We start from the raw sequence: 67,883 nt of genomic DNA, 5'->3' as shown, positions 1-67,883 counted from the left end.
TCTGCTTCTATGACCTCTCATCTCTGATCCTGTGATCTCTGATCTCTGATCCTGTGATCTCTGATCTCTCATCCTGTGATCTCTGATCTCTCCTTCTCTGATCTCTGATCCTGTGATCTCTGATCTCTCATCCTGTGATCTCTGATCTCTCCTTCTCTGATCTCTGATCCTGTGATCTCTGATCTCTCATCCTGTGATCTCTGATCTCTCCTTCTCTGATCTCTGATCCTGTGATCTCTGATCTCTGATCCTGTGATCTCTGATCTCTCCTTCTCTGATCTCTGATCCTGTGATCTCTGATCTCTCATCCTGTGATCTCTGATCTCTCCTTCTCTGATCTCTGATTTCTGGCCCTCTGATCCCTCATCCCTCACCTGCTCTGCCCAGTGGCTCCCCCTTGACCAGCTCAGGCCCTGCCCATGTGTGCCCAGAGGAGCCACCATGTGCAGGGCAGGAGGCAGAGGAGGGAGCTGCAGCCCCTCTGGAGCAGGCAGGGCTGGCTGCAGGCAGGGCAGCAGCAGAGCAGGGAGCTGCAGCCCCTCTGGAGCAGGCAGAGCAGGAGGCAGAGCAGCAGCAGAGCAGGGAGCTGCAGCCCCTCTGGAGCAGGCAGGGCTGGCAGCAGGCAGGGCAGCAGCAGAGCAGGGAGCTGCAGCCTCTCTGGAGCAGGCAGGGCTGGCTGCAGGCAGGGCAGCAGCAGAGGAGGGAGCTGCAGCCCCTCTGGAGCAGGCAGGGCTGGCAGCAGGCAGGGCAGCAGCAGAGCAGGGAGCTGCAGCCCCTCTGGAGCAGGCAGGGCTGGCTGCAGGCAGGGCAGCAGCAGAGGAGGGAGCTGCAGCCCCTCTGGAGCAGGCAGGGCTGGCTGCAGGCAGGGCAGCAGCAGAGGAGGGAGCTGCAGCCCCTCTGGAGCAGGCAGGGCTGGCTGCAGGCAGGGCAGCAGCAGAGCAGGGAGCTGCAGCCCCTCTGGAGCAGGCAGGGCTGGCTGCAGGCAGGGCAGCAGCAGAGGAGGGAGCTGCAGCCCCTCTGGAGCAGGCAGGGCTGGCTGCAGGCAGGGCAGCAGCAGAGCAGGGAGCTGCAGCCCCTCTGGAGCAGGCAGGGCTGGCTGCAGGCAGGGCAGTGATGCCCTTGGGCTGCCGTTCCCAGGGAGGTGGCAGACAGAGACCTCTATCAGCAGCAGGAATCTGCCTCTTATCTCCACCTGCAGCTCTGCCCAAAGGAATGAGCCCAAAGAGGGGAATGTAGGCAGGGGGAGGTGGAAAGTTACCAGAGCCCTGCCAGCACCCAGTGACAGGGGACAGCCAGCTCGGGGGGGCACAGCCAGCTCGGGGGGGCACAGCTGGGAGAGGGCAGCGACAGGGGGAGGTGGTGGTGGAGAGGAGGAGGAGGAGGTGGTGGTGGAGAGGAGGAGGAGGAGGTGGTGGTGGTGGTGGTCAGCAGGAGGAAGAGGTTGTGGTGGGCAGCAGGAGGTGATGGTGGTGGGCAGCAGGAGGAGAAGGAGGTGGTGGGCAGCAGGAGGAGGAGGTGGTGGTGGGCAGCAGGAGGTGATGGTGGTGGGCAGCAGGAGGAGGTTGTGGTGGGCAGCAGGAGGAGGTTGTGGTGGGCAGCAGGAGGAGAAGGAGGTGGTGGTGGGCAGCAGGAGGAAGAGGTTGTGGTGGGCAGCAGGAGGTGATGGTGGTGGGCAGCAGGAGGTGGTGGTGGTGGGCAGCAGGTGGTGGTGGTGGGCAGCAGGAGGAAGAGGTGGTGGTGGGCAGCAGGAGGAGGTGATGGTGGTGGGCAGCAGGAGGAGGTTGTGGTGAGCAGCAGGAGGAGGTTGTGGTGGGCAGCAGGAGGAGGTTGTGGTGGGCAGCAGGAGGTGATGGTGGTGGGCAGCAGGAGGAGGTTGTGGTGGACAGCAGGAGGTGATGGTGGTGGGCAGCAGGAGGTGATGGTGGTGGGCAGCAGGAGGAGGTTGTGGTGGGCAGCAGGAGGTGATGGTGGTGGGCAGCAGGAGGTGATGGTGGTGGGCAGCAGGTGGTGGTGGTGGGCAGCAGGAGGAGGTGGTGGTGGACAGCAGGAGGAGGTGGTGGTGGGCAGCAGGAGGTGATGGTGGTGGGCAGCAGGAGGAGGTTGTGGTGGGCAGCAGGAGGTGATGGTGGTGGGCAGCAGGAGGTGATGGTGGTGGGCAGCAGGAGGTGATGGTGGTGGGCAGCAGGAGGAGGTGGTGGTGGACAGCAGGAGGAGGTGGTGGTGGGCAGCAGGTGGTGGTGGTGGGCAGCAGGAGGAGGTGGTGGTGGGCAGCAGGTGGTGGTGGTGGGCAGCAGGAGGAGGTGGTGGTGGACAGCAGGAGGAGGTGGTGGTGGGCAGCAGGAGGTGGTGGTGGTGGGCAGCAGGTGGTGGTGGTGGGCAGCAGGAGGAGGTGGTGGTGGGCAGCAGGAGGAGGAGGTGGTGGTGGTGGTGGGCAGCAGGTGGTGGTGGTGGGCAGCAGGAGGAGGAGGTGGTGGGCAGCAGGAGGAGGAGGTGGTGGTGGTGGTGGGCAGCAGGAGCTCAGCCTGACCTCAGCCTCTTGGCAGTGACCACCTGGGGCCATGAATCTCCTACCCTTGGATCCTTCTATCCCTGCCTGACCTGAGAGCTGTGCCAGAGCCTGCAGGGAGCCTGCAGGGAGGCTGCAGAGAGCCTTTGGCTGAGGGGGGGTGAGGCAGGAGCAGGGGCAAGGGTGTGGAGCTGAGGCAGAGCAGGGCTGGAGTGGAGCTGAGGCAGAAGCTGCTCAGCAGAGGGGGCAGAGACTCTGGCCCAGGCTGCCCAGGGAGGCTGTGGCTGCCTCCTGCCTGGGGCTGTGCCAGGCCAGGCTGGATGAGGCCCTGAGCAGCTGAGTCTGGCTGGGAGCTGGCCCTGGGCATGGCAGGGGCTTGGAGCTGCCTGAGCTCTGAGCTCCCTCCCAGCTGAGCCCTGCCATGATCCCATCCCTTCCCTGGGCTCTGATGCTCCCTTGGGTGGGGAGGCCACGGCAGGAGGAGGAGGAGGAGGAGGGGGAGGGATGAAGTCTGCTGCTTACTCCCCCTCCCCATCGGTCCCACTTCACCCCAGCTGGGCTTACGTCGACCCCAGTAAGTCCTCCCGCGGCTGCCAGCCCCTTGCAGGGGGGGGAGGGGCAGAGCTTGGCGAGAAGAGAGCAGCCAGGGACGTGGTGCCCAGGCTGGGCCATGGCAGAGCTCAGCCCTGGCAGCCCTGCAGGGCTCTGTCTGCCAAGCTGCTGCCTGCCAGTGCTGGGACTCGGCTCCAGTGCCCTGCCCCTGCTCTGCCTCCCTGTACCAGGGCAGGAGCAAATTCTCTCTGCCAGTGCCCTGCCACCTCCCCGTGCTGGGCACAGCCTTGGCACAGTGCCCCTGGCTCTGGGGGCTGCAGCCCCCCAGCTGCCAGCTGGCAAAGGAGCTGCTGAGCTGCTGCAGAGGTGGCAGAGGGGTCTGGGGGCTTGAGCTGGGCTCAGAGCCAGGAGGCTCAGACACAGCCTGGAGCTGAAGGTGGAACTGTGCCAGTACCTGAGCAGGCTCTGTGCCCCCAGGCCCCTTCCCCCTCCTTCTCCCTCTCCCTCTCCCTCCCCCTCCCCCTCCCCCTCTCTCTCTCCTCCTTCTCCTTCTCCTTCTCCTTCTCCTTCTCCTTCTCCTTCTCCTTCTCCTTCTCCTTCTCCTTCTCCTTCTCCTTCTCCTTCTCCTTCTCCTTCTCCTTCTCCTTCTCCTTCTCCTTCTCCTTCTCCTTCTCCTTCTCCTTCTCCCTCTCCCTCTCCCTCTCCCTCTCCCTCTCCCTCTCCCTCTCCCTCTTGGAGGTCCTTACCCCAGCCCAGCTCATGGTGGCAGCAGCAAGACCCAGGGGGCTCCATGGGGCTCTGGTGGTGACATCAGCCTGGGAGGTGCTTCAGCCCCTGGGACTGGCACCCTGCAGGCAAAGGAGAGGGGGAAGAGGCTGTGGAGCCATGGGGGTGTGGGGCCCACAGCTCAGGGAGTTCCTGGGCCAGGGAGAGCCTGGAGCTGCTGCTGGGCTGCCAGGAGGAGCTGCAGGCAGCACTGGCACCTTCTGCCCTGCGCTGCCAGCTGAGGCTCTCCTGGCCATGGGGAGGCTGAGGAGTGCTGAGGGCACCCAAGGCAGCCACAGAGCCATGGAGCTGCTGGGGCTGGCAGAGCCCCTGGAGAGCCTCCAGCCCAGGCACTGAGCCCTGCCCTGTTGCTGAGCCAGCACCACTGACCCTGCCCCCAGCACCACTGACCCTGCCCTCAGCACCACTGACCCTGCCCCCAGCACCACTGACCCTGCCCCCAGCACCACTGACCCTGCCCCCAGCACCACTGACCCTGCCCTCAGCACCACTGACCCTGCCCCCAGCACCACTGACCCTGCCCTCAGCACCACTGAGCCTGCCCCCAGCACCACTGACCCTGCCCCCAGCACCACTGACCCTGCCCTCAGCACCACTGAGCACAGCACTCAGCACCACTGAGCACAGCTCCCAGCACCACTGAGCACTGCCCCAGCACCACTGAGCACAGCTCCCAGCACCACTGAGCACTGCCCCAGCACCACTGAGCCTGCCCTCAGCACCACTGAGCACAGCACTCAGCACCACTGAGCACAGCCCCAGCACCACTGAGCACAGCACTCAGCACCACTGAGCACTGCCCCAGCACCACTGAGCACAGCCTCAGCACCACTGAGCACAGCACTCAGCACCACTGAGCACTGCCCCAGCACCACTGAGCCTGCCCTCAGCACCACTGAGCACAGCACTCAGCACCACTGAGCACAGCCCCAGCACCACTGAGCACAGCCTCAGCACCACTGAGCACAGCCCCAGCACCACTGAGCACAGCCCCAGCACCACTGAGCACAGCACTCAGCACCACTGAGCACAGCACTCAGCACCACTGAGCACAGCCCCAGCACCACTGAGCACAGCACTCAGCACCACTGAGCACAGCTCCCAGCACCACTGAGCACAGCTCCCAGCACCACTGAGCACAGCTCCCAGCACCACTTAGCACAGCACTCAGCACCACTGAGCACAGCACTCAGCACCACAGCTGCAGGGCTTAGAAGCCCCCCCAGGGCTGGGGACTCCTCCAGCACCTCCCTGCCAGGCTTGGGCAGGGCAGGCAGGAGCTGCTCAGCCCCAGGGCCAGGAGCAGGGATCCAGGACACCTCTCCCTGCCCTGGGGGTCACCTCCTGGAGCTTCCCAACAGGAGCCTGCAGGGCTGCTGGGAGCCCAAACCTGCCTGATCCCACCCCAGGATCCCTCTCTGCAGGCTCTGCAGGAGAGCAGCAGCACACAAGGGCTGCCCTCAGCCCTCCCCTGCCTGCAGCTGCCTCTGCTGCCTGCAGCCCAGCAGAATTCCTGCTCCCCTGGCAGAATTCCCTCCTCTGCCAGCAGAATTCCTGCTCCCCTGGCAGAATTCCCTCCTCTGCCAGCAGAATTCCTGCTCCCCTGGCTGAATTCCCTCCTCTGCCAGCAGAATTCCTGCTCCCCTGGCAGAATTCCCTCCTCTGCCAGCAGAATTCCTGCTCCCCTGGCTGAATTCCCTCCTCTGCCAGCAGAATTCCTGCTCCCCTGGCAGAATTCCCTTCTCTGCCAGCAGAATTCCTGCTCCCCTGGCTGAATTCCCTCCTCTGCCAGCAGAATTCCTGCTCCCCTGGCAGAATTCCCTCCTCTGCCAGCAGAATTCCTGCTCCCCTGGCTGAATTCCCTCCTCTGCCAGCAGAATTCCTGCTCCCCTGGCTGAATTCCCTCCTCTGCCAGCAGAATTCCTGCTCCCCTGGCAGAATTCCCTCCTCTGCCAGCAGAATTCCTGCTCCCCTGGCTGAATTCCCTCCTCTGCCAGCAGAATTCCTCCTCCCATGGCAGAATTCCCTCCTCTGCCAGCAGAATTCCTGCTCCCCTGGCAGAATTCCCTCCTCTGCCAGCAGAATTCCTCCTCCCATGGCAGAATTCCCTCCTCTGCCAGCAGAATTCCTGCTCCCCTGGCTGAATTCCCTCCTCTGCCAGCAGAATTCCTCCTCCCATGGCAGAATTCCCTCCTCTGCCAGCAGAATTCCTGCTCCCCTGGCAGAATTCCCTCCTCTGCCAGCAGAATTCCTGCTCCCCTGGCAGAATTCCCTCCTCTGCCAGCAGAATTCCTTATTCTCCTAGTAAAATTCCCTGCTTGCCAAGCGAAATTCCCTGCCCTCCCAGCAGAGTTCCTTCCTCTCCCAGCAGAGTTCCTTTCACTTGTAGCAGAATTCCTGCTCCCCTGGCAGAATTCCCTTTCCTCCTCCCCTTCCACCTCCTTTCCCTGTGCCAAGTTGCCCTCAGCACTGCCCCACCCCAGGCCGTGCCTGGCTCTGGGCAGCTCTGCCAGCCCCTGGGCATCAGGAGGGGCTTTGGGCTGCTGCCCCCCAGGGCTCTGCTCTGGGCCGAGGGGGAGCAGAGGAGTTCTGCTCTGCCCCTGCAGTGCCCTGCCCCCAGCACTGCCCCCAGCATTGCCCTTGCAGTGCCCTGCTCTGCTCTGCCCCCAGCATTGCCCTGCTCTGCCCCTGCCATGCCCTGCTCTGCCCCTGCAGTGCTCTGCTCTGCCCTTGCCCTGCCCCCAGCAGAGCTCTGCCCTGCCCCTGCTCTGCCCCTGCCATGCCCTGCCCTGCCCCAGCAGTGCCCTGCTCTGCCCCTGCCATGCCCTGTCCTGCCCCAGCAGTGCCCTGCTCTGCCCCTGCCATGCCCTGCTCTGCCCCAGCAGTGCCCTGCTCTGCCCCTGCCATGCCCTGCCCTGCCCCAGCAGTGCCCTGCTCTGCCCCTGCCATGCCCTGCCCTGCCCCTGCAGTGCCCTGCTCTGCCCCTGCCATGCCCTGCTCTGCCCCTGCAGTGCCCTGCTCTGCCCCTGCCATGCCCTGCCCTGCCCCCAGCATCGCCCTGCTCTGCCCCAGCATTGCCCTGCTCTGCCCCTGCCATGCCCTGCTCTGCCCCCAGCATTGCCCTTGCAGTGCCCTGCTCTGTTCTGCCCCCAGCATTGCCCTGCTCTGCCCCTGCCATGCTCTGCTCTGCCCTTGCCCTGCCCCCAGCAGAGCTCTGCCCTGCCCCTGCTCTGCCCTTGCAGTGCCCTGCCCTTGCCCTGCTATGCCCCTGCCATGCCCTGCCCTGCCCCAGCATTGCCCTGCTCTGCTCCTGCCCTGCCCTGCCCTGCCCTGCCCTGCCCCTGCAGTGCCCTGCTCTGCCCCTGCCCTGCCCTGCCCCTGCAGTGCCCTGCTCTGCCCCTGCCATGCCCTGCCCTGCCCCTGCAGTGCCCTGCCCTGCCCCTGCCGTGCTCTGCTCTGCCCCTGCCATGCCCTGCTCTGCCCCTGCAGTGCCCTGCTCTGCCCCCAGCATTGCCCCCAGCATTGCCCTTGCAGTGCCCTGCTCTGTTCTGTCCCCAGAATTGCCCTGCTCTGCCCCTGCCATGCTCTGCTCTGCCCTGCCCCTGCTCTGCCCTTGCAGTGCCCTGCCCTTGCCCTGCTCTGCCCCTGCCATGCCCTGCTCTGCCCCTGCAGTGCCCTGCTCTGCCCCTGCCATGCCCTGCCCTGCCTCTGCAGTGCCCTGCTGTGCCCCTGCCATGCCCTGCTCTGCCCCTGCAGTGCCCTGCTCTGCCCATGCCATGCCCTGCCCTGCCTCTGCAGTGCCCTGCTCTGCCCCTGCCATGCCCTGCCCTGCCCCTGCAGTGCCCTGCTCTGCCCCTGCCATGCCCTGCCCTGCCCCTGCAGTGCCCTGCTCTGCCCCTGCCATGCCCTGCCCTGCCTCTGCAGTGCCCTGCTGTGCCCCTGCCATGCCCTGCTCTGCCCCTGCCATGCCCTGCCCTGCCCCTGCCGTGCCCTGCTCTGCCTCCTGCCTCCCAGGGGCTAAAGCTGCAGAGGGACCCCAGAGGCTGTGCTCAGCTGCTGGGATGGAGCCTGCAGGAGTGGGGCAGGGCAGGGTGGGGCTGGGGCCTGGTTTCTATGAACCCTCTCAGGGTTTCCATTCCCCTTCCCTCTCCTCCTCCTCCTCCTCCTCCTCCTCCTCCTCCTCCTCCTCCTCCTCCTCCTCCTCCTCCTCCTCCTCCTCCTCCTCCTCCTCCTCCTCCTCCTCCTCCTCCTCCTCCTCCTCCTCCTCCTCCTCCTCCTCCTCCTTTCCTTCTTCATTTTCTTCCTCTTCTTCTTTCCTCCTCTTCTCTTCCTTCATCTTCCTCCCATCCCTCTCCACTGGCAGCCAGAGAGCAGCCTCCCCCCAGCCCAGCCCCAGCTGCTGCCCTGCCTCACTCCTGGCTGGAGCCAAAGAGCTGGAGGAGGAAGGAGAAGATGTAGATGATGTCCAGGTAGATGTTGAGGGCTCCAAAGATGTACTCCTCGGGGCTCAGGGCGCAGCGGCTGCTGCCCAGCAGCATCTGAGTGTCCAGGGCCAGGAACTGGGGGGGGGGAAGAGGCAAAAGCTCAGAGCAGAATCACAGAGCAGAAGGAGCCAAACTGGCAGAGAGCCCCAGCCCACCCCAGTGCCAAGCTCTGCCTGTGCCCCCTCCCTGGGCAGCCCACCCCAGTGCCAAGCTCTGCCTGTGCCCCCTCCCTGGGCAGCCCACCCCAGTGCCAATCACTCTCTCTGGGCACAGCTTACTCCTACCCTCCAGCCTCAACCTGCCCTGGCACAGCTTGAGGCTGTGTCCCCTTCTCCTGCCCCTGGCTGCCTGGCAGCAGAGCCCAACCCCACCTGGCTCCAGCCTCCCTGCAGGCAGCTGCAGGCAGCAATGAGCTCTGCCCTGAGCCTCCTCTGCTGCAGGCTGCACCCCCCCAGCTCCCTCAGCCTCTCCTCACAGGGCTGTGCTCCAGGCCCCTCCCCAGCCTTGCTGCCCTGCTCTGGGCACCTTCCAGCACCTCAACATCTCTCTGCAATGGAGGAGCCCAGAGCTGGGCACAGCACTGCAGGGGTGTCCTGAGCAGTGCTGAGCACAGGGGCACAAGAACCTCCCTGCTCCTGCTGCCCACACTGCTCCTGAGCCAGCCCAGGATGCCATTGGCTCTGCTGCCCACCTGGGCACTGCTGCCTGCTCTGCAGCTCCTCTCTGCCAGCACCCCCAGGGCCCTCTCTGCCTGCCTGCTCTCAGCCACTCTGGCCCCAGCCTGGAGCTGCTTGGGGTTGTTGTGGCCAAAGTGCAGAACCTGCCCTTGGCCTTGTTCAGTCTCATCCCCTTGGCCTCTGCCCACCCATCCAGCCTGGCCAGGTGCCCCTGCAGGGCTCTGCTACCCTCCACCAGTTCCACAGCTGCTGCCAGCTTGGTGCCAGCTGCACACTCACTGCTGCTGGACTCAATCCCCTGCTCCAGGGCATCAAGGAAGACATTGAACCTCAGCTAGGGGAGGGGAGCTTGGGCTGGAGGAGCTTTGGGGGTCACTTCCAGCCCCACAGGGAGATGACCTCTGAGGTCCTTCCAGCCCCACAAGGAGCTGACCTCTGAGGTCCCCTCCAGCCCCACAGGGAGATGACCTCTGAGGTCCTTCCAGCCCCATAGATGACCTCTGAGGTCCCTTCCAGCCCCCACAGATGACCTCTAAGGTCCTTCCAGCCCCACAGATGACCTCTGAGGTCCTTCCAGCCCCCACAGATGACCTCTGAGGTCCCTTCCAGCCCCCACAGATGATCTCTGAGGTCCCTTCCAGCCCCACAGATGACCTCTGAGGTCCTTCCAGCCCCCACAGATGACCTCTGAGGTCCCTTCCACCCCAGCCCACTCCATGCCCTCAGCCCAATCTCCTCTCCCACCTCCCCTCTGCTGCCTCTCTCAACCCTGCCCAGCTCAGACTCCTTGGCCTGGAGCCCTGCAGGGGCTGGCAGGGACAGCTTTGCCCGGGCCCAGTTGGCACCTGTGTCCCCCTCCCTGCTCATAAAGAACCTCTCAGCCCTTGCCAGCCTGAGCTGGCACCAGCCTGGCACCAGGGGCCTGCCCAGCTGAGGTTTCTGGGGCACTTAGGAGATGCTTCTCTGCCCTCCCTGTGCCATGAATCAGGGCAGGAGCAGCTCAGCTGCCTGCAGGTGACTTTTGCAGCTCACAAAGGGCAGCAGTTGAGCAATGCCAGCCCCAGGACCTCCCCCCCTGGGCAGCCCTCCCCCTGACCCCCACCTCCAGCTGGTGCCAAGCATCCACCCTGACAGGTCCCACGGCTCAGCAGCAGGCAGGGCACTGCCAGGACTTGCTGTGGGCAGAGGCTGCCAGGAGGAGCTGCTGAAGAGCACTCAAAGGATGAATCAAAGCTCTGCAGCTGCCCCCTGGCAGTGCCCAGGGCAGGGCTCTGCCTGCACCGAGGCTGCCCACAGCTGCTTCTGCCCAGCCATGGCCTCTGGTGCCCTGCTCTGACCTCACCATGGCCTCTGGTGCCCTGCTCTGCCCCAGCCATGGCCTCTGGTGCCCTGCTCTGCCCCAGCCATGGCCTCTGGTGCCCTGCTCTGACCTCACCATGGCCTCTGGTGCCCTGCTCTGACCTCACCATGGCCTCTGGTGCCCTGCTCTGCCCCAGCCATGGCCTCTGGTGCCCTGCTCTGCCCCAGCCATGGCCTCTGGTGCCCAGCTCTGACCTAACCATGGCCTCTGGTGCCCTGCTCTGCCCCAGCCATGGCCTCTGGTGCCCTGCTCTGCCCCAGCCATGGCCTCTGGTGCCCTGCTCTGACCTAACCATGGCCTCTGGTGCCCTGCTCTGCCCCAGCCATGGCCTCTGGTGCCCTGCTCTGCCCCAGCCATGGTCTCTGGTGCCCTGCTCTGCCCCAGCCATGGCCTCTGGTGCCCTGCTCTGACCTCACCATGGCCTCTGGTGCCCTGCTCTGCCCCAGCCATGGCCTCTGGTGCCCTGCTCTGACCTAACCATGGCCTCTGGTGCCCTGCTCTGCCCCAGCCATGGCCTCTGGTGCCCAGCTCTGACCTAACCATGGCCTCTGGTGCCCTGCTCTGCCCCAGCCATGGCCTCTGGTGCCCAGCTCTGACCTAACCATGGCCTCTGGTGCCCTGCTCTGCCCCAGCCATGGCCTCTGGTGCCCTGCTCTGCCCCAGCCATGGCCTCTGGTGCCCTGCTCTGCCCCAGCCATCTCTGGAGCTCTCTGCCTGCTGCTCCTCCTCCCCTTGCCTCACTCCCACTCTCTCACCCCAGATTGCCTCCTCCAGCCCCATTTCAGGCCCAGGTTCCCCTGTGCCCTGCTCTCCATCTCCCACTGCTGTGCCCCTGACTCTCCCTCCCTGTCCCCCCACTCTCTGCTGCTCACCCATTCCATGCCCACCCCCAGCAGCACCTCAGGCTCTTCAGGAGCCAGCCCAGGGTCTGGAGGTCTCTGCCATCCTTGCCCACCTCTGCTCCCACCCCCAAGCTCCCTTCAGGGCCAGGAAGATGTTTCCTCCTTCCCTTCCTTCCTCCCCAGGTGCCAGCACCCCCAGCAGCTCCTTACCATGGTGAAGATGATGGCACCCAGCAGGGCATAGATGGCATGGAGCCAGGGGACCTGTGGGGACAGAGCAGCACTCAGGTGAGGGGGACCTGGCACAGGGCAGGGCTTGGACCTGCTGTGAGGAACACAGCCCAGGGCAGGTGCTCTGCTGGCACAGGATGGACCTGAGCATGGAATGGCCTGGCTGGAAAAGGGCAAGGTCAGCTCTGCCCAGCCCAGTCCTGTGCCCAGCCCAGTCCTGTGCCCAGCTCAGTTCTGCTCTGCCCAGCTCAGTTCTGCTCTCCCCAGCTCAGTTCTGCTCTCCCCAGTCCAGCTCTGCTCTCCCCAGTCCAGCTCTGCTCTCCCCAGTCCAGCTCTGCTCTCCCCAGCTCAGTTCTGCTCTCCCCAGTCCAGCTCTGCTCTCCCCAGTCCAGCTCTGCTCTCCCCAGTCCAGCTCTGCTCTCCCCAGTCCAGCTCTGCTGTCCCCAGCAGAAGGACTCAGAGCTGCTGGGGGGAGCCCAGAGGAGGCCACCAAGATGCTGGCAGGGCTGCAGCAGCTCTGCTGTGAGCTCAGGCTGGGGGGGCTGGGGGGGTGCCAGCCTCTGCCCTTGCCCTTGCTGAAGCTCCTTCCCTTCCCTCCTGCCCAATCCTCCAGCCAAGCCCTGAGCTTTGCCCACCTGAGGCTGCCCAGGCAGGAGTGGGGGGAGGGGGGCAGAGGTTGGCACTTACATAGTGGAAGGGCAGGAGCACAGCCAGGAGGATGCCCCCGAAGAAGAGCAGCAGCAGCAGCACAAAGAGCAACCCCTGGCAGGAGGTGAAGTCAAACTGTGGAAGGAAGGGAGAGGATGAGCAGGGGCAGGAGAGCAGCACAGGGAGGGGATCCTGCCCCCAGCCCTGCCCTGCCCAGCCCCCACCTGCAGCACTGCCTCCAGCTCTGGGCCCCCCAAGGCAACCTCCTGAAGCTGAGCAGGGCCCAGGGCAAGGCTCCTGCAATGGCAGCACAGAGCCAGGCTGGGGGAGGAGGGGGCTGGGGGCAGGCTGCAGCAGGAGGGCTTGGGGGGGGCAGTGGGGGGCAAAGTGCCCAGGAGCCAGCACTGGTCGCTGGCAGCCCAAAGCCCTCCCTGTGCTGGGCTGCAGCAGGAGCAGGGAGAGCAACAGCACAGGGAGGGGATTCTGCCCCCAGCTCTGCCCTGCTCTGCCCTCACCTGCAGCACTGCCTCCAGCTCTGGGCCCCCCCAGCAGCACAAGGACCTGGAGCTGGTGCTGGAGAGGCTCCAGAGGAGGCCAGCAGGAGCAGCAGAGGCTGCAGAAGCTCCCCTGTGGGGCCAGGCTGGCAGAGTTGGGGCTGCTGAGGCTGCAGAGCAGAAGGCTGCAGGCAGAGCTTGGAGCAGGCTGGCAGGAGCTGAAGGGCTGCAGGAGAGCTGGGGAGGGAGTGGGGAGAAGGGCTGGGGGGGGCAGGAGAGGGCCAAGGGCTTGGAGCTGGGAGAGGGGAGAGGGAGAGAGGAGAGGAAAGGAGAGGAGAGGAGAGGAGAGGAGAGGAGAGGAGAGGAGAGGAGAGGAGAGGAGAGGAGAGGAGAGGAGAGGAGAGGAGAGGAGAGGAGAGGAGAGGAGAGGAGAGGAGAGGAGAGGAGAGGAGAGGAGAGGAGAGGAGAGGAGAGGAGAGGAGAGGAGAGGAGAGGAGAGGAGAGGAGAGGAGAGGAGAGGAGAGGAGAGGAGAGGAGAGGAGAGGAGAGGAGAGGAGAGGAGAGGAGAAAGAAGTTGTTGGGAGTGAGGCTGGGCAGAGGCTGGCACAGGCTGCCCAGGGAGGCTGTGGCTGCCCCTCCCTGGCACCATCCCAGGCCAGGCTGGGTGATGCCCTGAGCAGCCTGTGCTGGTGGAGCTGTTGCTGGGCATGGCAGGGGCTGGAGCTGGCTCAGCTCTCAGCTCCTTTCCAGCCCAAAGCCATTCTGTGAGCTCAGGTGGAAGAGCCAAGCCTGGAAGTGCCCTCCCTGGCCACAGGCTCCTGGGGCAGGCTGCCAGGCTGTGAGGGGTTGGCAGGGCCTGAGGGGGTGGCACAGGAGGGCTGTGAGGCTCCTTCCTCACCCAGCTGCAGCCCTCAGCCTTCTGCTCCACAGGGAAGGTTTAGGGAGCTGGGCTGGGGGAGGTGTCCCTGGAGGTGTCCCCGGGGGTGTCCTCGGGGGTGTCCCTGGGAGTGTCCCTGGGGGTGCCCCTGGGGGTGTCCCTGAGGGTGCCCCTGGGGGTGTCCCTGAGGGTGTCCCTGGGGGTGTCCCTGGAGGTGTCCCTGGGAGTGTCCCTGGAGGTGTCCCTGGGGTGTCCCTGGGAGTGTCCCTGGGGGTGTCCCTGGGGGTGCCCCTGGAGGTGTCCCTGGGAGTGTCCCTGGGGGTGCCCCTGGGGGTGTCCTTGGAGGTGTCCCCGGGGGTGTCCTTGGGGGTGTCCCTGGGGGTGTCCCTGGGAGTGTCCCTGGGGGTGCCCCTGGAGGTGTCCCTGGGGGTGTCCCTGGGAGTGTCCCTGGAGGTGTCCCTGGGGGTGCCCCTGGAGGTGTCCCTGGAGGTCTCCCTGGGGTGTCCCTGGGAGTGTCCCTGGGGGTGCCCCTCGGAGTGTCCCTGGGAGTGTCCCTGGGAGTGTCCCTGGGGGTGCCTCTGGGGGTGTCCCTGGAGGTGTCCGTGGGGGTTTCCGTGGGGGTGTCCCTGGAGGTGTCCCTGGGGGTGTCCCTGGAGGTGTCCCTGGAGGTGTCCGTGGGCGTGTCCCTGGGGGTGCCCCTGGAGGTGCCCCTGGATGTGTCCCTGGGAGTGTCCCTGGAGGTGTCCCTGGAGGTGTCCCTGGAGGTGTCCCTGGGGGTGTCCCTGGAGGTGTCCCTGGGGGTGTCCCTGGGGGTGTCCCTGGGGGTGCCCCTGGAGGTGCCCCTGGAGGTGTCCCTGGGAGTGTCCCTGGAGGTGTCCCTGGAGGTGTCCCTGGGGGTGTCCCTGGAGGTGTCCCTGGAGGTGCCCCTGGGGGTGTCCCTGGGGGTGTCCCAGGCCAGGCTGATGAAGCCCTGAGCACTCCTGGGCTGCTGGAGCTGTCCCTGCCCATGGCACAGGGTTGGCACTGCAGAGCTTGGGAGGTCCTTTCCAGCCCAACCCATTCCATGAATCCATGACCCCAGATCCTGGGCAGGGTCGAGGTCTGCCCCTAACAAGGTGCCCTGACCCAGCAGCAGCAGCACAGCAATGGTTCCAGCAGAGGTGACCCAGCCCATGGCACAGGGTTGGCACAGGGTTGGCACTGGCTGAGCTGTGAGCTCCCTTCCCTCTCCCCGGCAGTGACCTCCACTTCAGAGCTCAGCATCCCTCGGGGTGCTGCTGTCTTCATCCTGCCCCTGCAGCCCTCTGAGGTGCTGGTTGCCAGCCCTGGGCATGGCCCTGCTGGCACAGGGCCCCAGCAGCACAAACCAACCTTGCTGTGGAAGCTGAAGATGGTGACAGAGAGGCAGACCAAGGCTGTGATCCCCAGGCACAGCAGCACAGACCTGGTGTTGTAGTAGCTGCAAAGGGAGCAGCAGAGTCAGCAGCAGCCCTTGCCCAGGGCCCTGGGGGCAGGGGAGCCCCTGAGGGGTGGGCACTGGCAGCAGTTTGAGCAGTGGGCAGGGGAAGGAGAATGTGCCCATGGCACCCTGGGCAGCAGCATGGACCTGAGGGGTGGGCACTGGCAGCAGATTGAGCAGTGGGCAGGGGAAGGAGGCTGTGCCCATGGCACCCTGGGCAGCAGCATGGACCTGAGGGGTGAGCACTGGCAGCAGATTGAGCAGTGGGCAGGGATAGGAGGCTGTGCCCATGGCACCCTGGGCAGCAGCATGGACCTGAGGGGTGGGCACTGGCAGCAGTTTGAGCAGTGGGCAAGGGAAGGAGAATGTGCCCATGGCACCCTGGGTGGCAGCATGGACCTGAGGGGTGGGCACTGGTAGCAGATTGAACAGTGGGCAGGGGTAGGAGGCTGTGCCCATGGCACCCTGGGCAGCAGGGCAGGCCCTCAGGGGTGGGCACTGGCAGCAGTTTGAGCAGTGGGCAGGGGAAGGAGGCTGTGCCCATGGCACCCTGGGCAGCAGCATGGAGCCCCTGAGGGGTGGGCACTGGCTGGAGAAGGACCTGGCTGGGTGGTGGCACTCAGAGAGCTGTGGCCAAGAGCTCAGTGCCCAAATGCAGATCGGTGCCCAGTGGAGTGCCAGGGGTGAGCACTGGCACCAGTTTGAGCAGAGGGCAGGGGTAGGAGAATGTGCCCATGGCACCCTGGCAGCAGCATGGGCCTGAGGGGTGGGCACTGGCACCAGTTTGAGCAGTGGGCAGGGCAAGGAAGCTGTGCCCATGGCACCCTGGCAGCAGCATGGAGCCCCTGAGGGGTGGGCACTGGCTGGAGAAGGACCTGGCTGGGTGGTGGCACTCAGAGAGCTGTGGCCAAGAGCTCAGTGCCCAAATGCAGATCGGTGCCCAGTGGAGTGTCAGGGGTGGGCACTGGCACCAGAGATGCTTGAGCCCCATGCTGGTGCCCTGGGCAGTGGGGTGAGGCCTCCTGAGCAGCTCTGCAGGTGGCACCAAGCTGTGTGCTGGGGGTGAGATGCTGGAGGGAAGGGAGCCAGGCAGAGGGAGCTGGGGGGGGGCTGCAGAGGTGGCCCCAAAGCAACCTCCTGAAGCTGAGCAGGGCCCAGGGCAAGGCTCCTGCAATGGCAGCACAGAGCCAGGCTGGGGGAGGAGGGGGCTGGGGGCAGGCTGCAGCAGGAGGGCTTGGGGGGGGGCAGTGGGGGGCAAAGTGCCCAGGAGCCAGCACTGGTTGGGATTGGGTTGTTTGGGTTAGGATTGGGTTGTTGGGGTTAAGATTGGGTTGTTAGGGTTAGGGTTGGGTTGTTCAGGTTAGGGTTGGGTTGTTGGGGTTAGGGTTGGGTTGTTTGGGTTAGGGTTGGGTTGTTGGGGTTAGGGTTGTGGTTGTTTGGGTTAGGGTTGGGTTGTTGGGGTTATGGTTTGGGTTGTTTGGGTTAGGGTTGAGGTTGTTTGGGTTAGGATTGGGTTGTTGGGGTTAAGATTGGGTTGTTAGGGTTAGGGTTGGGTTGTTCAGGTTAGGGTTGGGTTGTTGGGGTTAGGGTTGTGGTTGTTGGGGTTAGGGTTGGGTTGTTGGGGTTATGGGTTGGGTTGTTTGGGTTGGGATTGGGTTGTTTGGGTTAGGGTTGGGTTGTTGGGGTTATGGTTTGGGTTGTTGAGGTTAGGGTTGGGTTGTTTGGGTTAGGGTTGGGTTGTTGAGGTTAGGGTTGCGTTGTTGGGGTTATGGTTTGGGTTGTTTGGGTTAGGTTTGGGTTGTTGGGGTTAGGGTTGAGGTTGTTTGGGTTAGGGTTGGGTTGTTGGGGTTATGGTTTGGGTTGTTTGGGTTAGGGTTGGGTTGTTGGGGTTGGGATTGGGTTGTTTGGGTTAGGATTGGGTTATTTGGGTTGGGATTGGGTTATTTGGGTTGGGATTGGGCTGTTTGGGTTAGGGTTGGGTTGTTTGGGTTGGGATTGGGTTGTTTGGTTTAGGGTTGGGTTGTTTGGGTTAGGTTTGGGTTGTTTGGGTTAGGGTTGGGTTGTTGGGGTTAGAGTTGGGTTGTTGGGGTTAGGGTTGTGGTTGTTGGGGTTAGGGTTGGGTTGTTGGGGTTGGGATTGGGTTGTTGGGGTTGGGATTGGGTTGTTGGGGTTATGGTTGGGTTGTTTGGGTTGGGATTGGGTTGTTTGGTTTAGGGTTGGGTTGTTTGGGTTAGGTTTGGGTTGTTTGGGTTAGGGTTGGGTTGTTTGGGTTAGAGTTGGGTTGTTGGGGTTAGGGTTGTGATTGTTGGGGTTAGGGTTGGGTTGTTGGGGTTGGGATTGGGTTGTTGGGGTTATGGTTGGGTTGTTGGGGTTGGGATTGGGTTGTTTGGGTTAGGTTTGGGTTGTTTGGGTTAGAGTTGGGTTGTTGGGGTTAGGGTTTGGGTTGTTTGGGTTAGGGTTGGGTTGTTAGGGTTAGGGTTGGGTTGTTTGGGTTAGGGTTGGGTTGTTGGAGTTAGGGTTGTGGTTGTTGGGGTTAGGGTTGGGTTGTTGGGGTTATGGTTTGGGTTGTTTGGGTTAGGGTTGGGTTGTTTGGGTTAGGGTTGGGTTGTTTGGGTTAGGGTTGGGTTGTTGGGGTTGGGATTGGGTTGTTTGGGTTAGGGTTAGGTTGTTGGGGTTGGGATTGGGTTGTTGGGGTTATGATTGGGTTGTTGGGTTAGGATTGGTTTGTTGTGATTAGGATTTGGTTGTTTGGGTTAGGGTTGGGTTGTTTGGGTTAGGGTTGGGTTGTTGGGGTTAGGGTTGGGTTGTTTGGGTTATGATTGGGTTGTTTGGGTTAGGGTTGGGTTGTTGGGTTTCAGGTTGGGTTGCTGGGGTCCATCTGTCACCCTGTTGCACATCAGCCTCCTGGCTGTGCTCAGCCGTGAGCAGATCCCATCCCTGCTCTCTGCTGAGGTCCAGCTGGGCAGTGCCAGTGCTAGAACTTTCCCCAGGCCTGCTGAGCTTCTGCTTCCTTTGTCCTCACCAACCCCTCCCTGGCTCATCTGCTGGGCACCAGGGCCCCCACGTGAGCCTGGACTCATCTGCTGAGCAGCCTGCAGCAGAGAGAGCAAACTGCAGACAGCAGCAAACCCTGCAGCTGCTGGAGGAGAAAGAAATGTCCTGGTCTCATTCCTGCCCCATCTGCTCCAGAGCTGCTTGGGGAGAAGCTGAGATGGCAGTGGAGGAGCTGAAGTGGCAGTGCAGGAGCTGAGGTGGCAGTGGAGGAGCTGAGGTGGCAGTGCAGGGACTGAGGTTGCAGTGCAGGAGCTGAGGTGGCAGTGGAGGAGCTGAAGTGGCAGTGCAGGAGCTGAGGTGGCAGTGGAGGAGCTGAGGTGGCAGTGCAGGAGCTGAGGTGGCAGTGCAGGAGCTGAGGTGGCAGTGCAGGGACTGAGGTTGCAGTGCAGGAGCTGAGGTGGCAGTGCAGGAGCTGAGGTGGCAGTGCAGGAGCTGAGGTGGCAGTGCAGGGACTGAGGTTGCAGTGCAGGAGCTGAGGTGGCAGTGGAGGAGCTGAGGTGGCAGTGGAGGAGCTGAGGTGGCAGTGCAGGAGCTGAGGTGGCAGTGCAGGAGCTGAGGTGGCCCCAAGGGGCTGAAGAGCTGCAGAGAGCTCAAGTGGCCCCAAACCGTTTCCAGGAGGACTTTGTGTGGCTGCAGAAGAGCTGAGGTGGCCCCAAGGGGGCTTTGTGTGGCCACAGAAGAGCTGAGGTGGCCCCAAGGGGGCTTTGTGTGGCTGCAGAAGAGCTGAGGTGGCCCCAAGGGGGCTTTGTGTGGCCACAGAAGAGCTGAGGTGGCCCCAAGGGGGCTTTGTGTGGCCGCAGAAGAGCTGAGGTGGCCCCAAGGGGACTTTGTGTGGCCGCAGAAGAGCTGAGGTGGCCCCAAGGGGACTTTGTGTGGCCACAGAAGAGCTGAGGTTGCCCAGAAGCATTTCCAAGAGGGCTTAGGAAGAGCTCAGGTGGCCCAAAAGCAGGGAAGGGAATTTTCAGGGGGTGGGCAGCAGCCATCCAGAGAGCACTTCCCAACCTACCTGGCGAGCATCCCGGTGAGGTAAGCCATGGAGAGCGTCTGGGAGGGAGAGAGAAGCACTTTGGGCACATTGCAGCTGCATTCATGGCCCAGGGAGAGGCAGGGAGAGGGCAGCCCAAAGCATTCGCTGCAGCGATAAGGAGCAGGCAGGGCTGAGCAGCTGCTGCATAGTTCCTGCTCCCCCAGGGCCCTGACAGCCACGGGGCAGGTGAGCAGGAGGGCAGGACCCCACCCTGCAGCACTCCCCAGCACCTCCACCTGCCCCCACAGGCTGGCTCCAGCCTTCTTCAGCCTCTGCCTGTAGGTATCGATGAGCAAAGGTGGGAAGAGCCCTGGCAGGGGGTCCAGAGCTGAGCCCACAGCCAGCAGCGACCTTCCCCGGGGCCCAGGGCAAGGCTCCTGCAATGGCAGCACAGAGCCAGGCTGGGGGAGGAGAGGGCTGGGGGCAGGCTGCAGCTGGAGGGTTTGGGGGGGGCAGTGGGGGGCAAAGTGCCCAGGAGCCAGCACTGGTCGCTGGCAGCCCAAAGCCCTCCCTGTGCTGGGCTGCAGCAGGAGCAGGGAGAGCAGCAGCACAGGGAGGGGATTCTGCCCCCAGCCCTGCCCTGCTCAGCCCCCACCTGCAGCACTGCCTCCAGCTCTGGGACCCCCCAGCAGCACAAGGACCTGGAGCTGGTGCTGCAGAGGCTCCAGAGGAGGCCAGCAGGAGCAGCAGAGGCTGCAGAAGCTCCCCTGTGGGGCCAGGCTGGCAGAGTTGGGGCTGCTGAGGCTGCAGAGCAGAAGGCTGCAGGCAGAGCTTGGAGGAGGCTGGCAGGAGCTGAAGGGCTGCAGGAGAGCTGGGGAGGGAGTGGGGAGAAGGGCTGGGGGGGGCAGGAGAGGGCCAATGGCTTGGAGCTGGGAGAGGGGAGAGGGAGAGAGGAGAGGAGGCAGAAGTTGTTGGGAGTGAGTCTGGGCAGAGGCTGGCACAGGCTGCCCAGGGAGGCTGTGGCTGCCCCTCCCTGGCACCATCCCAGGCCAGGCTGGGTGAGGCCCTGAGCAGCCTGTGCTGGTGGAGCTGTTGCTGGGCATGGCAGGGGCTGGAGCTGGCTCAGCTCTGAGCTCCCTTCCAGCCCAACCCCTTCATGGGTCTCTGACTCCAGCCTGGGCACCTCTTCTGCTTGGAGCCAGGCTGGTTTGCAGGGGCAGGGCAGGAGCTATCCAGATGTGCTGCAGCCCAGATGTGGTACTCACGAAGATGCTCAGCAGGATCATGTTCCATGGGAAGTATCTCCTGCAGGGGAACAGAAGCTGCTCAGCCCCAGGGAGCTGCACCAGAGGCTGCCTGACATGAGCCAGGAGACCTCTGCAGAGGGGCTCAGGGCTGCTGCTGAGAGCCTGGCACAGGCTGCCCAGGGAGGCTGTGGCTGCCCCTCCCTGGGGGTGTCCCAGGCCAGGCTGGCTGAGGCTCTGAGCAGCCTCTGCTGGTGGAGCTGTCCCTGGGCATGGCAGGGGCTGGAGCTGGCTGAGCTCTGAGCTCCCTTCCAGCCCAGCTCATTCCATGGTTCCATCATCTGCCTGGGCACAACCCTCAGGCTGTGGCCATGGCTCCCTGCTGGCACTGAGAGCCCTTCTGAGCTGCTCCCTGCTGGCAGTGAGAGCCCTTCTGGGGTGCTCCCTGCTGGCACTGAGAGCCCTTCTGGGGTGCTCCCTGCTGGCACTGAGAGCCCTTCTGGGGTGTTCCCTGCTGGCACTGAGAGCCCTTCTGAGCTGCTCCCTGCTGGCACTGAGAGCCCTTCTGAGCTGCTCCCTGCTGGCAGTGAGAGCCCTTCTGGGGTGCTCCCTGCTGGCAGTGAGAGCCCTTCTGAGCTGCTCCATGCTGGCACTGAGAGCCCTTCTGAGCTGCTCCATGCTGGCACTGAGAGCCCTTCTGGGGTGCTCCCTGCTGGCACTGAGAGCCCTTCTGGGGTGCTCCCTGCTGGCAGTGAGAGCCCTTCTGGGGTGCTCCCTGCTGGCAGTGAGAGCCCTTCTGGGGTGCTCCCTGCTGGCACTGAGAGCCCTTCAGGGGTGCTCCCTGCTGGCAGTGAGAGCTCTTCTGGGGTGCTCCCTGCTGGCACTGAGAGCCCTTCTGGGGTGCTCCCTGCTGGCACTGAGAGCCCTTCTGGGGTGCTCCCTGCTGGCAGTGAGAGCTCTTCTGGGGTGCTCCCTGCTGGCAGTGAGAGCCCTTCTGGGGTGCTCCCTGCTGGCAGTGAGAGCCCTTCTGGGGTGCTCCCTGCTGGCAGTGAGAGCCCTTCTGAGCTGCTCCATGCTGGCACTGAGAGCCCTTCTGAGCTGCTCCATGCTGGCACTGAGAGCCCTTCTGGGGTGCTCCCTGCTGGCACTGAGAGCCCTTCTGGGGTGCTCCCTGCTGGCACTGAGAGCCCTTCAGGGGTGCTCCCTGCTGGCACTGAGAGCCCTTCTGGGGTGCTCCCTGCTGGCACTGAGAGCCCTTCTGGGGTGCTCCCTGCTGGCAGTGAGAGCTCTTCTGGGGTGCTCCCTGCTGGCAGTGAGAGCCCTTCTGGGGTGCTCCCTGCTGGCAGTGAGAGCCCTTCTGGGGTGCTCCCTGCTGGCAGTGAGAGCTCTTCTGGGGTGCTCCCTGCTGGCACTGAGAGCCCTTCTGGGGTGCTCCCTGCTGGCACTGAGAGCCCTTCTGAGCTGCTCCATGCTGGCACTGAGAGCCCTTCTGGGGTGCTCCCTGCTGGCACTGAGAGCCCTTCTGGGGTGCTCCCTGCTGGCACTGAGAGCCCTTCTGAGCTGCTCCCTGCTGGCACTGAGAGCCCTTCTGGGGTGTTCCCTGCTGGCAGTGAGAGCCCTTCTGGGGTGCTCCCTGCTGGCAGTGAGAGCCCTTCTGGGGTGCTCCCTGCTGGCAGTGAGAGCTCTTCTGGGGTGCTCCCTGCTGGCAGTGAGAGCTCTTCTGGGGTGTTCCCTGCTGGCACTGAGAGCCCTTCAGGGGTGCTCCATGCTGGGAGTGAGAGCCCTTCAGGGGTGCTCCCTGCTGGCAGTGAGAGCCCTTCAGGGGTGCTCCATGCTGGGAGTGAGCAGGGCTCTCCCTTCAGGGCTGCTCCCTGCTGGCAGTCGGAGCCCTTCAGGGCTGCTCCTGGCCCAAGAAGAGCTCCTCCATCCCCTTCCAGCAGTGCTCAGCTGCACAGGGAGCTAAGAGCCTCATCCCCTGCAGCTCCAAGTGCTCCTCAGGAGCTGCAGCTTCCTTTTCCCAGGCTTCATCCCAGAATCCCAGCACGGGAGGGGGTTGGAAGTCCTGATGGACCTCTGGGGATCATCCTCCACTCCCACCTCCCCCTGCCCCCCAGCTGGCTCAGCTGGGGCAGGCTGCACAGGATGCTGTGCAGGTGGCTTTGGCGTGGCTCCAGGTGCTGCAGTGTCCCAGAACCCTGTGGCCATGGCACTGGTGGGCATGGTTGGGTGCCCACAGTGGTGCTGGGCTGCTGCTGGGAGTGGATGATCCCAGAGGGCTTCTCCAAGGCAACCAATTGCATGGCTCAGGGAGGGAGACTCCATGCAGCACACCAGAGCTGTGCCCAGCCTGAGCACCCAGCAGCCAGCTCCAGCCCTCAGGCACTGCCTCAGGAGGGCTCCAGCCCTGCCCCAGGGCTGCTCACACTCAGCAGGAGAGGAGGACTTTGGAGCCTTCCTCTTTGTGGAGCTGCCTCAGAGCCAAGAAGGTCTTTACCTGGCTCCAGAGCAGCAGGCAAGGATCAAGTAGGTCACGAAGAAGACAGCACTGGAAAGGAGGAGAGGAAAGGTTCAGGGAGGGGAACCCAAGCCCTGGGTTGGGATGCAAGGACAAAAGACTCCACCTGAGAGCTCCCAGAGGTTCCCAGAATCGTGGAATGGGTTGGGTTGGAAGGGAGCTCACAGCTCAGGCAGTGCCAACCCTGTGCCAAGGGCTGGGTCAGCTCCACTGCACCTCTTGCTGTACTGCTCCTGCTCCTCTTGGGCCCAGGGCACCCTGATAGGGGCTGCTGGGCTGGGGGGAGCCTGGCAGAGAGCTGAGGGGCAGCAGGGAGAGCTGAGATCCATGGAGCCATGGCATGGGCTGGGCTGGGAGGGAGCTCACAGCTCAGGCAGCTCCTGGCTCCTGCCGGGGGCCAGGGACAGCTCCAGCAGCCCAGGAGTGCTCAGGGCTTCATCAGCCTGGCCTGGGACACCCCCAGGGAGGGGGCAGCCACAGCCTCCCTGGGCAGCCTGTGCCAGGCTCTGCCCAGTTCCATTAAGGAGTTTTCTCACACCTCCAGGCTCTCCCTGGCTGGTTGGGATCAAAGCATCCTGCTGGGACTGCTGCAGCCAGGAGTGGCCCTGCTGGGCTGGGGCAGAGTGAGGGCAAGAGGCAGAACTGTGCCAGAGGGAACTGCTGCCAGGAGCCCTGTGCTGGGCTGCAGCAGGAGCAGGGAGAGCAGCAGCACAGGGAGGGGACTCTGCCCCAACTCTGCCCTGCTCAGCCCCCACCTGCAGCACTGCCTCCAGCTCTGGGCCCCCCCAGCAGCACAGGGACCTGGAGCTGGTGCTGCAGAGGCTCCAGAGGAGGCCAGCAGGAGCAGCAGAGGCTGCAGAAGCTCCCCTGTGGGGCCAGGCTGGCAGAGTTGGGGCTGCTGAGGCTGCAGAGCAGAAGGCTGCAGGCAGAGCTTGGAGCAGGCTGGCAGGAGCTGAAGGGCTGCAGGAGAGCTGGGGAGGGAGTGGGGAGAAGGGCTGGGGGGGGCAGGAGAGGGCCAATGGCTTGGAGCTGGGAGAGGGAGAGAGGAGAGAGGAGAGGAGGCAGAAGTTGTTGGGAGTGAGGCTGGGCAGAGGCTGGCACAGGCTGCCCAGGGAGGCTGTGGCTGCCCCTCCCTGGCACCATCCCAGGCCAGGCTGGTTGATGCCCTGAGCAGCCTGTGCTGGTGGAGCTGTCCCTGGGCATGGCAGGGGCTGGAGCTTTGCTGTCCCAACCCATTCCAAGTCTCCCTGGCTCCAGCCTGGGCACCTCTGCTCTTGGGGCCAGGCAGGTTTGCAGGGCAGGGCATGGCCCCAGGGCTGTGTCCCTGCCTGGGCAAGGAGCTGAGCCCAGAGCTGGCAGCCCCAAGCCTCTCCTGCTCATGCTGCAGCCAAGCTCACGTCCCCAGACCCTTCTTTATCTCCCAGGAGCTGAGCCCAGGGCTGCAGAGCTGAGGGTGGTCTCGTCCTGCCCTGGCTCTCAGGCAGCTCGAGTGATTTTCCACCCTGCTGCTGGGTCCTGGCACGGTGGGAACCTGCCCTCCCCCAGCCCCTGGGGGTGGAAAGCAGCTTCCAAGCATGCTGATGGCTGCCTGATAGCCAAGAGACCTTCCTGCTGCGGGGAGGACGTGACCAGAACCAGCCAGGGGCCATTGCTGGGTGCTCCAGAGATAAAGCTGAGCTCTGCTCTCCTGCAGGGGCAGCAGGAAGGCTGCAGGGGACACGGCTGAGGAGGTGGAAAACAACCAAGGAGGCAGCACAGAGCTGAGATGTCCACGGGGCAGAGGGGCTGAGAGTGCCCTGTGGAGCAGGAGCTGGGGGGGGGAGGTTGATGGAGCTGAGTCAGGAGATGGAAGGAGTTGGGCAGGCTGCCCAGGGAGGTGTCCCTGCAATGCTGCTGCTGTGGCTCCATGCCCTGGGCCTGCTCTCTCTGAAGCCAGAGGGGTTGAAGCCACCATGGTGCCAGAGGTGCCAGGAAAGGGCTGAGTCCTGCCCTGGGGGCACAACAAGCCCAGGAGGGCTCCAGGCTGGGGGCAGAGGGGATGGGAACTGCCCCCAGGGGAAGAAGGAGCTGGGGGGGGGTTGGTGGCAGCAGCTGGAGCTGAGCCAGGGGGTGCCCAGGTGGGCAAGGAGGGCAGCAGCAGCCTGGGCTGGCTCAGCAGTGGTGTGGGCAGCAGGAGCAGGGCAGGGATTGTGCCCCTGCAGTGGGCAGTGGGGAGGGCAGAGGTGGGGGCAGGGTTGGGCAGCTGAGTGGCAGGAGGGCAGTGAGGAGCTGCAGCAGAGGCAGAGAAGGGAGTGGAGGTGGGGAAGGGTCTGGAGGAGAGGCTGGGGAGGAGCAGGTGAGGGAGCTGGGGGGGGTGAGGCTGGAGGAGAGGAGGCTGAGGGCAGAGCTTGTGGGGCTGTGGCAGGGCCTGAGAGGAGGCTGGAGCCAGGGGGGGGCTGAGATCTGCTGTCCTGAGTGCTGGCACAGGAGGAGATGGCCTCAAGGTGCCCCCAGGGCAGGTGGAGCTTGGCCCTGAGCAACAATTCCTGCCCTGGGAGGGTTCTGCAGGCCTGGCCCAGGCTGCCCAGGGAGCTGCTGGGGCAGTGCCCATGCCTGGGGGGGCTCCAGAGCCCTGTGCCCATGGCACTGTGCCCGTGGGTTGGTGCCCATGGTGGGGCTGGGTTGATGCTGAACTGAACCTTGGAGGTCTCTTCCAACTCTGCCTCATTCTCTGCTGCTGTCCCCAAGGCTCCTGCAGTCCCCTCAGGGCTGGAGCTGTGCAGAGAGCAGCTCCAGCCCCAGCAGAGCACAGGAAGCTGCAGGCTCTGGGCTGCAGAGAAGGGAGCTCAAACCAAACCTCCCCCAGCTGGCCCAGGGGGGGCTGCCTCTGCTGCCAGCAAGGAGGAAAATGGATCCTGAGGGGCCAGGAAGCTGCAGGAGAGGAACCCTCAGCACCCTCAGCACCCTCAGCACCCCTGCAGATGGCACCAAGTGGTGCAGCTGAGAAGCCTGAGGGATGAGATCCATCCAGAGGGCCCTGAGCAGGCTGCAGAGGAGGCTGAGGAGAACCTCCTGAGGTTCCTCAAGCCCAAGGTCCTGTACCTAGGTTGGGGCAACCTTCAACATCCTTCCAGGCTGGGGGTGGTGAGGCTGAGAGCAGCTCTGCAGAGCAGGCCCTGGGGGTGCTGGGGGGGCAGGAGCTGGGCAGGAGCCAGCAGTGGGCAGGGGCAGCCTGGGCAGAGCTGCAGAGAGGATCCTGCCCTGGGCAGAGCTCAGCTGCAGGGCTGGGGGCAGCTGTGGGGGCACCAAGACAGGAGAGACCTGGAGCTGGTGCTGCAGAGGCTGCAGAGGAGGCCAGCAGGAGCAGCAGAGGCTGCAGAAGCTCCCCTGTGGGGCCAGGCTGGCAGAGTTGGGGCTGCTGAGGCTGCAGAGCAGAAGGCTGCAGGCAGAGCTTGGAGCAGGCTGGCAGGAGCTGAAGGGCTGCAGGAGAGCTGGGGAGGGAGTGGGGAGAAGGGCTGGGGGGGGCAGGAGAGGGCCAATGGCTTGGAGCTGGGAGAGGGGAGAGGGAGAGAGGAGAGGAGGCAGAAGTTGTTGGGAGTGAGGCTGGGCAGAGGCTGGCACAGGCTGCCCAGGGAGGCTGTGGCTGCCCCTCCCTGGCACCATCCCAGCCCAGGCTGTTTGGGGAGCTCTGAGCAACCTTCTCTGCTTGGGGCTTGCTCCTGCTGGCTCCAGGGGGACCTTTTGCTGCCCCTCCCAAGCCCTCTGTGCTGCTTGGGCTCTGCTCAGGCCATGCCTGGGACAGCTTCCAGCTGCTGCTGTGCTGGGGGGGGGGGAAGGTTTGGGGGGGTTGGGGCTGGGGGGGTCAGAACTTTTGGGTGCATTTGGGGCTGAGGCCAAGAGAAAGGAGGGAAGTGCTGGGAGCTGCTGCTGGCTCTGCTGCTGCTGCTTGTGCCCAGGGCCAGGAGCTGGGGGCAGGGCTGGTGAGGGAGTGAGGCTGGGCAGAGGCTGGCACAGGCTGCCCAGGGAGGCTGTGGCTGCCCCTCCCTGGCACCATCCCAGGCCAGGCTGGGTGATGCCCTGAGCAGCCTGTGCTGATGGAGCTGTCCCTGCTGGCTCCAGGGGGGGTTGCTCTGGATGAGCTCTGCAGGTCCCTTCCAGCCCAACCCATTCAGGAGCAGAGCTTGGTCCTGCCTTCCTCTGGGGCTCTGCTGCCTCCTCAGCCTCCAGCTGCTCCTGATCCTCCCTGGAGGTCCAAGATGCCACCTGGGGGCAGCTCCCTTCCCGGGCAGCTGTTCTGGGGCTGTTGTTTCTGCTGTGCTTTGGTTTAAGTTCCCTTCTCCTGCAGTTGTGTAACTGCTGCCTGCTCCCCAGGCCTGGACACATCTCCTGCCTTGGGTGTGAGCTAATTAGAGCCAAGCTGCTCACAGCTAATTGCACCTCAGCTCTGCCTGCCTAATGAGCAGCACTAACAGCAGTGGCACCCTGGAGCCCCATGGCAGTGTGGGCAGCATCACACCCCCCCCACCCCCCCCCCCCCCGAGCTGACCTCCTGGCACCCAACCTTGGCTGCTGCCCCTGCAGGAGCAGCTCCAGGCAGGACAACCTCACTGCTGGTAGCAGCCAACTCCTGCCCCTCAAAGAGCAGCTCCAGGAGAGCTCCAGGCAGGACAACCTCACTGCTGGCAGCAGCCAACTCCTGCCCCTCAAAGAGCAGCTCCAGGAGCAGCTCCAGGCAGGACAATCTCACTGCTGGCAGCAGCCAATTCCTGCCCCTGCAGGAGCAGCTCCAGGCAGGACAATCTCACTGCTGGCAGCAGCCAACTCCTGCCCCTCCAGAAGCAGCTCCAGGAGCAGCTCCAGGCAGGACAATCTCACTGCTGGCAGCAGCCAGTTCCTGCCCCTCAAAGAGCAGCTCCAGGAGAGCTCCAGGCAGGACAACCTCACTGCTGGCAGCAGCCAATTCCTGCCCCTCCAGAAGCAGCTCCAAGAGAGCTCCAGGCAGGACAACCTCACTCAGCCATGGCCAGAAGCATCCTAACATCCCCCCCAGACCACCCCAGCAGCCCCCACGGGAGGCTGGCATCAGCAGGAGGCTCTCTGAGGGTGCTCAGGCGCTGGCAGAGGTTGTCCAGAGAGGTTCTCCTCATGCCTGGAGGTGCTGCAGGCCAGACTGGATGGGACCTTGAGCACCCTGGGCCAGGGGGAGGTGTCCCTGCCCGTGGTGGGGAGGCAGGAGGGGGAAAGGCAACCCTGGAACTGCTCCAGCCAAGCTTTGAGTTCCTTCACCCTCTGCTCAGCCCCCACCTGCAGCACTGCCTCCAGCTCTGGGCCCCCCCAGCAGCACAAGGACCTGGAGCTGGTGCTGCAGAGGCTCCAGAGGAGGCCAGCAGGAGCAGCAGAGGCTGCAGAAGCTCCCCTGTGGGGCCAGGCTGGCAGAGTTGGGGCTGCTGAGGCTGCAGAGCAGAAGGCTGCAGGCAGAGCTTGGAGCAGGCTGGCAGGAGCTGAAGGGCTGCAGGAGAGCTGGGGAGGGAGTGGGGAGAAGGGCTGGGGGGGGCCAATGGCTTGGAGCTGGGAGAGAGTGGAGAGGAGGCAGAAGTTGTTGGGAGTGAGGCTGGGCAGAGGCTGGCACAGGAGCAGGAGAGGGCCAATGGCTTGGAGCTGGGAGAGAGGAGAGGAGGCAGAAGTTGCTGGGAGTGAGGCTGGGCAGAGGCTGGCACAGGCTGCCCAGGGAGGCTGTGGCTGCCCCTCCCTGGCACCATCCCAGGCCAGGCTGGGTGATGCCCTGAGCAGCCTGTGCTGGTGGAGCTGTTGCTGGGCATGGCAGGGGCTGGAGCTGGCTCAGCTCTGAGCTCCCTCCCAGCCCCTTCCATGATTCATTCCCTGCACTCCAAGCCCTGGCAGCAATCCCAGCCCCAGCTGCTGCCTGTGGAAGGGACAATCCCCACAGGAAGGTCCTGAGGTGCCCCAGGACCCTTCCAGCTCTCCCAGCTGGGCTCCAGGTCCCCTGGCAGCTCCCCAGACCCCCCTCCTGTGCTCCCACTCAGACCCTGGGGTGCAGAGTCCTCTTGTGGGGGGATCTGGAGGTGTGCAGCAGCTCAGACACCTCGAGGGGCATTTTCTCTCCCCTCTCCTCCCCTGGAGTTGTGCCAGGAGAGGCTCAGGTTGGCCACAGGGAGAGAAATCCTCACTGCAGGAGTGGTCAGGGTCTGGCTCAGGCTGCCCAGGGTGGAGTCCCCATCCCTGGAGGTGTTCCAGAAACCTGGGGCTGGGCAGTGGGGAGGGCAGAGGTGGGGGCAGGGTTGGGCAGCTGAGTGGCAGGAGGGCAGTGAGGAGCTGCAGCAGAGGCAGAGAAGGGAGTGGAGGTGGGGAAGGGTCTGGAGGAGAGGCTGGGGAGGAGCAGGTGAGGGAGCTGGGGGGGGTGAGGCTGGAGGAGAGGAGGCTGAGGGCAGAGCTTGTGGGGCTGTGGCAGGGCCTGAGAGGAGGCTGGAGCCAGGGGGGGGTTGGGCTGTGCTGCCAAGGGCCAAGAGGAGATGGCCTCAAGGTGCCCCAGGGCAGGTGGAGCTTGGCCCTGAGCAACAATTCCTGCCCTGGGAGGGTTCTGCAGGCCTGGCCCAGGCTGCCCAGGGAGCTGCTGGGGCAGTGCCCATGCCTGGGGGGGCTCCAGAGCCCTGTGCCCATGACACGGTGCCCATGGTGGGGCTGGGCTGGTGCTGCCCTGGATGATCCTGGGAGGCCTTTCCCAATCCAAACCATTCTCTGCCTCCCTCCTGAATTCCTCCCCCCCAGCTCCCCCTGCCCAACTCTTGCCCCTGGAGCAGTCCCTGGCATGCAGCACAGCAAAGGGCTGGGGGGGGTGGAGCTGCCTGGAGGGCAGCTGGCAGGGAGCAGCAGGCAGAAGGTACTCACTAGGATGCCCAGTACCAGGCAGAGTGGCTCTGGATGTAGCCCTTGACTGGCTCACTGCAAGACAGAAGGTGGCAGCTGCTGAGCAGGGCAGGAGGAGCAGCTCAGGCACTTCACAGCCTGCAGCTGCATTGCCCCTGCCCACAGACCTGCCCTGGCACCACCTGGGGCAGGGGAAACCAACCCCACAGCTGCACCTGCCCAGCTGGCAGGAAACCCAACCCTGCTGGCATCACTTCCCCCAGCTGGGCCTGCCCAGGGCATGCTCCCTGCCCTCTGGTGCCCACCAAGAGGCAGCAGGAGCCAGCAGCGTGGCCTGGTGCCCAGGAGGGGCTCCTGGGGGGCATTCAGTGTGCCCAGCAAACAGGCACCCAGAGGGGCAAGGCCACCCCTGGGCACTCTGCTCCCTGCTCTGGCCAGGTTCTGGTGCCAGTGCTGGGCTGCCAGAGAGCAGTGATGGTCCCAGGGGGCATCTGCAGTGGTAGGAAGGACCCCCCCAGGCCCCACTGCCCACAGCCACCAGCTCAGCCCATGCCAGGCCACCTCCACCTGCAGCTGCCTCAGGCCAGCAGCTGCTGAGGGGCAGAAGTGGCACTGAAAGGCACCAAAGCCTCAGCTGCAGGCAGGGGGCAGAGGCTCAAGGCCACTGCACTGCAGCCCCCCCTGGGCACTGCCCCCTGGCCAGGCTCTGCCCCCACTGCTGCCAGCAGTGCCCCAGAGTGGTGCTGAGCAACACTTGCAGGGTGCAGGGCAAGAGGCTGGGGCCAGGCTCTGCTGAGTGGTGCCCAGGACCTGGTTCCAGCAGCAGGAGGCTGCTGCCAGCCCAGGGAGGAGCTGGAGGGAGGGGAGCAGCTGCAGGCAGCAGCAGCTGGCACTGCTGGGGCACAGCAGAGTGCCCAGGAGCCAGCAACCTGCCCGGGTGGGCAGAAGATTGGTTCCAGTTCTGGTTCCTCTTCCAATTCCAGTTCCTCTTCCAGTTCCAGTTCTGGTTCCAGTTCTGGTTCCAGTTCCAGTTCTGGTTCCAGTTCTGGTTCCAGTTCCAGTTCTGGTTCCAGTTCTGGTTCCAATTCTGGTTCCAGTTCCAGTTCCAGTTCCAGTTCTGGTTCCAGTTCCAGTTCTGGTTCCAGTTCTGGTCCCAGTTCCAGTTCTGGTTCCAATTCTGGTTCCAGTTCCAGTTCCAGTTCCAGTTCCAGTTCCAGTTCTGGTTCCAGTTCCAGTTCTGGTTCCAGTTCTGGTCCCAGTTCCAGTTCTGGTTCCAGTTCTGGTCCCAGTTCCAGTTCCTGTTCCTGTTCCTGTTCCAGTTCTGGTTCCAGTTCCTGTTCCAGTTCCAGTTCTGGTTCCAGTTCTGGTCCCAGTTCCAGTTCCTGTTCCTGTTCCTGTTCCAGTTCTGGTTCCAGTTCCAGTTCTGGTTCCAGTTCCAGTTCTGGTTCTGGTTCCAGTTCTGGTTCTGGTTCCAGTTGTGGTTCCAGTTCCAGTTCTGGTTCCAATTCTCCTCTCAGAGAGCAGGGGGAGAGCCCGCAGGGGACCTCACAGGTGCAGTGCAGGGTGGGAGGGCAGGGCACAGAGAGGGGCACAGGGAGGGGCACAGGGAGGGGCACAGAGAGGGCACAGAGAGGGGCACAGGGAGGGCACAGAGTGGGGCACAGGGAGGGGCACAGGCAGGGCACAGGGAGGGGCACAGGCAGGGGCACAGAGAGGGGCACAGGCAGGGCACAGAGAGGAGCACAGAGAGGGGCACAGGCAGGGCACAGAGAGGGGCACAGAGAGTGGCACAGAGAGGGGCACAGAGAGGGGCACAGAGAGGGCACAGAGAGGGGCACAGGGAGGGGCACAGGGAGGGCACAGAGTGGGGCACAGGGAGGGGCACAGGGGGGGGCACAGGCAGGGCACAGAGAGGGGCACAGGGAGGGCACAGAGTGGGGCACAGGGAGGGGCACAGGCAGGGCACAGAGAGGGGCACAGGGAGGGCACAGAGAGGGGCACAGGCAGGGCACAGAGAGGAGCACAGAGAGTGGCACAGAGAGGGGCACAGGCAGGGCACAGAGAGGAGCACAGAGAGGGGCACAGGCAGGGCACAGAGAGGGGCACAGAGAGTGGCACAGAGAGGGGCACAGAGAGGGGCACAGAGAGGGGCACAGGCAGGGCACAGAGAGGGGCACAGAGAGGGGCACAGGGAGGGGCACAGAGAGGGGCACAGGGAGGGCACAGAGTGGGCACAGCCCCCCCGACTGCTGCCAGGAGCCCTACCAGAAGGTGAAGAACGCCACAATGCCGGCGGTGAGCAGGAGCTGGACCCCCAGGATGGCATAAACCTGCCGAGAGAGGCAGCCCCGGGCTGAGCCAGCCGAGACCCCTGCCCGGCCCCTGCGGGAGGGCTCCCGGCTGGCATCCCGCCCTGGCACGCAGCCTCCCCCCCCTGCCCCTCACCTTCCTGATGAAGACCCTGCGCAGGTTGCTGTCGTCCCAGCCGAAGGTCGTCAGCATCTCCTCCGCGCCCCCTGCGCCGCCGCCGCCGGGGCTGGAGCCTGCAGCGCGCCCGGGGGGGGCTCAGCCGCAGCGCTCCGCAGAGGGCATCGCCTGCGGCCGCAACCGGGGGGCACTGCCCGCGGACAGCGGCGGCCGTGCCAGGGGCACCTCCTGCCTGGCAGGGACAGCGCCGGGGGGAGGGAATGGTGCTGGGAGTGGAGGGAATTGTGCTGGGAGTGGAGGGAATTGTGCCAGGGGAGCAGAGAATTGTGCCAGGGGAGCAGGGAATTGTGCTGGGAGAGGAGGGAATTCTGCTGGGAGAGGAGGGAATTGTGCCAGGGGAGCAGGGAATTGTGCCAGGGGAGCAGGGAATTGTGTTGGGAATGGAGGGAATTGTGCTGGGAGAGGAGGGAACTGTGCCAGGGGAGCAGGGAATTGTGCTGGGAGTGGAGGGAATTGTGCTGGGAGCAGGGAATTGTGCCAGGGGAGCAGGGAATTCTGCTGGGAGTGGAGGGAATTGTGCTGGGAGAGGAGGGAATTGTGCCAGGGGAGCAGGGAATTCTGCTGGGAATGGAGGGAATTCTGCTGGGACAGGAGGGAATTGTGCCAGGGGAGCAGGGAATTGTGCTGGGAGTGGAGGGAATTCTGCTGGGAGAGCAGGGAATTGTGATGGGAGTGTAAGGAATTGTGCTGGGAGAGGAGGGAATTGTGTTGGGAGTGGAGGGAATTGTACTGGGAGAGGAGGGAATTGTGCCAGGGGAGCAGGGAATTCTGCTGGGAATGGAAGGAATTCTGCTGGGAGAGGAGGGAATTGTGCCAGGAGAGGAGGGAATTCTGCTGGGAGAGGAGGGAATTGTGCTGAGAGTGGAGGGAATTGTGCTGGGAGAGGAGGGAACTGTGCCAGGGGAGCAGGGAACTGTGCCAGGGGAGGAGGGAATTGTTCTGGGAATGTGAGGAATTCTGCCCAGCACCTCCAGGGCTGCTCTCTCTGCCTGGCACAGCTCTGGAGGCTTCTCTGCCCCAGCGGCACTCAGGTGCCTGCAGGATGCCCTCCCCCTGCTGCCGCTGCCCTCTCACCGCCCTGGCAGGGCAGGCAGCATCCAGGGCCGTGCCCCCAGCGCCTCGGTGCCAGGCAGGGCAGGCAGCACCCAGGGCCGTGCCCCCAGCGCCTCGGTGCCAGGCAGGGCAGGCAGCACCCAGGGCTGTGCCCCCAGCGCCTCGGTGCCAGGCAGGGCAGGCAGCACCCAGGGCCGTGCCCCCAGCGCCTCTGTGCCAGGCAGGGCAGGCAGCACCCAGGGCTGTGCCCCCAGCGCCTCGGTGCCAGGCAGGGCAGGCAGCACCCAGGGCCGTGCCCCCAGCGCCTCGGTGCCAGGCAGGGCAGGCAGCATCCAGGGCTGTGCCCCCAGCGCCTCGGTGCCAGGCAGGGCAGGCAGCATCCAGGGCTGTGCCCCCAGCACCTCGGTGCCAGGCAGGGCAGGCAGCACCCAGGGCCGTGCCCCCAGCACCTCGGTGCCAGGCAGGGCAGCCAAGCGGCAAAGGAGGCAGCTCTGTGCCCCAGGGCGACGGAAGAGGCTTCCCTGCTGCCTGCTGCCAGCCACAGCACCTCCCCCCGAGGGCACCTCTCAGCCAGCAGCACAACATCTCCTGAGCCCATGGGCACAGAGCCCAGCCCAGAGCCACCCTCGGTGCCCTCCTGCCACCCGCAGCCTGCAAGGAGGCTGGAGCCAGGGGGGGTTGGGCTGTGCTGCCAAGGGCCAAGAGGAGATGGCCTCAAGGTGCCCCAGGTGGAGCTTGGCCCTGAGCAACAATTCCTGCCCTGGGAGGGTTCTGCAGGCCTGGCCCAGGCTGCCCAGGGAGCTGCTGGGGCAGTGCCCATGCCAGGGGGGGCTCCAGAGTCCTGCAGCTGTGGTGCTGAGGGCAGGCTCAGTGGTGCTGGCTCAGCAGCAGGGCTGGGGGCAGTGCCTGGGCTGGAGGCTCTCCAGGGGCTCTGCCAGCCCCAGCAGCTCCATGGCTCTGTGGCTGCCTTGGGTGCCCTCAGCACTCCTCAGCCTCCCCATGGCCAGGAGAGCCTCAGCTGGCAGCGCAGGGCAGAAGGTGCCAGTGCTGCCTGCAGCTCCTCCTGGCAGCCCAGCAGCAGCTCCAGGCTGTCCCTGGCCCAGGAAGCCTCCCTGAGCTGTGGGCCCCACACCCCCATGGCTCCACAGCCTCTTCCCCCTCTCCTTTGCCTGCAGGGTGCCAGTCCCAGGGGCTGAAGCACCTCCCAGGCTGATGTCACCACCAGAGCCCCATGGACCCCCCCGGGTCTTGCTGCTGCCACCATGAGCTGGGCTGGGGTAAGGACCTCCAAGAGGGAGAGGGAGAGGAAGAAGGAGAGGGAGAGGGAGAGGGAGAGGGAGAGGAGGAGGAGGAGGAGGAGGAGGAGGAGGAGGAGGAGGAGGAGGAGGAGGAGGAGGAGGAGGAGGAGGAGGGGGAGAGGGAGGAGAGGGAGAAGGAGAAGGAGAGGGAGAAGGAGAAGGAGAAGGAGAGGGAGAAGGAGAAGGAGAAGGAGAAGGAGAAGGAGAAGGAGAAGGAGAAGGAGAGGGAGAGGGAGAAGGAGAGGGAGAGGGAGGAGGAGGAGGAGGAGGAGGAGGAGGAGGAGGAGAAGAAGGAGAAGGAGAAGGAGAAGGAGAAGGAGAAGGAGAAGGAGAAGGAGAAGGAGAAGGAGAAGGAGAAGGAGAAGGAGAAGGAGAAGGAGAAGGAGAAGGAGGAGGAGAAGGAGAAGGAGGGGGAAGGGGCCTGGGGGCACACAGCCTGCTCAGGTACTGGCACAGTTCCACCTTCAGCTCCAGGCTGTGTCTGAGCCTCCTGGCTCTGAGCCCAGCTCAAGCCCCCAGACCCCTCTGCCACCTCTGCAGCAGCTCAGCAGCTCCTTTGCCAGCTGGCAGCTGGGGGGCTGCAGCCCCCAGAGCCAGGGGCACTGTGCCAAGGCTGTGCCCAGCACGGGGAGGTGGCAGGGCACTGGCAGAGAGGATTTGCTCCTGCCCTGGTACTGGGAGGCAGAGCAAGGGCAGGGCACTGGAGCCGAGTCCCAGCACTGGCAGGCAGCAGCTTGGCAGACAGAGCCCTGCAGGGCTGCCAGGGCTGAGCTCTGCCATGGCCCAGCCTGGGCACCACGTCCCTGGCTGCTCTCTTCTCGCCAAGCTCTGCCCCTCCCCCCCCTGCAAGGGGCTGGCAGCCGCGGGAGGACTTACTGGGGTCGACGTAAGCCCAGCTGGGGTGAAGTGGGACCGATGGGGGGGGGGAGTAAGCAGCAGACTTCATCCCTCCCCCTCCTCCTCCTCCTCCTCCTCCTGCCGTGGCCTCCTCGTAGGAGGGAGGAGCTGGAGGGACGTTGGCATCCTCCTTCCTGTGCCCCTGCCCCTCGGAGCTGGCAGCTTTGCTGCTCACAGAGAGCTGCAGAGAGAGAGAGAGAGGAGGAAGGTTGGGCTGAGCCCAGCAGGGCATGGGCACGGGGCTGGGGGTGCCTCTAGTGGGTGGGCACCCCCCCATCCCCCACCCAGCTCCTGTGGGGCTGGCAGTGCCACCACTGGATGGGCACCACCCAGCTCCTGGGGTCCTGAAGGTTCCATCACTGGATGGGCATCTCCTGGGATGCTGGCAGTGGCACCACTGAATGAGCACCCCCCAGCTCCTGGGCCCTGGCAGTGGCACCACTGAATGGGCACCCCCCAGCTCCTGGGCCCTGGCAGTGGCACCACTGGATGGGCACCCCCCAGCTCCTGGGCCCTGGCAGTGGCACCACTGAATGGGCACCCCCCAGCTCCTGGGCCCTGGCAGTGGCACCACTGAATGAGCACCCCCAGCTCCTAGGCCCTGGCAGTGGCACCACTGGATGGGCACCACCCAGCTCCTGGGGTCCTGAAGGTGCTATCACTGGATGGGCATCTCCTGGGCCCTGGCAGTGGCACCACTGAATGGGCACCCTCCAGTTCTTGAGGCCTGGCAGTGCCACCATTGGATGGGCACTCCCCAGCTCCTGGGGTCCTGGAGGTGCCATCGCTGGATGGGCATCTCCTGGGATGCTGGCAGTGGCACCACTGGATGGGCACCCCCCAGGGCCTGGCCCCTGGCAGTGCCCCCATCCCTGCAGCCCCAAGGAGGCCCAGCAGAGGTTGCTGGGCAAACCCTCAGCTCATCCCGTGCCAACCCCACAGGGCTCCTGCCCTGGGTGCCCTCCAATCTGCCCCCCCCCCCCCCACCCCCCCCCCCCCAGGCTCCGGTGCCACTCTAGGGAGCATCCAAACCTCCTCTGCTTCCCAACCTGCCCCTGGCACCGCTGCCCCTCCCAGAGCAGGGCACCCTGAGCCCCTCTGCCCGCCCCAGCCTGGGCAGCTCCTCCTGCCCCCAGGGACTCTTCTCTGGTGCCCTCTCCCCTCCCCCCGAGCCCTGCCCGAGGCTCAGCCTGGCTGCCCTCTGCAACCTGATCCCGCAGCTGAGTGCCACAGGGTGCCAGGGCCTGTGCCAGCCTGTGCCAGCCGAGAGGCCACCTGAGAGCCTCTGCCTGGGAACCTGATCCATGGAACTTTCCTGCCCTTTGGCACCCCGGGGGGGGTCAATTCCAAGCCTGGCATCCTGCCCTTGCTGCCAGCAGAGCTGCCAGCTTGGGCACAGGGACCACAGGATCACAGGATCACAGGATCAGAGGGATCAGAGGATCACAGGGACCACAGGATCAGAGGATCAGAGGATCACAGGGATCAGAGGATCACAGGGATAACATCCCCAGGGATCACAGGGACCACAGGATCACAGGATCACAGGATCAGAGGGATCAGAGGATCACAGGGACCACAGGATCAGAGGATCAGAGGGATCAGAGGATCAGAGGATCACAGGGATAACATCCCCAGGGATCACAGGGACCACAGGATCACAGGATCACAGGGCTAATGTCCACATGGATAATGGGATCACAGGATCACAAGGTCACAGAAATCACAGGATCCCAGGGACCACAGGATGACAGGGCAAACATCCCCAGGGATCACAGGGATAACAGGGACCACAGGATCATAGGGCTAACACACCCATGGATCCCAGGATCCCAGGATCACAGGGATAATGAGATCACAGGGATAACATCCCCAGGGATCACAGGGACCACAGGATCACAGGGATAACAGGATCACAGGGATAACATGCCCCTGGATCCCAGGGACCACAGGATCACAGGGATAACATCCTCAAGGATCACAGGGAACACAGGATGACAGGGCTAACATCCCCAGGGATCACAGGGGTCACAGGGATAACAGGGATAACATTCCCAGGGATCCCAGGGACCACAGGATCCCAGGGATCACATGGATCACAGGGATAATAGGGATCACAGGAATAACAGGGATAACAGGGATAACATCCCCAGGGATCCCAGGGACCACAGGATCCCAGGGAGAACATCCCCAGGGATCACATGGATCACAGGATCACAGGCTTATGGGATCACAGGGATCCCAGGATCCCAGGGCTAAGATCCCCATGGATCCCAGGCTGACATCCCCATGGATCCCAGGGCTGCAAGGCTGGAACCAGCGGCCCAGGGGGAAGCAGCAGGCAGCAGAGAGCTGCCAGAGGCTCTGCAGGGGGCAGGGAGCCCAGGGGCAGAGCCAGGCTGCCAGGCTGGCATCTGCCCCCCCAGCCGCAGCAGGAGAGCTCTGCCAGCTCCCCTGCCAGCTCCTCTGCCAGCTCCCCTGCCACCTCCTCTGCCACCTCCCCTGCCAGCTCCTCTGCCAGCTCCCCTGCCAGCTCCTCTGCCACCTCCTCTGCCAGCTCCCCTGCCAGCTCCCCTGCCAGCTCCCCTGCCAGCTCCTCTGCCACCTCCTCTGCCACCTCCCCTGCCACCTCCTCTGCCACCTCCCCTGCTAGCTCCTCTGCCTCCTCCCCTGCCAGCTCCTCTGCCAGCTCCCCTGCCACCTCCTCTGCCACCTCCCCTGCTAGCTCCTCTGCCAGCTCCTCTGCCAGCTCCCCTGCCAGCTCCTCTGCCAGCTCCTCTGCCAGCTCCTCTGCCAGCTCCCCTGCCACCTCCCCTGCCAGCTCCTTTGCCAGCTCCTCTGCCAGCTGGCAGGGCCTGGGCCCTCGGGACAGAGCCCTCAGGTGCCCAATGCCCTGCAGGATCCTGCCCAGAGAGCCGCAGGAGGGCTGGGAGCTGCCCACGGCCAGGCAGGCACCGGCAGCGTCGCCATGGCAACTCTGGCACTGAGCTGGCAAAGGAGCTGCCAAAGGAGCTGCCTGCCCGCCTGGCACTGGGCACCCCCAAACCCACAGCTGCCTGCCTCCCTGGCACAGGGGACCCCCAAACCCACAGCTGCCTGCCCGCCTGGCACTGGGCACCCCCAAACCCACAGCTGCCTGCCCGCCTGGCACTGGGCACCCCCAAACCCACAGCTGCCTGCTCGCCTGGCACTGGGCACCCCCAAACCCACAGCTGCCTGCCCCCCTGGCACTGGGCACCCCCAAACCCACAGCTGCCTGCCCCCCTGGCACTGGGCACCCCCAAACCCACAGCTGCTTGCCTCCCTGGCACTGGGGACCCCCAAACCCAGAGCTGCCTGCCCCCCTGGCACAGAGGAACCCCAAACCCAGAGCACAGTGGAACCCCCAAACACTCTTTGGTCTCAGAGCATTGTGGACCCCCAAATCTAACACTCTTTGGCCTCAGAGCACAGGGGAACCCCAAACCCCAGCACTGCTCAGTCGCAGAGCACTGAAGGTGCCCAGACCCAGAGCTGCCTGGGCCGGGAAGGAGCTGCTCAGGGCAAATGCCAACTGCTGTGGGCATGGATAGGGAAGCACAAACCCCCTCCCCCACCCCCCAGCTCTCTGCCACCCAGGATGGGAGGGGGAAGTATTCAGGGGGCCAAGAGCAGCGCTGAGCCCCTAGGAAAAGCAGCCCCCAGCCCTTCATCATCATCATCTTCCTCCTCCTCCTCTTCCATTCCCCATCGCCTAGAGCGGGGCCGTGGGTGGGTACCAGCGCCCGGGCACGGCAGCTGGCATCTGCCCTTCAGCTGCCTTCCTGCTGCCCATTGCCCCCCTCCAAAGCTGCCACCACTCCAAGAGCGAGGTGGGGACCCCTCCCCAGCCCCCAACCCCCCCACCCCGAGCCCCCCAACCTACCTTCCCCTGGGTCATTGCTCCTCGGAAGGCTGCTGCCGGCTCCTGGCAGCGGCAGGGACGGGGCCGTAGCTGGGCACCGACCTCCTGCCCAGGGCCCCTCGGAGCCCTCCCTTAGGGATGCTTTCGGGGGGGGGGTTGCAGGCTCCGAGCCTCCGCCGCAGCCTCCGCTGCTGCCTTCGGCTTCCAGCAACGTCCACGGAGCAGCTGCGCCGCAGGGAGGACCCCGAACGTACCAAGGCAGGAGAGCGGCACGGGGGGGGGCGAGGAGCGGAGCCGCGGGCAGGGGAGCGCCGGCAGGGAGGCGGGGAAGGATGTTGGGATACTGGGAAGGATGTTGGGCAGGATGCAGGGATACAGGGAAGGATGTTGGGCAGGATGCAGGGATACTGGGAAGGATGTTGGGATACTGGGAAGGATGTTGGGCAGGATGCAGGGATACAGGGAAGGATGTTGGGATACTGGGAAGGATGTTGGGCAGGATGCAGGGATACTGAGAAGGATGCAGGGATACTGGGAAGGATGTTGGGATACTGGGAAGGATGTTGGGCAGGATGCAGGGATACTGAGAAGGATGCAGGGATACTGGGAAGGATGTTGGGCAGGATGCAGGGATACAGGGAAGGATGCAGGGACACTGGGAAGGATGTTGGGATACTGGGAAGGATGCAGGGGTACTGGGAAGGATGTTGGGACACTGGAAAGGATGCAGAGACACAGGGAAGGATGCAGGGGTACTGGGAAGGATGCAGGGATACAGGGAAGGATGTTGGGATACTGGGAAGGATGCAGGGCACTGGGAAGGATGCAGGGGTACTGGAAAGGATGTTGGGACACTGGGAAGGATGTTAGGATGCAGGGAGACTGGGAAGGATGCTGGGACACTGGAAAGGATGTTGGGCAGGATGCAGGGGTACTGGAAAGGATGTTGGGATACTGGGAAGGATGTTGGGCAGGGTGCAGGGATACAGGGAAGGATGTTGGGATACTGGGAAGGATGTTGGGATACTGGGAAGGATGTTAGACAGGATGCAGGGATACAGGGAAGGATGCAGGGATACTGGGAAGGATGTTGGGACACTGGGAAGGATGTTGGGATACTGGGAAGGATGTTGGGCAGGATGCAGGGATACAGGGAAGGATGCAGGGATACTGGGAAGGATGTTGGGATACTGGGAAGGATGTTAGACAGGATGCAGGGATACAGGGAAGGATGCAGGGATACTGGGAAGGATGTTGGGACACTGGGAAGGATGTTGGGCAGGATGCAGGGATACTGAGAAGGATGCAGGGATACAGGGAAGGATGTTGGGACACTGGGAAGGATGCAGGGCACTGGGAAGGATGTTGGGACACTGGAAAGGATGCAGGGATACTGGGTAAGATTCTGGGATACTGGGAATGATGCAGGGATACTGGGAAGGATGCAGGGAAACTGGGCAAGAACCTGGGATACTGGGAATAATGCAGAGACACTGGGAAGGATACAGGGAGACTGGGAAGGATGTCGGGCAGGATGCAGGGATAGTGGGAAGGATGTTGGGACACTGGGAAGGATGCAGAGACACTGGGAAGGATGCAGGGGTACTGGGAAGGATGTTGGGATACTGGGAAGGATGCAGAGACATGGGGAAGGATGCTGGCAGGATGCAGGGAGACTGGGAAGGATGTTGGGATACTGGGAAGGATGCAGGGAGACTGGGAAGGATGTTGGGACACTGGGAAGGATGCAGGGGTACTGGGAAGGATGTTGGGATAGTGGGAAGGATGCAGGGAGACTGGGCAAGAATCTGGGATACTGGGAAGGATGCAGAGACACTGGGAAGGATATTGGGCAGGATGCAGGGATAGTGGGAAGGGTGTTGAGACACTGGGCAAGATTCTGGGATGCTGGGAATGATGCTGGGACAGTGGGAAGGCTGCAGAGACATGGGGAAGGATGTTGGGCAGGATGCATGGATACTGGGAAGGATGCTGGGATACTGGGAAGGATGCAGGGATACTGGTAAGGATGTTGGGACACTGGGAAGGCTGCAGGGACACTGGGAAGGATGTTGGGACACAGGGAAGGATGCAGGGATGCTAAGGATTCTGGAATACTGTGAAGGATGCAGGACAATGAGAGGGATGCAGGACACTTGGAGGGATGCAGAGCACTGGGAGGGATGCAGGGCACTGGGAAGGATGCTGGGCACTGGGAGGGATGCAGGACACTGGGAAGGATGCAGGACACTGGGAGGGATGCAGGACACTGGGAGGGATGCAGGACACAGGGAAGGATGTAGGGCACTGGGAGGGATGCTGGGCACTGGGAGGGATGCAGGGCACTGGGAGGGATGCAGAGCACTGGGAGGGATGCAGGGCACTGGGAGGGATGCAGGACAATGAGAGGGATGCAGGGCACTGGGAGGGATGCTGGGCACTGGGAGGGATGCAGGGCACTGGGAAGGATGCTGGGCACTGGGAGGGATGCAGGGCACTGGGAGGGATGCAGGGCACTGGGAGGGATGCAGGGCACTGGGAAGGATGCTGGGCACTGGGAGGGATGCAGGGCACTGGGAGGGATGCAGGGCACTGGGAGGGATGCAGGGCACTGGGAAGGATGCTGGGCACTGGGAGGGATGCAGGGCACTGGGAGGGATGCAGGGCACTGGGAGGGATGCTGGGCACTGGGAAGGATGCAGGACACTGGGAGGGATGCTGGGCACTGGGAGGGATGCAGGGACATGGCCCTGGGCGGGCAGCAGGAGGGTCCCACACCATGGGCATGGGAAGCAGCACTCCAGAGGGGCTGAGGGAGGCTTTGCTGCAGCATCTCTCAGGTGCTTCAGCTCAGAGCCAGCAGGGCCCAGCAGCTCCCAGGGCTGCAGACTGCCCTGGGGCAGGGGGAGAGGCTCTGGGCAGCAGCAGGGACACCCCCCCCCCCCCAGCCCTGGGTCCCCTCCTGAACCCTTCCAGGCTCTGCATGGAGCGGGATAAAGAGGCCAGGGCCAGCTGATGACCCCCACAGGCATTATCCTCTCTGGATCAATGCAGCCCCCACCTGAGGGGCACGAGGAGGGCTTGGAGGGGGTGCCAGGGGAGCCAGCACCCAGATATGGTCCTGCCAACACAGAGCACCAGCAGGCAGGGGTCCCAGAGCCCCAGCACCATGCAGCTCCCAGCACCAAAGCAGTGTTGGTGACTCAAGGCCGTGTCTGAGTCCAGCTCCCAGCCCAGAGCATGCCAAGGGAATGAGGTTTGGACTCCCATGGCAGGGTCTGGGTGTTGGCATCAGCCTGGAATTGTGCCAGGGCAGGTTCAGGTTGGCCACAAGGAGCAGTTTGTGTCCTGAAAGAGTGGTTAGGACTGGCCCAGGCAGGAGCAGGAATGGGATTGTGCCCCTGGAATGGGCACTGGGGAGGGCACAGCTGCAATGCTGGGGGCAGGGTTGGGCAGCTGAGTGCCAGGAGGGCATTGAGGAGCTGCAGCAGAGGCAGAGAAGGGCAACAGAGAGGCAGAAAAGGGCCATGAGGAGAAACTTCTGCCCTGGAAGGATTCTCAGGCTGCCCAGGGAGGTGCTGGTGGAGTCCCCACCCCTGGGGGGGGGTTCCAAGCCCTGCAGCTGTGGTGCTGAGGGCAGGGCTCAGCCCCAGCCTGGGCAGAGTTAGAGCCTGCTTGGCCTGGCTGACCTCAAAGGTCTTCTCCTGCCCAACCCATTCCATGGCTCCAGATCAGGCAGCAGCACTCAGGAGCAGCTCCAGGAGCCCCCAAAGCTGCTGAGCTCTGTCCCAGGAAGGGTTCTGCAGGCCTGGCCCAGGCAATGGAGCTGGGGAAGGGTCTGGAGGAGAGGCTGGGGAGGAGCAGGTGAGGGAGCTGGGGGGGGTGAGGCTGGAGGAGAGGAGGCTGAGGGCAGAGCTTGTGGGGCTGTGGCAGGGCCTGAGAGGAGGCTGGAGCCAGGGGGGGGTTGGGCTGTGCTGCCAAGGGCCAAGAGGAGATGGCCTCAAGGTGCCCCAGGGCAGGTGGAGCTTGGCCCTGAGCAACAATTCCTGCCCTGGGAGGGTTCTGCAGGCCTGGCCCAGGCTGCCCAGGGAGCTGCTGGGGCAGTGCCCATGCCTGGGGGGGCTCCAGAGCCCTGTGCCCATGGGTTGGTACCCAGGGTGGGGCTGGGTTGCTGCTTGGCCTGGGTGACCTTGGAGGCCTTTTGCAAGCCAAACAGTTCTGCACCTTCCCAGAGCAGCTTCCCCCAGCTGCAGGGGCAGGATCCTGCCCCACAGCTCCTCGGCAGAGGCTGCTGCAGAGGTTTGGCAGCAGGAGGGGCAGGGGGAACAAAGGAGTTGGCTCTTTGCTGAGTGAAGTGCTGCAGGATGGGCAGGAGGTGTCCCAGGGCAGGAGAAGAGGCAAGCAGCACAAAGAGAGGGCAAACAGAGCACACCCTGTGCCCAAACAGTGCCAGGGCCAGCCCCTTGTGGAGTGACAGCTGCCAGCAGAGCTCCCCTGCACCTTTCCCACGAGGAGAGAGCAACACTGGAGGCTGTGCTGGGAGCTCTGCCCCTGGGCACTGCTCTGCCCCTGGGCACTGCTCTGCCCCTGGGCACTGCTCTGCCCCTGCAGCTCTGCTCTGCCCCTGAACCCTTCTCTGCCCCTGAGCACTGCTCTGCCCCTGCAGCCCTGCTCTGCCCCTGAACCCTTCTCTGCCCCTGGGCACTGCTCTGCCCCTGCAGCCCTGCTCTGCCCCTGGGCACTGCTCTGCCCCTGCAGCCCTGCTCTGCCCCTGGGCATTGCTCTGTCCCTGGGCACTGCTCTGCCCCTGTGCCCTTCTCTGCCCCTGGGCACTGCTCTGCCCCTGTGCCCTTCTCTGCCCCTGAGCCCTGCTCTGCCCCTGGGCACTGCTCTGCCACTGCACCCCTGCTCTGCCCCTGGGCACTGCTCTGCCCCTGCAGCCCTGCTCTGCCCCTGCAGCCCTGCTCTGCCCCTGAGCCCTGCTCTGCCCCTGCAGCCCTGCTCTGCCCCTGGGCACTGCTCTGCCCCTGGGCACTGCTCTGCCCCTGCACCCCTGCTCTGCCTCTGAGCACTGCTCTGCCCCTGAGCCCTGCTCTGCCCCTGGGCATTGCTCTGTCCCTGGGCACTGCTCTGCCCCTGAGCCCTGCTCTGCCCCTGGGCACTGCTCTGCCACTGCACCCCTGCTCTGCCTCTGAGCACTGCTCTGCCCCTGAGCACTGCTCTGCCCCTGCAGCCCTGCTCTGCCCCTGAACCCTTCTCTGCCCCTGAGCCCTTCTCTGCCCCTGAGCCCTGCCCTGCCCCTGCAGCCCTGCACTGCCCCTGAGCCCTTCTCTGCCCCTGCACTGCCTCTGCCCTGCCTCTGCCCCTGAGCCCTGCTCTGCCCCTGAGCCCTGCTCTGTCCCTGCCCTGCCTCTGCCCTGCCTCTGCCCCTGCAGCCCCTGAGCACTGCACCTGCATCCCTGCACTGCCTCTGCACCCCTGCTCTGCCCCTGCAGTCCTGCTCTGCCCCACGCCCTCCCTGCACTCACACAGGGAGCCTGGGTTGGGAAAGACCTTCAAGGTCATCCTGTCCTACCAGCCATGGCCTCAGCACCACAGCCCCAAGGCTCTGAGGCATCTCCAAGGTGGGGACTGCACCTCCAGGGATGGGAACCGCACCCCAGGGATGGGAACTGCACCTCCTGGGGTGGGAACTGCACCTCCAGGGATGGGAACTGCACCTCCAGGGATGGGAACTGCACCTCCTGGAGTGGGAACTGCACCTCCAGGGATGGGAACTGCACCTCCAGGGGTGGGAACTGCACCTCCTGGGATGGGAACTGCACCTCAGGGATGGGAACTGCACCTCCTGGGGTGGGAACTGCACCTCCTGGGATGGGAACTGCACCCCAGGGATGGGAACTGCACCTCCTGGGGTGGGAACTGCACCTCCAGGGATGGGAACTGCACCTCCAGGGATGGGAACTGCACCTCCTGGAGTGGGAACTGCACCTCCAGGGATGGGAACTGCACCTCCTGGGGTGGGAACTGCACCTCCTGGGATGGGAACTGCACCTCCAGGGATGGGAACTGCACCCCAGGGATGGGAACTGCACCTCCAGGGATGGGAACTGCACCTCCTGGGATGGGAACTGCACCTCAGGGATGGGAACTGCACCTCCTGGGATGGGAACTGCACCTCAGGGATGGGAACTGCACCCCAGGGATGGGAACTGCACCTCAGGGATGGGAACTGCACCTCCAGGGATGGGAACTGCACCTCAGGGATGGGAACTGCACCTCCTGGGATGGGAACTGCACCTCCTGGGATGGGAACTGCACCCCAGGGATGGGAACTGCACCTCCTGGGATGGGAACTGCACCCCAGGGATGGGAACTGCACCTCCTGGGATGGGAACTGCACCTCCTGGGATGGGAATTGCACCCCAGGGATGGGAACTGCACCCCAGGGATGGGAACTGCACCTCCTGGGATGGGAACTGCACCCCAGGGATGGGAACTGCACCTCCTGGGGTGGGAACTGCACCTCCAGGGATGGGAACTGCACCTCCTGGAGTGGGAACTGCACCTCCTGGGATGGGAACTGCACCTCAGGGATGGGAACTGCACCTCAGGGATGGGAACTGCACCTCCTGGGATGGGAACTGCACCTCCAGGGATGGGAACTGCACCTCCTGGAGTGGGAACTGCACCTCCTGGGATGGGAACTGCACCTCAGGGATGGGAACTGCACCCCAGGGATGGGAACTGCACCTCAGGGATGGGAACTGCACCTCCTGGGATGGGAATTGCACCCCAGGGATGGGAACTGCACCCCAGGGATGGGAACTGCACCTCCTGGGATGGGAACTGCACCTCCAGGGATGGGGACTGCACCTCCAGGGATGGGGACTGCACCTCCTGGGATGGGAACTGCACCTCCAGGGATGGGAACTGCACCCCAGGGATGGGAACTGCACCTCCAGGGATGGGGACTGCACCTCCAGGGATGGGAACTGCACCTCCTGGGATGGGAACTGCACCTCCAGGGATGGGAACTGCACCCCAGGGATGGGAACTGCACCTCAGGGATGGGAACTGCACCTCCTGGGATGGGAACTGCACCTCAGGGATGGGAACTGCACCTCCTGGGGTGGGAACTGCACCTCCTGGGATGGGAACTGCACCTCCTGGGGTGGGGACTGCACCTCCTGGGGTGGGGACTGCACCTCCTGGGATGGGAACTGCACCCCAGGGATGGGAACTGCACCTCCAGGGATGGGAACTGCACCCCAGGGATGGGAACTGCACCTCCTGGGATGGGAACTGCACCCCAGGGATGGGAACTGCACCCCAGGGATGGGAACTGCACCTCAGGGATGGGAACTGCACCCCAGGGATGGGGACTGCACCCCAGCCATGGGGTCTGTGCCACCTCCATGGTCCAGGCCCTCAGAAGCCTTCCAGTGAGAATCTTCCCTCTCTTGCAGGGCAGAAATTGTTCCTCATGGCCAACCTGAGCCTGCTCTGGGGCAGCTTGAGGCCATCTTGTGGACTCTTGGAATCACAGAGCCTTGGAGTGCTGGAATTACAGAGCCATGGGGCCACAGAACCATGGAATCACAGAGCATGGGGTTGTGGAATCAGGAATCACAGCCTTGGAGTCATGGAACTGCATCACAGCTCCCAGGTGCCAGGGGGTGGAAGGGACCCAAGGAGCTCATCCAACCCAGCCCCTGCCAGAGCTCATCCCATCCAGCCCAGGGCACACAGGAACAGCTCCAGACAGGGCTGGGAGGGCTCCAGGGAAGGAGACTCCACAACCTCTCTGGGCAGCCTGTGCCAGGCTCTGGCACCCTCACAGCAGAGAAGTTCCTCCTGTGCTGAGCTGAACCTCCTGAGCTGTGCTGCAGCTTCCAGCAGAGCCTGACCCCCCCCTGCTGACCCCCAGAGCCTGACCCCCCCCTGCTGACCCCCGGTGCCTGACCCCCCCCTGCTGACCCCCAGAGCCTGACCCCCCCTGCTGACCCCCAGAGCCTGTCCCCCCCTGCTGACCCCCAGTGCCTGTCCCCCCCCTGCTGACCCCCAGAGCCTGACCCCCCCCTGCTGACCCCCAGTGCCTGTCCCCCCCTGCTGACCCCCAGAGCCTGACCCCCCCCTGCTGACCCCCAGAGCCTGACCCCCCCTGCTGACCCCCAGTGCCTGTCCCCCCCTGCTGACCCCCAGTGCCTGACCCCCCCTGCTGACCCCCAGAGCCTGTCCCCCCCCTGCTGACCCCCACAGCCTGACCCCCTCTGCTGACCCCCAGAGCCTGACCCCCCCCCCTGCCCCCACCCCTCAGGCAGTCACAGACACTGATCCAATCCCCTCTCAGGCTTCTCCCCTCCAGACTCTCAGCCCCAGGGCCCTCAGCCTCTCCTCCTCACCCAGCTCCAGTCCCCTCCTCATCCTCACAGCCCTCCCTTGGACTCTCCCCAGCAGTTCCTGTCCCTCTGCAGCTGAGGAGCCCCAAACTGAAGGCAGAGCTCAAGATGAGCTCTCAGCAGGGCAGAGCAGAGGGGCAGGAGAACCTCCCTGGCTCTGCTGGGCACAGTCTGCTTGGTGCCCCCAGACCCCTCTTGCCCCCAGGGCACACTGCTGCCCCTGGATGTTCTCCCCAGCACTGCCAGGACCCTCCCCAGCGCTGCTCTCCAGCAGGCACCTCCCAGCCTCTGCTGCTGCAGGTTTTAGTCCTCCCCAGGTGCAGGACTCTGCACTTGGCCTTGTTGGACCTCATCTGGTTCCTCTGTGCCCAGCTCTGTGCCCAGCTCTGCCTGCTCAGCTCTGTCTGCCCAGCTCTGTGCCCAGCTCTGCCTGCCCAGCTCTGTCTGCCCAGCTCTCTGTGCCAGTTCTCTGTGCCAACTTTCTGTGCCCAGTTCTCTGTGCCAGCTCTCTGTGCCAACTCTCTGTGCCCAGTTCTCTGTGCCAGCTCTCTGTGCCAGCTCTCTGTGCCAGCTCTGTGCCATCTCTCTGTGCCTGCTCTCTGCAACAGCTCTGTCTGACAGCTCTCTGTGCCAGGTCTCTGTGCCCAGCTCTCTGTGCCAGCTCTCTGTGCCAGTTCTCTGTGCCACCTCTGTGCCAGCTCTGTGCCAGCTCTCTGCACCTGCTCTCTGTGCCAGCTCTCTGTGTCCAGTTCTCTGTGCCAGTTCTCTGTGCCTGCTCTCTGTGCCAGCTCTCTGTGCCAGCTCTCTGTGCCAGCTCTGACAGCTCTCTGTGCCTGCTCTCTGCAACAGCTCTGTCTGACAGCTCTCTGTGCCAGCTCTCTGTGCCAGCTCTGTGCCAGCTCTCTGTGCCCAGCTCTCTGTGCCCAGTTCTCTGCGATAGCTCTCTGTGCCAGCTCTCTGTGCCCAGCTCTGTCTGACAGCTCTCTGTGCCTGCTCTCTGTGCCTGCTCTCTGTGCCAGCTCTCTGTGCCAGCTCTGTGCCAGCTCTGTCTGACAGCTCTCTGTGCCCACTCTCTGTGCCAGCTCTCTGTGCCCAGCTCTCTGTGCCAGCTCTCTGTGCCTGCTCTCTGCAACAGCTCTGTCTGACAGCTCTCTGTGCCAGGTCTCTGTGCCCAGCTCTCTGTGCCAGCTCTCTGTGCCAGCTCTCTGTGCCAGCTCTGTCTGACAGCTCTCTGTGCCCAGCTCTCTGCGCCAGCTCTGTGCCAGCTCTCTGTGCCAGCTCTCTGTGCCAGCTCTCTGTGCCAGCTCTCCGTGCCAGTTCTCTGTGCCAGCTCTCTGGATGGCAGCACAGCCTGCAGCTGGCTCAGCCAAGGCTCCCAGGTCAGTTGCTCCCAGGCTCTGTCTGTGCCCTCAGCAGTGGCACTGATGGAGCCAGCCCTGAGCCCTGGGGGCCTGCACTGCTGACAGCTCTCACAGCTGTGGGGCCACAGAGTCTGGAACCATGGGACTGGGGAGCCAGGAACTGCAGAGCATGGAATTCTCTGGCTCCATGGTCCCATGGCTCTGGGATTCCCTGATTCTGCAATTCCATGGATCTGTGGCTCCATCACTCCACAGTTCTGTGTTCCCATGGCTCTGTGGCTCCATGGCTCTGCCATTCCTTCATTCCATCATCCTTTGATCCCACAGCTGTCTGGCTCCATGATTCTGAGCCTCCATGGCTCCATGATCCCATGAGTCTATGATTCCATGGTTCTGGAATTCCCTGACACTGCAGTTCCATGGATCCATGGCTCAATCATTCCACAGTTCTGTGTTCCCATGGATCTGTAGCTCCAACTCCATGGCTCTGTGGCTCCATCACTCCATGGATCTGTGGCTTCATCACTCCAAGTTCTGTGTTCCCATGGCTCTGTGGCTCCATGATTCCATGGATCTGTAGCTCCAACTCCCTGGATCTGTGGCTCCATCATTCCACAGCTCTACGGTTCCATGATCCCATGAGTCTATGATTCCATGATTCTGGGATTCCCTGATCCTGAAATTCCATGGATCTTTGGCTCCATCACTCCACAGTTCTGTGTTCCCATGGCTCTGTGGCTCCATCATACCATGGATCTGTAGCTCCAACTCCATAGCTCTGTGGCTCCATCACTCCATGGATCTGTGCCTCCATCACTCCAAGTTCTGTGTTCCCATGGCTCTGTGGCTCCATGATTCCATGGATCTGTAGCTCCAACTCCCTGGATCTGTGGCTCCATCATTCCACAGCTCTATGGTTCCACGATCCCATGAGTCTATGATTCCATGGCTCTGGGATTCCCTGATCCTGCAATTCCATGGATCTGTGGCTCCATCACTCCACAGTTCTGTGTTCCCATGGCTCTGTGGCTCCATGGCTCTGTCATTCCTTCATTCCATCATCCTGTGATCCCACAGCTGTCTGGCTCCATGATTCTGAGCTTCCATGGCTCCATCATTCCACAGCTCTGTGATTCCCTGATTCCATGATCCCATGACTCTATGATTCCATGATTCTGGGATTCCCTGATCCTGCAATTCCATGGATCTGTGGCTCAATCATTCCACAGTTCTGTGGTCAAATGAATCTGTGGCTCCATCATTCCATGTCTCTGTGGCTCCATCATTCCACACTTCTGTGTTCCCATGGCTCTGTGGCTCCATGGCTCTATCACTCCTTGCTTCTATCATCCTTTGATCCCACAGCTGTCTGACTCCATGCTTCTGAGGTTCCATGGCTCCATCATTCCACAGCTCTGTGGTTCCATGACTCTGTGATTCCCTGATTCCATGATCCCATGAGTCTATGATTCCATGGTTCTGGGATTCCCTGATCCTGCAATTCCATGGTCCATGGCTGAATCATTCCACAGTTCTGTGGTCAAATGGCTCTGTGGCTCCATCATTCCATGGCTCTGTGGCTCCATCATTCCACAGCTCTGTGGTTCCATGATTCCATGACTCTATGATTCCATGATTCTGGGATTCCCTGATCCCAAAATCCCATGGATCTGTGGCTCCATCACTCCACACTTCTGTGTTCTCATGGATCTGTGGCTCCATCATTCCATGGATCTGTGGCTCCATCACTCCACAGTTCTGTATTCCCATGGCTCTGTGGCTCCATGATCCATGAATCTCTGGCTCCATCACTCCACACCTCTGTGTTCCCATGGCTCTGTAGCTCCATGGCTCTGTCACTCCTTGATCCCACCCTCCCTTGACCCCACAGCTGTCTGGCTCCATGCTTCTGAGCTTCCATGGCTCCATCATCCCACAGCTCTGTGACTCCATGGTTCTGCCATTCCATGATTCCAACATCTCCTCTTGGCCTGGTCCTTGCTCCATGTCAGGAGAGCCAACTCCCAGCTGGCTCCAGCCTCCTCCCAGGGACTTGCAGGGGATGCTGAGGTCTCCTCCCAGAGCTGCTCCAGGCCCTCAGCCTCTCCCCAGCCTCCTCTGGCCTCTCCCCAGCCCTTCCCTGCCCCTCTGCCCCTGGGCAGCCCAGAGCTGGGCACAGGACCCGGCTGAGGCTCCCTGGGGCAGAGCAGAGGGCAGCAGAACCTCCCTTGCCCTGTGCCTTTCAGTGCCACTTTTGCCCCTCAGCAGCTGCTGGCCTGAGGCAGCTGCAGGTGGAGGTGGCCTGGCATGGGCTGAGCTGGAGGCTGTGGGCAGTGGGGCCTGGGGGGGTCCTTCCTACCACTGCAGATGCCCCCTGGGACCATCACTGCTCTGTGGCAGCCCAAAGCCCTCCCTGTGCTGGGCTGCAGCAGGAGCAGGGAGAGCAGCAGGGGCAGGGGCAGTGCTGGCAAGGCTGGCACCAGAACCAGCAACCCAGAGCAGAATGGAGGAGCAGAAGGGGGAGAAGGGAAACAGCTGCAGGGGAGAAGGTCACAAACCCTTCCCCAGCCCTCCCTGTGCCAGCTGCAGAGGCAGAGGCTGGCAGAGCTCTCCCTCACCCCTCCCTGTGCCAGCTGCAGGGGCAGAGGCTGGCAGAGCTCTCCCCCATCCCTGCCTGTGCCAGCTGCAGGGGCAGAGGCTGGCAGAGCTCTCCCCCATCCCTGCCTGTGCCAGCTGCAGGGCAGAGGCTGGCAGAGCTCTCCCCCATCCCTGCCTGTGCCAGCTGCAGGGGCAGAGGCTGGCAGAGCTCTCCCCCATCCCTGCCTGTGCCAGCTGCAGGGCAGAGGCTGGCAGAGCTCTCCCCCATCCCTCCTGGTGCCAGCTGCAGGGGCAGAGGCTGGCAGTGCTCATCCCCATCCCTCCTGGTGCCAGCTGCAGGGGCAGAGGCTGGCAGAGCTCTCCCCCATCCCTCCTGGTGCCAGCTGCAGGGGCAGAGGCTGGCAGGGCTCTCCCCCATCCCTCCCTGTGCCAGCTGCAGGGGCAGAGGCTGGCAGAGCTCTCCCCCATCCCTCCTGATGCCAGCTGCAGGGGCAGAGGCTGGCAGAGCTCTCCCCCATCCCTCCTGATGCCAGCTGCAGGGGCAGAGGCTGGCAGAGCTCTCCCCCATCACTCTTGATGCCAGCTGCAGGGGCAGAGGCTGGCAGAGCTCTCCCCCATCACTCTTGATGCCAGCTGCAGGGGCAGAGGCTGGCAGAGCTCTCCCCCATCCCTCTTGATGCCAGCTGCAGGGGCAGAGGCTGGCAGAGCTCTCCCCCATCCCTGCCTGTGCCAGCTGCAGGGGCAGAGGCTGGCAGAGCTCTCCCCCATCCCTGCCTGTGCCAGCTGCAGGGGCAGAGGCTGGCAGAGCTCTCCCCCATCACTCTTGATGCCAGCTGCAGGGCAGAGGCTGGCAGAGCTCTCCCCCACCCCAGTGCCTGCAGCCAGGCTCTGGAAGGGTTAAGGGAAGCCTGAGCTGCAGCGCAGGAATGCAGCCAAGCCAAGAGCTGCAGGCAGGCAGCCAGGCCCAGCCCCAGCCATTCACTTGGAAAGAGGCAGTGAGCAGCAGCGCTGCAAGGACCTGTCAGGATTAGTCCCAATCAATTAGGTGCCAGTTCAGCACCAGCTCCTCCAGGGCTTTCCTCCTCCCGGAGGCTCAGCACAAAGCTGGGCAGGGCTCAGGCGTCAGAGGCAGAAGCTGAAGCCAGCAGGTGAGGCTCTCCCTGCCCTGAGCCAGCAGGAAGAAGTTCTCTGCTTGGCTTCTTCGCAGGACCTTAGGGCTTGGAAGGGACCCAAAGAGATCACTGAGTGCCAGCACCACCCCCACACCACCCCCACACCTCCCCCATGCCAGCATGGGATGAGCCAAGGGGGGCAAGGAGCTGGGAGCAGAAAGTGGAGGTGGTGCTGGGAGGGGGTGGTGAGGATCCAGGAGGGGTCTGAGGTGAAAGGGAGCTCCAAAGCTCATCCAGCCCAAGCCCCCCTGCAGCAGGCAGGGGAATGTTGAGGGGGATGGGGAGAAAGGAGAGAGGCAACTGCTGAAGGAGCCCAGAGAGGCTCAGCCCTGGCCAGGCTCTGGTGGGGCTACTGCAGGAGCCCAGAGAGAGCCATGGCATGGAATGGGCTGGGAGGGAGCTCAGAGCTCAGCCAGCTCCAGCCCCTGCCATGCCCAGCAACAGCTCCACCAGCACAGGCTGCTCAGGGCATCACCCAGCCTGGCCTGGGATGGTGCCAGGGAGGGGCAGCCACAGCCTCCCTGGGCAGCCTGTGCCAGCCTCTGCCCAGCCTCACTCCCACCAACTTCTTCCTCCTCTCCTCTCTCCCTCTCCCCTCCCCCAGCTCCAAGCCATTGGCCCTCTCCTGCCCCCCCCAGCCCTTCTCCCCACTCCCTCCCCAGCTCTCCTGCAGCCCTTCAGCTCCTGCCAGCCTGCTCCAAGCTCTGCCTGCAGCCTTCTGCTCTGCAGCCTCAGCAGCCCCAACTCTGCCAGCCTGGCCCCACAGGGGAGCTTCTGCAGCCTCTGCTGCTCCTGCTGGCCTCCTCTGGAGCCTCTGCAGCAGCAGCTCCAGGTCCTTGTGCTGCTGGGGGGGCCCAGAGCTGGAGGCAGTGCTGCAGGTGGGGGCTGAGCAGGGCAGAGCTGGGGGCAGAATCCCCTCCCTGTGCTGCTGCTCTCCCTGCTCCTGCTGCAGCTCAGCTCTCCTGGAGCCTCTTCAGCTCCTGCCAGGTTCACTCTGCCCAAAGATTCAAACTTCTGCCTCAAGATTCTACTTCTGAGAGCTCAAACCCAGGGGCTGGAAGAGGAGAAAGCCACAGGTGGCAGTGCCAAGGCTGCCAGCAGGGCAGAGAGACCAAACCCCTCCAGCATCTTGCTGCCCACAAGGCAAAGGGGTTTTGGTCTTCCCAGCCCCAAAACAAATCCAGCACCGAGAGGGGATGAGCTCAGGAGGCTCTGAGAAGCCACCAGGTCCCTCCCCAGGCAGGAGCAGGAGCTGGGAGGGTCCAAGGGCTGCAGGGCTTGGCAGGGCTCTCACCTCTGCCATGGAGGAGACTCTGCCCAGCCCTTCCCGGGGCCATCCTCCACCCGCAGCTGCTCCAAGCTCGGTTCTTGGGGCTGGGAGGTCTTAAATGTGCTCAGCAAGAAGGTAATTTCCTGCAGACCTCTTCCCAGTCTCCTGCCTGGAGCCAGGGCTGAGGGCACTGGGATGAGGGCACCAAGGGCTGGGTCCTGCCCTGGGGACACAACAAGCCCAGGAAGGCTCCAGGCTGGGGGCAGAGGGGATGGGAACTGCCCCCAGGGGAAGAAGGAGCTGGGGGGGGGGTTGGTGGCAGCAGCTGGAGCTGAGCCAGGGGGTGCCCAGGTGGGCAAGGAGGGCAGCAGCAGCCTGGGCTGGCTCAGCAGTGGTGTGGGCAGCAGGAGCAGGGCAGGGATTGTGCCCCTGCAGTGGGCAGTGGGGAGGGCAGAGGTGGGGGCAGGGTTGGGCAGCTGAGTGGCAGGAGGGCAGTGAGGAGCTGCAGCAGAGGCAGAGAAGGGAGTGGAGGTGGGGAAGGGTCTGGAGGAGAGGCTGGGGAGGAGCAGGTGAGGGAGCTGGGGGGGGTGAGGCTGGAGGAGAGGAGGCTGAGGGCAGAGCTTGTGGGGCTGTGGCAGGGCCTGAGAGGAGGCTGGAGCCAGGGGGGGGTTGGGCTGTGCTGCCAAGGGCCAAGAGGAGATGGCCTCAAGGTGCCCCAGGGCAGGTGGAGCTTGGCCCTGAGCAACAATTCCTGCCCTGGGAGGGTTCTGCAGGCCTGTGCCAGGCTGCCCAGGGAGCTGCTGGGGCAGTGCCCATGCCTGGGGGGGCTCCAGAGCCCTGTGCCCATGGCACTGTGCCCATGGGTTGGTGCCCAGGGTGGGGCTGGGTTAGGTTGCTGATTGGCCTGGGTGACCTTGGAGATCTTTTCCACCCCCACCCCCTCCAGGATGGGAAGGAGAAGGACCCCCAGGAGGCAGAGCCCAGGGGGATGCTGCTACCTGCACCTCCCTCTGCCCCAGCTCCTCCCCAGCCCCCCCCAGGCAGAACTTTCATCTTTAAGGGCATGAGAAAACCACAACCAAAGCCAAGCAGCAGAGAACAAATCCTCCTGCCAGGGCCACTCCCTGCAGGGATTGCAGCAGGGATTAAGGGGATGCTGCTGAACACTCCAGAGCCAGGGGAAGACAAACCTCAGGTGGCTGCTGAAGAGCTCTGCTGCCTCAGCACACCTCAGGCACACCCGGGAGAGCTGCCAAGAGGCTTTCCCCCTCCTCCCCAGGAGGAGAAAAGACCTCCAGTGGCAGAGAGGTCTTGGGCAGAGCTCCAAAGCTACCCAAAATGCCAGGCTGTGCCCTGGGCTGTGAGGCTGCTGACCCCCAGCAGGCTCTGGCAGGCTGCAAACGTCAGAGCTGGCACCAGGAGGGGGCTTGGAAGTGCAGAACCCAGCGTGGGGAGGGGGCTGGAAGGGACCTGTGGAGCTCTCCCAGTGCCAACCTCACCCTGCCCCAGCACGGCACCCACAGCAGCTTGCCCAGGGGCACAGTGCCCAGGGAAGGGGCTGGAAGGGACCTCTGGAGCCCACCCAGTGCCAGCTCCACCCTGCCCCAGCAGGGCACCCACAGCAGCCTGCCCAGGGGCACAGTGCCCAGGGGGGTTGGCAGCTCTGCACACAAGGAGGCTCCACAGCCTCTCTGGGCAGCCTGCTCCAGGCCTTGGCACCCTCACCCCAAACAACTTTCTCCTCCTGCTGCCCTCCACTCTGTGCCCCTTGCCCCTGGGCACCACTCAGCACAGCCTGGCCCCAGCCTCTTGCCCCCCCCCACAGCTCCTTCAGCTCCTGCTGGGCACTGCTCAGATGCCCTCTGGGGCTGCTCTGCTGCAGGCTATAAACTCATCCAGGTCCCTCATCAGCTTTAGAGCCTTTTGCTGTGCCCTCTGCAGCTCTTCTCTGCCCTTCTTGAACTGGGGAGCCCAGAAGTGGCCCCAAGCCTCCAGCTGTGACCTCAGCAGGGCAGAGCCTCAGCTGGAGGCCTGTGCCCAGCTCTGGGCTGCCCAGGGGCAGAGGAGGCTGGGCAGAGGCTGAGGGCCTGGAGCAGCTCTGGGAGGAGCAGAGGCTGAGCCCTGGGGCTGAGAGCCTGCAGCAGAGCAGCCCCAGAGGGCATCTGAGCAGTGCCCAGCAGGAGCTGAAGGAGCTGTGGGGGGCAGGAGGCTGGGGCCAGGCTGCGCTGAGTGGTGCCCAGGGGCAAGGGGCACAGAGTGGAGGGCAGCAGGAGGAGAAAGTTGTTTGGGGTGAAGGTGCCAAGGCCTGGAGCAGGCTGCCCAGAGAGGCTGTGGAGCCTCCTTGTGTGCAGAGCTGCCAACCCCCCTGGGCACTGTGCCCCTGGGCAAGCTGCTGTGAGTGCCCTGCTGGGGGCAGGGTGAGGTTGGCACTGGGGGGGCTCCAGAACCACCCCTGGGCACTGTGCCCCTGGGCAAGCTGCTGTGGGTGCCCTGCTGGGGGCAGGGTGAGGTTGGCACTGGGTGGGCTCCAGAACCACCCCTGGGCACTGTGCCCCTGGGCAAGCTGCTGTGGGTGCCCTGCTGGGGCAGGGTGGGGTTGGCACTGGGGGGGCTCCAGAGGTCCCTTCCCACCCTCCCCATGCTGGGCTCAGTCTCTTGCAGTCACCCCCCAGGGGCTCAGCCTGGGGCAGCTCAGGGCTCAGACTGCACCAGGTTGGCAGGGACCCAGCAGGGACAGCTCCAGCCAGGGCAGGCTGCCCAGGGCTGCATCCAGCCTGGTCCTGAGTGGCTCCAGGGCTGTGCCCTGCACCATGCCCCCTGGGCAAGCTCCTGCAGTGCCTCAGCACAGCTTCAGTGCTGCTCAGCACCTCCTGCCCCTCGCTGGGGCTGAAGCCTTCTCCTGCAGCCTGCCCCCAGGGCCTGCCCTGCCTGCAGGCTTTGGCTGCTTGGGGGAATCTTTGCCCTCTGCTGCCCCTGCCCCTGCCAGGGCTGCTCAGAGCCACTTTGGGCAGCAGGGCCCAGGGGGGGAGGTTGAAAGGCAAAGAGAAGCCAACCCCATGGGGCCCACAGCCCAGCCCAGGGGAGAGCCAACCCCAGGGGCCCCACCCAAATACCCACCCAAATACCCACCCAAATACCCACTCAAGCACCCACCCAAGCACCCAGTGACTCATCCCACTCAAATAGCCACTCAACCACCCAAGCACCCAATCATCCACCCAACCCCCCTACACAGTCACCCACCCAAACACCCACTCAATCTCCCACTCAATCACCCACCCACTCAATTGCCCACCCACCCAACCACCCTCTCAAACACCTACACAATCACCCAACCAATCACCCACTCAACCACCCACCCACTTAATCACCCACCCACCCAACCACCCACTCAATTTCCCACTCAACCACCCACCCAACAACCCAATCATCCACCCAACCACCTACACAATCACCCACCCAATACCCACTCAATCACCTACCCACTCCATTGCCCACCCACCCAATTGCCCACCCTACCACCCATCCAATCACTCACTCAATCACCCACCCAACAACCTACCCAATCACTCAATCACCCACCCAACCACCCACCCAACAACCCACTCAATCACCCACCCATCCAATCACCCACTCAGTCACCCACCCAACCACCCACCCAACAACCTACCCACCCAGCCAATCACCCACTCAATCACCCACCCAACAACCTACCCACCCAGCCAATCACCCACTCAGTCACCCACCCAACCACCCACCCAACAACCTACCCACCCAGCCAATCACCCACTCAATCACCCACCCAACAACCTACCCACCCAGCCAATCACCCACTCAGTCACCCACCCAACAACCTACCCACCCAGCCAATCACCCACCCACCTCTCCAACTATCCACCCAATTGCCCACCCACTCAATCACTCACCCACCCACCCAACCACCCACTCAAACACTCACCCACTCAATCACCCACCCACCTACACAATCACCCACCCAATCAACCACCCACCCACCCAACAACCCACCCAACAACCTACCCACTCAGCCAATCACCCACTCAATCACCCACCCAACAACCTACCCACCCAGCCAATCACCCGCCCACCTCTCCAACCACCCACCCAATTGCCCACCCACTCAATCACTCACATACCCACCCAATCACCCACCCACCCACCCAATCAAACCCTCACCCACTCAACCACCCACCCACCTACACAATCACCCAACCAGTCACCCAACCACCCACCCAACAACCCACTCAATCACCCAACAACCCACTCAATCACCCACCCATCCAATCACCCACTCAATCACCCACTCACCTCTCCAACCATCCACCCAATTGCCCACCCACCCAATCACCCACTCAACCACTCACCCACTCAATCACCCACCCAACCAACCAACCACCTACTCAACAACCCACTCAATCAACCAACCACTCAATCACCCACCCAACCACCCACCCAACAACCTACCCACCCAGCCAATCACCCACCCACCTCTCCAACCACCCACCCAATTGCCCACCCACTCAATCACTCACCCACCCATCCAATCACCCACCTAAGCACCCACTCAACCACCCACCCACCTGCACAATCACCCACCTGCACAATCACCCACCCAGTCACCCAACCACCCACCCAACAACCCACTCAATCACCCACCCAACAACCTCCCCACCCAGCCAATCACCCACTCACCTCTCCAACCACCCACCCAACTGCCCACCCAACCCCCTGCCCACTGCCCCACCTCTGCCAGGCTGGGGAGGAAGGCAGTGCCCAGGAATGCTGCCAGCAGACTCTGTCCCTGCCCCCACCCCCCCGCCAGCACCCCCCAGAGCAGGCCTGGGTGAGGCACTGCACAAGGCTGTGGTGATGCTGCAGTGAGGGTGGGGGAAGAGAAGAGCTTTGGGTGGCACTTGGGGTGGCACCTTCATGCCACTGGTGCAGATTCTTCTCTGGGTGCCAGGCAGGAAGCAAAGGCAGGGAGGGGGCAGCAGCTGCTGGCATTCCCCTCGAGCCTGGCAGCAACTGAGCCGTGGCCTGCTGGGGAGGTCAGCAGGGAGGTGACTCAGAGCAGAGTCATGGCATGGCTCAGCTGGGAGGGCACCTCAGAGGGCATCTCCTCCAGTGCCCAGGGGCACCTCTCAACCAGCCTCAGCTGCTCGTGCAGCAAAGAGATTCTTGCTCAGGGCCAAGCTGGAGCTGCCCTGGGGCACCTTGAGGCCATCTCCTCTTGGCCCTTGGCAGCACAGCCCAAACCCCCCCTGGCTCCAGCCTCCTCTCAGGCCCTGCCACAGCCCCACAAGCTCTGCCCTCAGCCTCCTCTCCTCCAGCCTCACCACCCCCCAGCTCCCTCAGCTGCTCCTCCCCAGCCTCTCCTCCAGACCCTTCCCCACCTCCACTCCCTTCTCTGCCTCTGCTGCAGCTCCTCACTGCCCTCCTGCCACTCAGCTGCCCAACCCTGCCCCCACCTCTGCCCTCCCCACTGCCCACTGCAGGGGCACAATCCCTGCCCTGCTCCTGCTGCCCACACCACTGCTCAGCCAGCCCAGGCTGCTGCTGCCCTCCTTGCCCACCTGGGCACCCCCTGGCTCAGCTCCAGCTGCTGCCACCAACCCCCCCCAGCTCCTTCTTCCCCTGGGGGCAGTTCCCATCCCCTCTGCCCCCAGCCTGGAGCCCTCCTGGGCTTGTGGTGCCCCCAGGGCAGGATCCAGCCCTTGCCTGGCACCTCTGGCACCATGGTGGCTGCAACCCTTCTGGCTTCAGAGAGAGCAGGCCCAGGGCATGGAGCCACAGCAGCAGCAGTGGCAGGGTGTGCTAGTTAGAAGCAAGCTGGAATGTTTTGGTAAAAGAAGTAGATAATGGGCAGTGAAATGAAACAATTGTGTCTCTTCTCTCACAGTCACGCTGAGAACTCTGGGAAGAAGAAATAAACTTTCTCCATTTTGTCTTCTTCTTCTGCCTTTGCCTTCAGACCTGGTCACATCTCATTAACCTTGCTCCCACTAACCCTGCTCCCTAACCTCTTGGCTGCACCTCTCTTCTTCCTGAGAACTGGGGTAAGGTTGAGAGGGCAAGGGGAAGTGTTGGGGTGGTTTGAGAGCCCCTCCTGGGGACTCAGGTGTCTGGGAGGGGAGTTGTGCTGCTGTATTGTTTATCCCTTGTATATTTCTGTATATAACTGTCTATACTGTAAATAGCTGCTTGTATATTTGCTGCTGTAAAATAAATAGCTTCAGTTATATTCCCAGAGGCTGTCTGAGTTAGCTGGGGCAATTCCAAAAGAGTGTGGGGGGGGGAGGGTGGGTAAGAGCCCAAACCATCACATTTTTAATTTGGCACCCAACGTGGGGCTATATTTACTTGAGTGACTGTTCATTGGCTCTGGGAATTAAAATGGAGCTAATCTGGCAGCTACTGTACTTGTGTGGGGCATTGCTCTGGTCTGGTTTTGTTTTCTTGGCATTTAGTTGGATAAAGGCTCAAATTGTTGCTTGTTTCATTGATTTAGCTTATAAGAAGGCTAAAGCCAAAGTTTCAAGCATGTTCTGGAGCTGGGGTGATTTTATCCTTGGTTATGCTGGTTTTAATGTCTCTGAAAACCTTACCAGTAATATCACAGGAGCTCTTATCAATAATGTGACAATCAATCAATGTTCTGCTTTATCTACTGCTCTCCTGAGGGTCATCCAACCCCAAACTGAAATGCCAAGTCCATGTGTCTTGGGTTCAAATGCAGGTTCCCAGAGACTCTAATAAATTTAGTAGACCCAATGACAATTTATAGAATTGATAGAGTGTCCTCCCCTCTTTCCCCCTCCCTTCCCAGAGATAGGGAATTAGATGTAGGGTTGGACTTGATGATCTGTGAGGTCTCTTCCAACCCTGATGATACTGTGATACTGTGATAGAGAGGGAGAGGTGAGCACACCCAAATCAATCAATCTCACTCCATTTGGAAGTTAAAAAAAAGAAAGGTTTAACAATAACTTAGAAAAGGGTATTGGAGGGAGGGAAGTTTACAAAGGATAAGGAAGGGAAAACAGCAAAGTACAACAAGGGATGGATACAACCTGAGCTGTGTGATGGTGTCTCTGCCTCGTGGCTGCCACGGGGTGTGCTGGTATGCAGTGTGAGTGTGTGGGTCAAGAGGGAGCCAAGGAAAGAGCCAAGGAAAAAGAGGATGAGGAGCAGGAAGTGCTCCTCTTTTATACCACAGGAAGTGGGGGGAGTGGGCTAACCATCACCTGGAGTGTGGCCCACCCCTGGGGAGGGGCCAAGACCCCTAGGGTCAGGTTCAGGGTTACTCCCCCTGGAGTGTTAACCCTATACAGCATGTAAGGATTTTTACACAAAAGAAACCGTGGCAGGGTTGCTGTGCACTAATCTGGCTCTTATGATTTTCATTTTCATATTCATTTTGGTATTGTGTGTGAAAAATTCCAAACCCAGCTTCTGTAAGAGCTAGGGAAAATTCTGTGTCTCAAATGCAGTCTCTTTCACAGCAAAACAAGGGGACAGAGTTATCTGCTTCCCCCCTGCCAGCCTCTGCCCCTCCTTCTCCAGGTTCTGGGAACACAGCCAATGTTCCTGCCGGGAATGTGAACAGTAATAAGGATAACAATCACGACAAGCAGAGTTGGGCAGGAGTCCCAGGAGCACAGGCAGGTACCCAGAATCAGGATGTTCCTAGCAACAATGATAACACCTCAGGGTTGGCAGGCATCCCAGGAGGGCAGGCAAACAATCCCACTAATGCTGGTAACGCTAGCCCAGTGTATAGGGTTAACACTCCTGGAGGAGTAACCCTGAACCTGACCCTAGGGGTCTTGGCCCCTCCCCAGGGGTGGGCCACCCTCCAGGTGATGGTTAGCCCACTCCCCCCACTTCCTGTGGTATAAAAGAGGAGCACTTCCTGCTCCTCATCCTCTTTTTCCTTGGCTCTTTCCTTGGCTCCCTCTTGACCTACACACTCACACTGCATACCAGCACACCCCGTGGCAGCCACGAGGCAGAGACACCATCACACAGCTCAGGTTGTATCCATCCCTTGTTGTATTTTGCTCTTTTCCCTTCCTTATCCTTTGTAAACTTCCCTCCCTCCAATACCCTTTTCTAAGTTATTGTTAAACCTTTCTTTTTTTTAACTTCCAAATGGAGTGAGATTGATTGATTTGGGTGTGCTCACCTCTCCCTCTCTACATCTAATTCCCTATCTCTGGGAAGGGAGGGGGAAAGAGGGGAGGGCACTCTATCAATTCTATAAATTGTCATTGGGTCTACTAAAATTATTAGAGTCTCTGGGAACCTGCATTTGAACCCAAGACACCCAGTCAGTCCAAATCCTAATGACACCAGCTCAGCCAGTTCGAATCCCCAGCCAGCAGACCAGAATCAGAGCCCTGATAAAAGTAAGGCAGATTTGAACTCACAAGCTCCAGGTCAGACCCCTAATGATTCAAATCCTCCAGGTCAGACCCCTAATGATTCAAATCCTCCAAGTCAGACCCCTAATGATTCAAACCCTCCAGGTCAGACCCCTAATGATTCAAATGCTCCAGGTCAGACCCCTAATGATTCAAATCCTCCAGGTCAGACCCCTAATGATTCAAACCTTCCAAGTCAGACCCCTAAGGATTCAAACCCTCCAGCAGACACGTCCAAGTCTGTTGCTGCTTAGGCCCTTCTGGCACCTGCTAAGGCAAAAGCTAAGACAAAGTGTGGTTCACAGGAGGATGTAAGAGAGAGGACCTCTGGTGATCGGCAAGAGGAGGAAGAGGAGGGAGTGAGCCTGTGAGACCCTGCAAATGTGCTGAGACATCAATACTCAAATGAGAAGAGTGCTGTGAGGTTGGCTGCCAAGAGAGAGGATGGTTCCAATGAGTTCAGGAGTGCTATGAGGAAGGTTCTGTTAGGCCAGTGTATAGGGTTAACACTCCAGGGGGGGGGGTGTAACCCTGAACCTGACCCTAGGGGTCTTGGCCCCTCCCCAGGGGTGGGCCACACTCCAGGTGATGGTTAGCCCACTCCCCCCCACTGCCTGTCCTATAAAACAGAGGAGCTTCCTGCTCCTTTTTCTCTCTTTCCTTTGCTCCCTCTTGACACACACACTCACACTGCAGACCAGCACACCCCGTGGCAGCCACGAGGCAGAGACACCATCACCTTGCTCGGGTTGTATCCATCCCTGGTTTGTATTTTGCTGTTTTTCCCTTCCTCATCCTTTGTAAACTCCCCTACCTCCAATACCTTTTTTCTAAGTTATTGTTAAACTTTTCCTTTTAACTTCCAAATGGAGTGAGATTGATTTATTTGGGTGTGCTCACCTCTATCTCTGGGAAAGGAGGGGGAAGAGGGGAGGGCACTCTATAAAGTCTATAAATTGTCATTGGGTCTATTAAATTTATTAGAGTCTCTGGGAACCTGCATTTGAACCCAAGACAACTAAGGAGCAGGAAGCTCCTCTGTTTTATAGGACAGGCAGTGGGGGGGAGTGGGCTAACCATCACCTGGAGTGTGGCCCACCCCTGGGGAGGGACCAAGACCCCTAGGGTCAGGTTCAGGGTTATGCCCCCCCCCTGGAGTGTTAACCCTATACAGCCAGGGACAACCAGATCAACAGGAGGAAGAGGAGGAGGATGACACCCAGGACTCCAATGATCCTCTCAGAGAGGTCAGGGAAGTTAGAAAGGAATACTCAAGGGAATCAGGTGAGCCAATCCTAAGCTGGCTGGTGAGATGCCATAGCATTGGTGCTAATGCCCTGCAGGTAGGAGACAAGTCTGCCAAGCAGCTGGGACCACTCACCAAGGAGAGTGGAGTGGACAAACACCTGGCAAGTCCTCTTGGTAGGGTTAGCTTGTGGACACACCTCCTGCTGGCTGTGGCTATGAGATATCCTTCCCGAGATGATCTGCCATGGGCTGCCAAGAAGTGGAACACCATTGAGCAGGGAATGAAGCTTCTGAAGGAGTTTGCTGTGAAGGAAGTGCTTTATGGAGTTCATGGCACTCATGAGCCTGATGATATTCCTTTGGGAACAGGTCTCATGAAGAAGCTGATTAAGCTTGCTCCTTCATCCTATGCTAACATCTTGGCCAGCAAGTTTCTAGCAAGGAGTGATAACGGAAGGTCTTTCACTGTTGGTGGATCACAGTATCACAGTATCATTATCATCAGGGTTGGAAGAGACCTCACAGCTCACCAAGTCCAACCCTTTAGCACAGAGCTCAAGGCCAGACCATGGCACCAAGTGCCACGTCCAGTCCTGCCTTGAACAGCTCCAGGCACGGCGACTCCACCACCTCCCCGGGCAGCCCATTCCAGTGGCCAATGACTCTCTCAGGGAAGAACTTTCTCCTCACCTCCAGCCTAAATCTCCCCTGGCACAGCCTGAGGCTGTGTCCTCTCGTTCTGGTGCTGGCCACCTGAGAGAGGAGAGCAACCTCCTCCTGGCCACAACCTCCCCTCAGGTAGCTGCAGACAGCAATAAGGTCTGCCCTGAGCCTCCTCTTCTCCAGGCTAACCAATCCCAGCTCCCTCAGCCTCTCCTCATAGGGCTGTGCTCAAGGCCTCTCCCCAGCCTCGTCGCCCTTCTCTGGACATGCTCAAGCATCTCAATGTCCCTCCTAAACTGGGGGGCCCAGAACTGAACACAGGACTCAAGGTGAGGTCTAACCAGTGCAGAGTACAGGGGCAGAATGACCTCCCTGCTCCTGCTGACCACACGATTCCTGATGCAGGCCAGGATGCCACTGGCTCTCTTGGCCACCTGGGCACACTGATCAGCTCAGGCAGGTAGAGGACAGCTTGTCCCATTCTGGTATCATCTGTGCCATAAAGACTATGACTACAGAGCTTAAAGATGGTATTAGAGATGGCATAAAGGATAGCACTGAGAATGGCATTAGAAAGGGCATGAAAGAACTGAAGGAGGATCTTAAAAACATTACCAATCTGGTCAAGGATACCATTCCTGCATCATCTGAATGGGTGCATGTTTCTGCAGTCAGGAACAGACGCCCACCTCCTGCAAGGCAATTTGTGCTAGTTTGAAGCAAGCTGGAATGTTTTGGTAAAAGAACTTGATAACAGGCAGTGGAATGAAAAACAATTGTGTCTCTTTCTCTCACAGTCACGCTGAGAACTCTGGGAAGAAGAAGTAAACATTCTCCATTTTGTCTTCTTCTTCTGCCTTTGCCTTCAGACCTGGTCACATCTCATTAACCTTGCTCCCACTAACCTTGCTCCCTAACCTCTTGGCTGCACCTCTCTTCTTCCTGAGAACTGGGGTAAGGTTGAGAGGGCTGGGGGAGGTGTTGGGGTGGTTTGAGAGCCCCTCCTGGGGACTCAGGTTTCTGGGAGGGGAGTTGTGCTTCTGTATTGTTTATCCCTTGTATATTTCTGTATACAAATGTATATATTGTAAACAGCTGCCTGTATATTTGCTGCTGTAAAATAAATAGCTTCAGTTATATTCCCAGAGGCTGTCTGAGTTAGCTGGGGCAATTCCAAAAGTGGGGGGGGGGGTGGGTAAGAGCCCAAACCATCACACAATTCCAGCCCAGGAGGAGACAAATTCCACCCAGGCAGCAGCAATCACGTGCGTCACTGTGGATACTTCTGCGTGACACATACAGTGAGAACATGAACAAGTGGGATGGTAAACCTACTTCAGCTCTTTCAAAGAGAGTCAGGGAACTGCAGAGTGGCAGAAACAGAGGCAGCAATGCCAGGAAAGTAGCTGTCACTTCTTCAGCTCCCGAGAGCAACTGCAATTGTTCCAACAGTTGCAGTTCCTCTCACAACAACACCAATCACTGTGTACACCCTACATGCCATGTTCAGCATTAGGGGTGCCCTGCCTCCAGCCAGGAGGAGGAAAGGGATAGTGGAGAGAACCGAATCTATTGGAATGTGTTCATTAGGTGGCCTGGCAGTTCAAGAGTTCGGAAATACAGGGCTTTAGTTGACACAGGTGCTCAGTGTACTTTATTGCCATCCAATTGCAAAGGGACAGAGTCCATATCTATTTTTGGAATCACTGGTGGATCTCAAGAGTTAACTAAGATACAGGCTGAGATCAGTTTAACTGGTAAAGAGTGGAAGACACATACTATTGTAACTGGTCCTGATGTGCCTTGCATTCTGGGAATTGACTTTTTGAGACAAGGTTGTTTCAAAGATCCTAAGGGTCACAAATGGGCTTTTGGACTAGCATCTGTAGAGATTGAGGATGATAAATTGAAATTGTCTATTAGACCTGAACTTTCTGTTGAATCTGCAGTTGTGGGACATCATGACATAGAGGATTTGGAAGTGCCAATTGCAACTCAAACTGTTCATCATAGGCAGTACAGAACTAACCGTGACTCTTTGTTGCCCATTCATCAGCTGATTCGTCAATTGGAGAGTCAGGCTGTCATCGAGAAAGCTCATTCACCTTTCAACAGTCCCATCTGGCCTGTGCGCAAAGATAATGGTGACTGGAGACTGACAGTTGACTTTCATGCCCTCAACGAGGTGACGTCACCCATGAGCGCAGCTGTGCCGGACATGCTGGAACTCCAGTACGAGCTGGAATCGAAGGAGGCTAAATGGTATGCAACCATAGACATTGCTAATGCTTTCTTCTCTATCCCCATAGCAAAGGAGTGCAGGCCTCAGTTTGCATTCACCTGGAGAGGAATCCAGTACCAGTTCAACCGTTTGCCTCAGGGGTGGAAACACAGCTCAACCATCTGTCACTCAGTCATCCACAATGCACTGGAGAAAGGTAAAGCTCCAGAGCACATCCAGTACATCGACGACATCATTGTGTGGGGCCAAACTGCTGAGGAAGTCTTCGAGAAAGGTAACAAAATCATTGACATTCTGTTGCAAGCAGGTTTGGCCATTAAGAGAGACAAGGTCAAAGGACCTGCCAGAGAAATTCAGTGTCTGGGAGTGCAGTGGCAGGATGGTCGCCGTTACATTCCTCAGGATGTGATCAACAAAGTCTCCACCATGGCAGTTCCCACCAGTAAGGACACACTTTCTTTCCTTGGTGTGGTGGGATTTTGGAGGCTACACATTCCTGGTTTCAGTCAGATTGTCAAACCTCTGCATGATGTGACTCGTAAGAGAAACAATTTCGAGTGGGGACCTGAACACCAAGCAGCCTTTGATCAGATCAAGCGAGAAGTAGTCCATGCAGTGGGCTTGGGACCTGTGCGATCTGGTCCGGACATTAAGAACATTCTGTACACGGCTGCCAGTGACAATGTCCAACTTGGAGTCTTTGGCAGAGAGCTCCAAATGAGACACGTGGTCGTCCTCTTGGTTTCTGGGGTCGTAGCTACAGAGGTTCAGAGACAAATTACACTGCAACTGAGAAAGAGATTCTAGCAGCCTATGAGGGAGTGAAAGCAGCTTCTGAAGTGATTGGAACTGAGTCACAATTGCTTTTAGCTCCTAGACTGCCAGTTCTAAACTGGATGTTCAAGGGCAAAGGTTCATCACCACATCATGCCACAGATGCAACCTGGTCTAACTGGATGGCTTTGATAACCCAACGAGCACGAATGGGGAATCTTGACCGACCTGGTCTGGTGGAGGTGATCACCAACTGGCCGGAAGGCACAGACTGTTCCAAACCTCCAGAGGAGAAAACAACTCGTGCTGAGGAAGCTCCTCCCAATGGTGATCTCTCTGATCAGGAGAAGAACTATGCTTTGTTCACAGATGATTCCTGTCACCTTGTTGGGAACAAGCGAAGATGGAAGTCAGCGGTTTGGAGTCCTACCAGGAGAGTTACCAAAGCAAGAGATGGAGAAGGAGAATCCAGTCAGTTCGCTGAGGTAAAAGCTGTTCAACTTGCTCTTGATGTGGCTGAACGTGAGAATTGGC

At 62.0% G+C, this 67,883-nt stretch overlaps 2 protein-coding genes across 2 annotated transcripts; one reads left to right on the top strand and one right to left on the bottom strand.

Annotated features, from left to right (window-relative positions):
• Window positions 1–8,119: 8,119 nt before the first annotated feature.
• On the bottom strand, window positions 8,120–39,435 carry FAIM2 (Fas apoptotic inhibitory molecule 2). The gene is made up of 12 exons (XM_064141711.1): window positions 39,200–39,435; window positions 35,275–35,476; window positions 32,006–32,103; window positions 31,826–31,890; window positions 29,582–29,635; window positions 22,676–22,726; window positions 20,203–20,242; window positions 18,977–19,014; window positions 14,829–14,916; window positions 12,126–12,221; window positions 11,418–11,471; window positions 8,120–8,403 (listed from the first exon to the last, which is right to left on the bottom strand). Exons 1-12 carry the CDS (start codon window positions 39,212–39,214, stop codon window positions 8,254–8,256), a joined length of 951 nt encoding a protein of 316 aa, XP_063997781.1. The 5' UTR covers window positions 39,215–39,435; the 3' UTR covers window positions 8,120–8,253.
• Window positions 29,841–31,045, top strand: LOC135174446 (sericin-1-like; the record flags this gene model as incomplete). Its single annotated transcript, XM_064141716.1, has 2 exons — window positions 29,841–29,897; window positions 30,506–31,045. Coding segments are annotated over exons 1-2 (597 nt in total), but the record flags the coding sequence as incomplete, so codon positions are not given.
• Window positions 39,436–67,883: the final 28,448 nt, after the last annotated feature.

Source organism: Pogoniulus pusillus, unplaced genomic scaffold (genome assembly GCF_015220805.1).
Source record: "Pogoniulus pusillus isolate bPogPus1 unplaced genomic scaffold, bPogPus1.pri scaffold_64_arrow_ctg1, whole genome shotgun sequence".
In the NCBI taxonomy this organism is placed as follows: Eukaryota; Metazoa; Chordata; class Aves; order Piciformes; family Lybiidae; genus Pogoniulus; species Pogoniulus pusillus.
The sequence above is the reverse complement of the archived record's forward strand: the minus strand, read 5'-3'. Positions and strand labels throughout refer to the sequence as shown.

Bases quoted from the DNA above. Each gene is read 5' to 3' on its own strand.
- FAIM2 (XM_064141711.1), bottom strand. The intron at 11,472-12,125 runs GTAAGTGCCAAC...CTGTCCCCACAG, and splicing joins TGCTCCTGCCCTTCCACTAT to GTCCCCTGGCTCCATGCCAT. The intron at 8,404-11,417 runs GTAAGGAGCTGC...CCCCCCCCCCAG, and splicing joins GTGCCATCATCTTCACCATG to TTCCTGGCCCTGGACACTCA.